The sequence below is a fragment of the Myotis nattereri genome (genome assembly GCF_964212035.1).
Source record: "Myotis nattereri genome assembly, chromosome: 5".
Lineage (NCBI taxonomy): Eukaryota > Metazoa > Chordata > Mammalia > Chiroptera > Vespertilionidae > Myotis > Myotis nattereri.
Window position 1 is genome coordinate 77904939 of NC_138080.1, and position 71075 is coordinate 77976013.

The window sequence follows — 71075 nt, forward strand, 5'->3', positions numbered from 1 at the left end:
GCTGGCATCGTCAGCACGTGGGAGCGGTGGCGGCGGTGGTGGGAACAGGGCTGCCTGCAGATAGGGGACAGGGGTGGGGGGTTGTGGGGGTGACGACTGCGGTGGGAGAGGCCGGGCAGGGGCGTGGAGGATGGGCTGAGACACTCCCACTGTGCCCACCGCAGCCTTGTGGCCCACAGTTCCTTTCAAGGTGCACGAATTCCTACACTGGACCCCTAGTTTATATATAAAACAAAAATTAGGAAGGCAAACAAATAGAAAATCTGTAGCAGAGAAAAGAAAATTAGTACGCATGGCAAAATATTCTCCCCCACAGGTTATTTATACAATGCTATCTAAAACAGCAACGAAGTCCCATTTTATAACTAGTAAATCACAAATTTTAAAATTAGCATCTGTGCTGACTAGGTTGTGGTCAATAAGTATACTTTATTGGTGACAGTATAAACTGTTTTGGCAAACAATTTGCAACACACTTGACAGAAAATAATAAACTTCATATGTCTGTTCTATGTGATATTGGGCTTCCTGTAACTCAGCATTTACAGTGTTATCTCCCTAGCCTCCCATAGTAGTCAGAACTAATTCCAGGTTCAATCCTTTCCAATGTATCCCATAATATCAGTTACCTGGGCTTTATCTGACATACACACGTATGTATGAAAATGTTAAACCCTGGTCCAAGAAGTATGAGCATAGGGAAAGGATAACACAAAGGAACCAGAACTGAAGTATGAAGAAAGGATGTGGGATCAAAATAACACACTCAAAATCAGATTAAGTCACGTCAGAGTTTCAAGATTCAGAGTTTGGAGACACTGGTGATATACCTATAGACCAGTGATGGCGAACCTATGACACGCGTGTCAGAGGTGACACTCAAACTAATTTTTTTGGTTCATTTTTCTTTGTTAAATGGCATTTAAATATATAAAATAAATATCAAAAATATAAGTCTTTGTTTTACTATGGTTGCAGATATCAAAAAATTTCTATATGTGACATGGCACCAGAGTTAAGTTAGGGTTTTTCAAAATGCTGACATGCCGAGCTCAAAAGGTTCGCCATCATTGCTATAGACACTAATAACTATTCTTAGGGTTTTTATTAGCACAATCTTTTGAGTTCTTAAAGAAATGCTATCCTTTTGAACTGGAAAGCCGAAGACGCTGGCTGTAAAACACAATAATCATCCAATTTTGAGTCCTTTTGGTAGAACGGACGGATCTGATTTACTTATACCAGTATATATTTACATCAGACTGAAGAAAAATGTAAATTTGGTTTGGTCTGTTGGCTCCTACATTCTCATTCACCAATAGATTGTTATTGATTGGATTATGAAAAGGCTGACAAAAATCTCTGAAAATATTGGGAGACTTCAGATAAACTTGCACCAGAGAGCAGCATGCAACACACCTTTCTTCTGAGCTTCTACTGAAATATTTAATAAATATTTTTAAAAACCCTACAGGTGGACAGATCAGTTAATAAGCATATAGAAACATGAGATTCAAACATCATAAAATGGGAAGTAGATCTTGAAAGACTTGTCATTTTAAAAAGTTTTTAACTGTAAATTTTCTCTATTGCTTTCTGTTTCCAACTTCATTGAAGTTTGCTCTTTTCCTTAGTATGTTCTTTTTGTTTCTTTTTTCAGCTGTGACTCCAGTTTTACCATCTCTTCTCTGGGTTTTATGGAGATTTACTTTACCCTTCTGTGTTAGCCTCCTAGGCACTGTGTCAACCTTAAAAGAGCACAGAAAAGAGAGACTTGGGAAATTTTACAGGGTTCTCTACAGTTTCCTGCACTTCTCTTTCAGAAATATCTCGTGAATCTCAGTTGTTTCTTTAAAGTCCGAAAACCCATTAGATGCAGTTATTCTGCCCAGCAGAGCCTGGAAATAGAAATTTCCTTTACCTTAGAGAGGCAGATTCTGGCCTTTGCACCAAACTGGTGCCCAGGAGCCCTCTGGTCGCCATTTGCCACATGCTCTGGGCCTGGGTCATTTCATTTCAAGAACAGAGACATACCTGCGCTTAGAACTCAGGCCGCTGCATCCCCGCAGACTTTGGGGACAAACTCCCCAGGCCCAAGGCTGGTATGGGACCAGTTCTCATCCATGATTTCCACTGGATTCTTTAACATATTAATCAGAGTTATTTTAAATTTCCTATCTGAAAATGTCAATATCTGGATTATATTTGAATCTGGATTTATTGATTATTATATCTTGGGAGTGAGTTTTTTTTTATTTGTGTACTTTGTAATTTTTTTATTAATGCTGGGCAGCATTAATAGTAGGAATAGTAGGCACTAAGAAATAATTTTATGTCTAGATATGCCTCTTGGTTGTCATGCAATTAATATGGAGAGACAGTGGTCAGTAAATCTAGTCAGAAGCTGAGCTTGGTTTGTGTTTTCTTTTTATAATCTACAGTGCACCACAGACTTCCAATATTTTCAGAAGTGAGCTTTTGTTACCATGTACTTTTATTGAGGGTATTGCCAGAGGATTTTTTTCAGTGTTCCTGTTCACCCTCAGCTTTCAGCCATTCTTTCCTGACTGTGCCTCAGATGGGCATCTCACGTTGAGCTCTTGTCTCTCACTAGTACTAGACTAATGTTGCTTGTTCTCAATGATAGGTTCATAAGTCTTTGGCAAGCTCTGTGCATCTTGACTTCCTGGGTGAGGATTTCTAGCTCTTCATCTCCTAAACTCTGTCTTATCTCTGTGATTGTTCTTGGGAAGGAGTTTCCTGTTTTTCCCTTTGGAGTAGCAGACCCTTGCTTACTCGTGGTGTAGGATCCTGACCATTTCCCCAGAAGAGAGGGTGTTTGTTATATTATCTTCTCTAAGAGCAATTGATCTTTGCCTTTGTCCTGAGGTTGAGGCAGTTTCCTACCCCTCCACCAGAAATTGGTGGCTTTGGCTTCTATTTCTCCCTAAAGCAATATATAATGCCCCTTCTTTGGTGGCTGCTTACTGCTTTAGCTTTGATGATAGGGTATCTGGGAAAGTGAGTGGGGCTTGTGCCTATTCCCAATAGCTATCACCTCCAGGACACCTTTACCACTGAGGAGATGGCCTCTGGCCTTTTGCCCTGGCCTAATCTTCTTGTGAAAGCCCATGGATAAGAGCTTGTGAGTGGTTGTGAATCTTCTGTTCCAAACCGATGTTCCAGTTCACATATTTGGTTTTTAAGATTTTAGCCAATTTCTTATTTTCTTATATGGCAGCCACCTCTCTCTTCGTGCTTTGCCCAAGGTTAAACAGTTCACATGCTTTCTCTCTTCTTGGAGGGTTCTCCTCTCTTGTACTTAATTAATTGCCTTGTGACCTCACATTTCTGATTATCAGAAGAAAAGTTATGATTTTGTTGAGGTATAGGGCATAAGAAATACAAATTGGCTGTTTTAGAATAGTCATGGGGATGTAAAGTACAGCATAGGGAATATAGTCAATAATCCTATATAATAAAGAGGTAATATGCAAATTGACCCTCACGCCATCATGCTGTCACAAGATGGCTGTGCCCACAGCGCTGGCAGGGTTCCCGTAACACAAGATGGCTGCGCCCACAGCGGAGGTGGGGTTCCCGTAACGTGCCATAATGAGCGATCAGCAGGGACCTGAGGTTGTGTGGCGCCAGGCCGGGGTGGGGGACCTCAGGCCGCAACCCCCACCTGACGCTGGGCGGGGGAACCTGAGGCTGTGCCCCCAAACCGGCAGGGCTTGCTGGGGGACCTGAGGCTGCACCCCCGCTCAGCGGGGTTTTACGGGGGTGGGGTCTGCTGGGTCTGGATTTCACCCAATGGGGGTGGGGCCAGCCAGGTCTGGGTCTCGCGTGATATTGAGGTGCATGCAGGTGGGCAGGGACTTGACTCTGGGTCCCGCAGCGTGCCCCAGACTCTGACAGGAGGAAGATTTTCATATACATTTTACTAATTTTCTTTCATCTCTGACACTACTATTATAGAGAAAGGGCAAATAGCAATATTAAAATGTTTTCTCTAATTAATTTGTGCACCGGGCCACTAGTATTCTAATAACTAGGCATGGTGCTGGATAGGTGCTGGTAGGATTTATTGAGGTGATCACTTAGTAAGCTATGTAATGTTTGGTCACTGCTATGTATACCTGAAACTAATATAATGATGTGTGTCAACTGTAATTGAAAATGAAAAAGATATATAAACAATTAAGTAAATGGGGGAAAAAAGATCATTAAAGAAATGAGAGACTGAGTGAATGTTTCATTTTGCTATGCTATCCCAGTGTTCCCTGTCCTGGTATCCAAAGACTTGGAAGCAGTGTGTAAAATAAGACAATGTTACACCAGGACAGAAAGAAGTAAATAGAGAGATCAGGCTAAATAAACCTTCCCGAGTGCCTGATAATTCCTCAGTGAAGATTCTGTTGAAGTGAAACATGGCGGTCAGCAGGAAGTTCTATGCTCTGTAATTGATTATTCCAGTAACCCCCAGCCTGCCTTCACAGATGCTAGTGGATGAACAAGAGTTTGCTGCAGGAAGAAAGGCCCCTGTGCTGAGAATAAGCATCTTTAATCACCTTTCTTCTACTTGGGAGCTCCAAGGGCTACACATACATATTGCTTCCTTGGAAGAACAGTATTAACTGACAAGGGTAGAATGTCCCCAGCAACCCATGCTATTAAAGATGTTTCCTTAGATAGAAGGTGCTCTCTGCACCTTGAGTTGTTAGCCTATTTTGTCAACAAAGCTTGGAATATGTTTTGCTCTCCTCTAGTTCCAGGGTTAGTAAAGTTTTCTGTTTCAGGGCTGGTTGTGTGCAGTTGTATGAGACAAAGCTCCTACTGCAGCCATGAGCTCCAGGGATGTTTGCAGTATTTGTTTGCTGCTGCTTTCCCCAAGGATTTTGGACAATGATGAACATAGTGGGACGTTCTCTTTCGCTGGCCCAAACGTGTGTACCTACACCATGGTTGAGCATGGGAATCCATAGGGAATCTGCCCTTCTCACAGGCTAGGCCTTAGCCTTTAGTAAGCTGGGAGATAGTTACTTCCAGGCATCGTATGCACGGGAGAGCAGAGAATCTGATGCAGACCATTTGTGTCTTTTGCTATAGGAAAATGCAAAGCTAGTAGAGTGAATTAATTCTGAGACAGACAATAGAGTGGGGCCCCAGGCAGGGTCATTCAAGAGACACACTTTTTCTTTGGAGTTTTTAGCAGAAGCAACTATGTTCCGAATCCTCGTAATTTCTGAAGCTCTTCTTGTCAGCCTCTTTGTCTCTGTACTGAGGGCAGTTAGAGAAGTACCCAACTTTCCAGAACCTTCCAAAAAAGGGCATTTTTATCTGAAAGGGGGCTCCTTACCCGGGGCTGGCCTTAGTGATGCCTGTTGCGGGCCCAGTATATGAATCTGGATCCAACTCATCAGGACATGTGTGTGAAGAGGGAAAATACTTCCACAAGGGAAAATGCTATTCGTGGCCTTACTTCTGGCACTCTGCTTCTATTCACTTCCTAAATGGATATGATTTCTCTAACACTGTAGAATACTATTTTCATACTCATTTCTACTCCCTCTAAATAATTATATTCATGAAAAGGGGCAACCCAGGGTGGGGTTAGTTTTGGTCTTAATGTGGGATAACTTGTGCGCTGAGGGAACAGGCAGCAACAGCATTTTCAGAACTATCTTTTGCAAGTGTCCACATTCTGAAATTTGAAACAAAAGCCAGTACTGGCCAGTGCTGTTTGCTAATTGTCGAACAACAGAAAAACACACTGCAGCCAGAAAAATCCCTACTGAGTTTGGGCAACTGATCTCTCTGGCAGCAAATGAAAGCTTTGGCTGTTGCCCCCCCTACCCGAGGACTGGCTGAGCAAGCCAGGACTGAGCCCACTGCTTGCTCCCCCCAGCCCCCATTGTGGGTACAGCATGTGTGTGGGGGGAGGGGAGGTGCAGGACCCAAGCCCACAATTTTAGGCAGCTGCACACCTCACCCAGGGACACCACACCAGCGTAATTCATCTCACACCTCACAGCCAGGGTGATCCCAGCCTCAATGGACAACAATTTGGAGGCATTGTTTACAAGTCAATTTCCCCCTCAAAATAGGCTATTATAAGAGTGGGCCCTTCTGCTTGCTCAAGCTAGGCCCACCTGTCACTGGGACTTCCTAGCCAGTGGTCACACTGTATTGATCTTTTTAATCCCCCTCTCTTTGAAACACAGAGCCAGCTGATGTGGAGTTCCTCAAAAGAAAGGCTCTCCCACCGCCCCTACCTCTACAGGTAGCTGAGTATCCGGACTAATTCCCCACTAAAAAGTCTTAATTGGTTTATGGGGAGCCTGAAAGATCTCCCTTGTGTTTATTAGGTGAAAGGAAATGATGGCTCATAAACTCCTTAGTCTGTCTTTATCTGACTTTTGGTGGAAATCAGGTGTATTTTATTTTTTAATTGTTTTTGACTGAAGGATTCAAAGTGGGTGGGGATAGTGTTTCACTTTAGTGGTTGAACGGCCAGGGGAAGGAAAGAAAGGCCCCAGAGAGACACCAACATTAGGCAAGAAACTTAGTGACTTAGTTTTTATTTACATGAAACATCTGCAGTACAAAAATGTAAACTTTGATAGCTCATTATAATAGAATAAACTCTTTATGTACAAAAATACATTTTCATATGAATGAAGCATCTTGAATAAATTAAAGTACTCTCCAGCCCAGTGCCTGAATAGCTACCGAGGCAAGAGTCTCTGGTTCTTCCTAGACCAAGCCTGCAGTGGTGGGGGTCGGGATCCATAATGCATGAAGCCCACTCCTTGTCTCTCCTTTTTAAGCCTTTTCATTGTATTGTCAGCCGGCTCAAACCGAATTTTCATGCTCGTTTTTCTTCATTAGAGTTCTACAAATTGTAAAATTGACTTTTCACCTCGTCTTCAGGGGCTGATCTGTCCCTTTTTAAATCACACTGAAGTGGTGGCTGGGGTCAGCTCTGAGCCTGCCACAAAGGAGGTTTTGTGGAGTTCAGAAAGTGCAAAAGGGAAGGCTGTCTAGGGGCGGGCAGGAGGGGCCCCGGGCTGAGGGCTGGAGAAAACAGACCAAGGGGAAGCCATGGCGAGGGTGCAGCGACCTAACAAGCGGCTCAGGTATCCCCATCCTTTTAAAGCTCCCGCTTCCTCCCTCTGCCTAGACTGGGAGTCCTGAGGCCGCAGCTGGGGCCCCATCTACCACAACTGCCTGTTGCCTGGGAGAAGGGAGAGCTAAGGTGTCCAAAAAGGGCCTAGTGGTAAGGGATGAAACAGGGCGTTGTGCGGAGCAAGTCTTTGGGCAGGCTGGGAAAGGAGAAAAGGGGGTCGCCAAGACTGTAGGAGAAGTCTTCGGAGGTGGCAGGGCTACTGGGGTCAGAGAGTGGTGAGGAGGCGGCAGCGCATGGGGAGGCGGCAGCACCGGAGCCCCAGGACTCGGCGTCGCTGGTGGGGCTCGGGGGCCCTGGCAGGCAGGGGGCGCACTGTGGCGGCAAGAGGCGCTCTCGGGCACCGCCTCCGGGCAGCCCCTGGTCTGCCAGGCGCAGAGTCTCGGCCAGAGCCCAGATGTAGTTGTAGGCGAAGCGCAGCGTCTCGATCTTGGTGAGCTTGGTGTCGTCGGGGAAGGAGGGCAGCACACTGCGCAGCGCGTCAAGCGCTGCGTTCAAGTTGTGCATGCGGTTGCGCTCACGGTCGTTGGCCTTGACGCGCCGGCTCCTACGAAGCGAGTGCAGCAATGCCTCGGAGCGGACCCGTGCACGGCCCCTGCGCCGCCGCCGCTCCTGCTCGTCGTCCTGTGCCCGGGAAGTATCGGACACCCCGGGAATCCCGGGTGCGCCCCTGTGGGCCGGCACAGGCGGCCCCGAGGCGGAAGCTGACTGTTGGAGCCTGGCACAGTCTTCTTCATCCGTGAGGAAACCGGACAGGTCGCTGCTGCTGCTGCTGCTGCTGCTGCTGCTGCTGCTGCTGCTGCTGCTGCTGCTGCTGGCGCAGTCGAGGTCTGAGAGGCAGGTCTCCAGAGGGGCTGGCATCTCTGCGTCGGGCAGGACCGACGGACAGATAAGAGAGCGCTTAGCGGGCAGGAGCTCGGGCTGAGGGCAGGACCGTTGGGGCGCACTTACTTTCCGAACGGCCCGGGCTTACTCTGTGCCCGCTGCGGGCACGAAGGCCTGGAAGGGCGCACTGGAAACTTGGCTTTTTCTCTTCGCCTCGCCTGCAGGGGCCACGCTCCAGCCGGTCTCCCGAGTGATCTCGCCGGCAATCAGATCAGCTCGTGTGAGTACCGAGTGTGGCACACGACTGGCCTCAGGACCCCTTAAGTATCCGGCGCAACAATAGGCGCCCCCCTCCCAGGCCACCTTCGTCCCGAGGCAGCCCCCGTGAATGGAGCGAGGCGGCAGGTCAGCCCCGTGCGGCGCCCGGGTATTTGCATAATTTATGCTCGCGGGGGGCCGCCCCTGCCCCTCCCCCGCCCGGAGCGTGCCCGTAATTACCTCGGGCCAATCGGCGGTGTCGCGGCCCTGGAGCGGTCTCCGGGCTTAGCCCGCCAGGGCGTTTCCAGTCGGTGAAAAATGGAGGCGGGGGCGGCGGGCGATTAGCCGCCAAGGCACGCTCCTCCGGGGGCGGGCGGGGCGCCCCTCGCTGGGGTGGGATGGCCAGGCGGGGCGCTGGAAAGTGTGAGCAGGGCAGCGAGTAGCGGAAACCTGGAGCCAGCTGGGATCCTGGGTTCGCTTCCTCATTCAGGCCGCTTGATTTTGGGAAAGTGATTTGACTTCTGCACAAAGTCTACCCTCTTGAGGTTGATGTGAGATTTAGTGGGATACTTGGCAAGGTGCTTTTGCTAGATGAATGGTAGCGAGATACAGTGCCCTCGGAACTCGGGAAAACCCTGTCCAAATAGACAGGGGAATGGCTCTGCTACCTTCACCAGGGGGCGGGGGTGGAGGACCTGTTCGGAAAGTAAAGGAACGGATGATTTCCCAAGTTGGCAGGTCTCCCCCCAACAGCCCTAGCACAGTCGGAATTCCTTCCCGTCAGGGAGCTCTTGCATCCTCTTCCCCACGCCCCACCTCCCATTTGCCCTTTAGTCTCTTTGCTTACATCCTCTGAGGCCCCCTTCAGTGGAAGCCATCTAGGGGACAGGAGAGAGGGTAGCAAGCACCCCTCACACTCCACCCCCTTCTCCCCTTAGTGAGGTGAAGGCTCCTATTCTAGCAGGTTTATATTCTGCATGTCAGAAGTTGCTTTTCTTTGTTCACCAGTGCTTACTCTGGAGCAGTAGAGTTCCAGACACCCCCCAACTCTGTACTTAGGGGAAAACAGTCACTAAGGAACAGTATCAGATTATGGGGGTGGGGTTGAAAACAAAATGAATACCTTTTAGCAGAGTTTTACCCCTCTCCTCCTGATATCTGGGTGGTGGCCTCAGTCCTTTAGCCTGCTGTCCTCAGACTCTGCCTTGGCACTGTCCTCTTTCTAGAGGGGCGCTCTCTGGAGGCAGAACCCACCTTGGCTGGCTAACCAGTGCTTGTCTTCTGGCTCAGTGGATTCTATCTACCAGTCCTCCCTTCCCCTGCGGCACTCCATATGTACTCCCACCTAGTAGGGAGAGAGGAGGCTGGACACGGTCATAAATGAGGGCTTTAGATGTTTTAGAAGTTATAAAAAGTGGCTTTAGTCAGTTTAAGCAAGAAAGGGAAATTATTGAGTGCGACTGGACATCTCAAGGAACCCAAGGGCTGCTGGCATTTGTGTGAGCCTGCAGTAGCCAGGTATCCTAGGTCTGCTTGTTGCTTCTGTTTCTCTCCCTGCTTCAGCTTCCCATGGCCCCAATGCACTTCCACCAGCTTTGACTTGATGGCATCTCTGTACCTCTGTATTATTTTCCAGAGACTGCCGTAATAAATTGCTGCAAACTAGGGGCCTTAAAAAACAACAGATTTATTCTCTTACAGTTCAGGAGGCCAGAATTTTGAAATCACAGTGTCAGCAGGATTGACTCTTTTTCACAGTTCTGAGGGAAAATCCATTCTGTGCCTCTCCTAGCTTCCGGTGGCTCCTGGCAGTGCTTAGCATTCCTTGGCTTGTAACTGCACCACTTCCATTTCTGCCTCTCTCTCCTCTGTGTTTCTGGGTCTTCTTTTCTGTCTAAAGACACTTGTGAATGGATTTAGGGCCCACCCCAATCCAGAATGATTTCATCTTGAAATCCTTACCTTAATTGCAGCTGCAAAGACCCTTATTCCAAATAAGTCCACATTCTGAGGTTATAGGTGGATATATCTTTTGGGGGAGCCAGTATTCAACATACTATAGGTCCTTTTTCCAAATTGCTGGAGGGAAGAATCTGTTTGGTCAGGGGAACAGGGTCATCAGAATGGCCATTTGTCATTTCTTGGCTGCCTTGCACCTGAAGAGCCTTCCTATTGAGGAATTTGAATGCATGAGCATCTCCTTCCTCATTTATGGCAATTAGGAACTACCACTTGGAACTTAGGCTCTGGGCTAGTGGCAGTTCAGAGTACATTTGTGTTATGGCAGCAACTAGTTAGGGTTAGGCAGTGACCGGTGGTAAAAGAGGTGGCCAGCATCCTGACCTATGCATGCCTTCCCTGTGCATGCGTGGTTTTACACACACACACACACACACACACACACACACACGCCCATTTTCCAAACCTGGTTCTCTAGTCTTCCCACTGAGTGCACAAGAAACCCCATAGTACATATTTCCTAGTAGGGCTTTTTTTTTTTTCTTGAGTTGGCTATGTTTAATATCTATGGTTTGCTAAATAAAACACTGAGTTAAATGCTTAGATTGCCAAATCATAGTGAGTGACTGAGACAACCCATATACCATATTATTGTCTGTTTCTGTTTTGTTTGTTTTGGTTTGTGTTGTCGTTGTTAATCCTCACCCAAGGATATTTTTCCCATTGGTTTTTAGAGAGAGTAGAAGGGAGGGAGGAAAAGAGAGAGAGAGAGAGAGAGAGAGAGAGAGACATCCATGTGAGATGTTTGCCACCTGCACCTGTCCCAACTGGGCCTGGGGATGGAACCTACAACCTAGCCATGTGCCCTTGACTGGGAATCGAACCTGCAAACCTTCAGTGCACAGGCCGATGCTCCAACCACTGAGCACCACCGCCTAAATCTTGTTGCCTATTCTGGACCAAGTACAGTGCTAGACACTGAAATAACAGGGGTGAAAAACTGGCTGTTGGGAGCCAGGAACTCTGAGTCTTGTAAGATGAGGCTTCAATGCTAGCAGAACCCTTGGAGAGTATTCATCCATCCACTGTACCTTATACATGGAAACAGATGGAAGATGGGGAGGTCTTTTCTACAGGTTACCCCAGGGATCACTAGTAGTCAAACCTGGACCAGACTCAGGAGTTCTTTCAGCCCTCATTCCATGTTTTTCCATCACAGTCAAACAATACATATACAGTGAGTGCCTACTGTCTGCTGCCCTGTGCCAGGTGTCTGTGGAGAATCAGGCATACTATATAGTCTTGGGGCAGGAGAGACATGGCCACAGAGAGATGACCTGCTACTGGCTGAGAGAAGTGGTGAGGGCCCATTCAGAGAACAAATCTAAGGATCATTGTGTACACCCCCCCCCCCAAAGTGAAGGAGGTGTTCAGAAAAGGCTTCCTGGCAGAGAGGGGTTTGAGAAGGCCTTGAAGGATAGAAGGGATGTGAATAGACAATCTAGGTAAAAGGGAGCAGGGGGGATGACTGTGGCAACAATTCGTTGACCAGTCTGGTGGGCTTTATGTGGGGATCCAGTGAGAGAAGAGCAGGGGTCAGTTGGATGGGCCTTGAATGGCTCTGGTGGCCTTTCTTCTTCCTTTCTGTCTCCTCTACCTCCTGCTCTCTCTAAGTAAGGCTGTCAGAGGTATTCTAGTGGCTTACTGCACAAGGGCATCCAGGGCAAGTGGTGACTAAAATCTAGCCTCTCCACCACCCACAAAGCTATGCACCCTGATGTGGGACTGCTCTGCCCAGAGAATTGTGCTTTTCACATGTGCACAAAGACACCTTAGGAGCTAGCAGTGACTCCGTGCTCTCACCTGCTTTTGTCTCCTCCTCTGCCTATACCTTAGTGACCTGACCAGATGGCATCTTAGCCCTGCTCTGCCTGCTCCTGGCTCTTGGGCATTGCTTGTGGCAGCTCCCCCCTGAACATTAGTGCCTGCCCCTGGTGCTTTTCATAAGTGCATCTGAGGCTTGGGTCCCTCCTACAAGGGACCCAGTGAGGATGGAGCTGAATGCTGAGAGGATGAGAATGAGATGATAGCTTAGGCTCAGACCTGTTCCTTATGAGGCTGAGTTTTCCCCTTAAGAGAAAAAGTCTGGGCCCTTATAGGAGCATATGTATCCTTGCTGGAGAGGATGAAAGTTTCTCCCACTCTCCCGGATCTCTTGGTGCCTAATCAGAGCACATTTGTGGAAGCTCTTATTCCCAGAGCACAATAGGATGCAATGTGGACATGTAATAAATCCAACCACAGCAGGCGCCGAGATGGTGAGGGCTGCACCAGGTGTTCTGGCTGCCTGCTGTGTGAACCATCCAGCTGCCAATCTGCTGGGGGGTGGGTGGAGATGGGTGGGTCGTACAGATGTCTCAAGGGACTGGATTAAACTGGAGTTTCTCACATTGTGGTCCCCTGGGATATAGTGATGATGGGGGCTCCATCTCAGATGCTGACAATTAGAATCTCTGGAAATCTGGACCACATGCTGTGGTCTCTATTTGCTGACACCTAGAGTCTTAAGCTTTACCATCCACCCTCTTATCCTATGCTTGCCTAAGCCCTTGAAGCAGATCGGGCATGTTTCTGTGGCAGCTCAGAGGTGCTACCTGTGATATCAAGGCTGGGGCTCCTCCTGTGGCTTTGCCTGCCTGTCTGACAGCTGGGGGAGTGAGGTGAAGGGAGGGTCCTTGAAAGACATGCAGGGGCCAGAAGGTACAGATCTGTTCTGGGCAACTCTGGGCAACTCTGGAGATCCAAGACCACCGTGGAACTAAGCAGGGTGGTGTTTTCAGTTCATTATTGAGACGATCTTTCTGAATGAACACACTGATGAAGGAACCAACTTTCTGGAGAGATGCTAGGGAGAAGTTCTCAGGGTTGAGCAAAGCTTTCAGGGTTTTGGGGGATTTTTTGGTGGGTGTTTTTTTGTTTTTTTTTTAATGAAGAGAGGCTAAAAGAGCAGAAAATAGTGGTAAATTATAAATGTTTACATATAATTAATGTGATCAACACATGAAAATACAAAGCAGTCTTTGCTGTCCACAAAAAAATTTCAAGGTTTTAAAATGAACATTAAATTATAGTGCCTGGATGGATCCAGATTTAAATTTGTGTTTGCACATTTTCTTCCTCCAGCCCTGTCAATGTCTCAGTGCCAAGTGTGTGACCTCATTTGGAGTTAGCACCCACAGGCTTTGAGCCTCTTTTACGGACATAAGGCCAAGCCAAATGGCCTCCTTGCCGTCTTCCCTTTCATTTATTAGAAACACTGTAAGCCTGAGGTAGAGCAAACTACCTTTTAGAGATACTATAATGGGAATGAGGCTGAGAAGTTAGTGTCCTATAACAAGTGCTGGGATGATAATCTGAATGTACTGGGGGCGGGGGGGGGGGGGGCACACACACATCATCACATATTATACTCCCTCCCCAAATTGTTTTAGTTGAGATTTATCATTTCCCACCCATTTCAGTTGGTTAGATAGGATATTAATTTCAAGAGTGCTGTGGCACCTACGTATTTGAATTTCATGGAGTTACAGGCAAAGTTCCTTTTTTACAGTACACACAAGCTCTCAGATGCAATGTATGATTGGAGAGGTAAGCAGTGCAGGCACTTTAGCCTCTCATCCATCCAGGAGTTGGGCACAGGAAAGTGCAACACACTTAGCTTATAAGGCTGTTGGGCAATGCCGATGTCTACAGAGGCAGCCTTGATCGAAATTTTTGCACAAAGTAAAGCGTTGAGGAGGGCCATCCTTTCTAAACAAGACTGCTCAACTTCCATCATCGCTTTCTTTCTGGAGCTACCTGGAGCGGGAGGGATGGCATTGACTTGGTGGGTAGAATTTTGGAAAGAAAACGCAATCTTTTCGGAAGAAAAAGGTGCAGTTACTCAAGAGAAGGGATGAAAGATGACGTGGGACCCAGAGGCACACAGTTCCATTTAGTTCTTTAAGTACACCCGCAGATATGCGTTTCCATCTAAGAGAAAAAGGGTGGGGTTGGGGGAATCGAAAGGAGAAACAATTCCCTATTTTCTTTACTGATGACCCATGACAGTTGTGTAAGGGGGGGTAAAAGGGATGGGGGTATGAGGCAGGAGGGGGGAAACAGAGGGGTCTTTCAGTGACAGAGCAAGGAAAATGGCAAATTATCCATGGTTTCCAGAAATCCATGGAGGCACCCTCGGCCCCTGCCCTGCTAAATACAGTGCCTGCTCTATGCATTCCCACCTCAGAGATGTCTGCTTGAATATTTGGCGGCACTGTGTACTGATGTGTTTGGTTTTCTGTAGTCTGCCTACGTGTGGGATGAATCTTGGCCTCCAGGGGAAGTCCTGGTGCAAATCTACTTTATTCTAGTGCTGCATAAGAAATACCTTCTAAAAACATACTGGGCAATTCTTAGCCAAATCAATTCTTTCTATAAGAATTTTTCAAATTTGATTGGAGTTCTCAAGCCTGGTAGGGGACAGTATGTGCTTGGGCTGGCCTAAGGTTTGCAGTACATTTGCAGTTTGGGCCAGTCTTGGGTGAAACAATGTCCTTTTTGTGCCCAAAGTAGAGTGGCGGAGGCGAAGGGGGTGCGCATGCTTGTGCAGAGAGGGCCCATTAGGGTGCAGGCCCTGAAATGAAGAGGGAGCAGGCAGAGGTGCTCACTCCACCCCCACCCCCTCACAGCAGTGAGGCCTAGAATCATTTTCAAATCAGCTGCATGAGGCTAAAATCTATCCAGAATCTTCAGAGACTCTGAGTTTTGCTTTAGTAGATTTCTTAAAACTGCTGGGCTCAGATTAAAACAAAACAAAACATAGCTCCTGCTGTTGCTGTTACTAGAGTTATCTCCCCAAATCCAGGCTGCACCTGCTGCAGTATATTGCCAAAGCCAGAGTTAATTTTGCTGAGCCGTTTCACTTTTTTCAGCTTTCATGTTTCTGAAGTCTTAAGAACGTCTTCAGTTGAGATTAAAAACATCCCCTCCACCCCAATGCTTGTGGGTCAAGTGTGGGAAAACTGTGTGCGGGTGTTTTCTTCTGTGTGTAAAACAGAAGTGGCAGTGAAATTTATCCTAATGGAATTTAACTATTGGTTTATGGAGAGAATTCAAAAATAAACACAGAGGAAGAAATAGCTGAAATGTTTTCCTTTTGCTTTTCTCTACCTTAACGCTCAACTACATAAATTCATGTTGGGTTTGAACACAAATGCATTTTGTTAGTAGTAATTAAAATGTTTTAATGAGACAACCATAAAATCCACCATTAATTATTTTATTTCAAACACTTCTGCCTTCTTTTGAACCAGGTCTATTTAGAAATAGTTTAGAGAGTAGCCTGCAGTTTTATTCTTTCCTCTGCATTATACACAGGAGTGGAGAAGTCATTTATAAATAATTACACAATGTTTTGGGTCTTTGGGCTTGTATAATATATCAAAGCGATTAGTACACTTATTGTTCCATTGTAAGTGCTTTTTTCTCCTCCTTTCAGTTTCACTTGCCTTGTCTTCTAGCTAAACCTTTTTCTGGAAATCTTTTGTCTTCTTCATTCTTTTTGCTTGTTACAGTCCAGGAGCATTCTTCTTATTCAAACACTCACAGCAGGGGCAAAGAAAGCGACTTCGCTACATCTTAAGTTTTACCATAACTTTCTGGCATTTTCTTTTCTTCTACTTTTCCCAGACTACCTAGGGGCAATGAAGAATTATAACATACATGAGTTATTGGTACTCCCCTCGAGTTAAAGGGGGAAGAAAGTGCCTCATTTTCTATGCTCCCAAGGGCCCGAGGAGCAGGCGGCTGCAAACAATGTATTTATCACTTTGCATCTCTTTGGGCCGACGGCCGCGCCCGCGCTCCCCCACCCTCGCCGCCACCGCCGCAGGTCGGCTATGGCCCCAGAGCCTGCATTTCTCGGCTTCTTTTATGGAACCGCAAATAAAGACTCCTTGGCTGGAAGAAGGGGGTCTTCCTGAGCCCGGCACAGACGAGCCTCGCGCTGAGCTCTTCCCACGGCGCAGGCCTTGGAGAGCTCATGGGGGCGGCGGGCGGGCTGGGGCTGGGTCACCGCCGGGGCCGCTCGCCGCGGGGCCGCGTGACGGGATTAGGGCCGCACGAGACACGATTGCGCAGCGGCCTCCAGCCACGTGAGGAGAGAAATGGCTTCAAAGGTGCCCAGCAAACTAATCCTTGTTATCCGGTAGGAACCCCGCGCCACGCCGCAAGCCGGGCCTGCCTCCTGGGGCTGGCTCCCCGGGGCCGAGAGAGGACACCTGTCCCACCCCGCCCCGTTCCGGAGACCCGGGCCAGGCGGGGCCATTCCGGGGGACCACCACGCCCCCTAAAAGCCGGGGGACGTCGTTACACGTAGGAAACGGAAGGCACTCTCCTGGAGAATAGGGTGAAATCTCGGCGGGGTGCGGGTGCGCGAATTAGAATCTAGGTGTTGGCAGGAAAATAAGGCATTTCATTAAGAAAAACAAAGATGGGTTGAAGAAAAATGCGGTGAAGAAAACCCACGAGAGAGCTCCAGCTATCCCCTGAAGGGCGTATTGCAGGCTGGAGGGAGTTCTGTCACTAGGTCCCCTCCCCACTCGCCCCCGCCCCTGTTAGGAGGAGCACGTCGCAATCTGTCAGGACCTGGCTCGGTTTCCATATGAAGGGCCAAGGGCGCCTTAGGAGCGCTGAATGGCCGCTGGCTGTCGGGCGGCGGGCACGCACGCCCCTGGCCCGGGCTGGATTTGTCCACATTTGCATAGCAGGTGCTGATGCTTGTCCATTCTTACTTAAAGAAGTTTTAATATGGGATAAATTACCAGGAATTAGGAGCAAGCGTGAGCGGGAATAAAGGAACCGTGTCACCCGTCTTCTTACCACTGCCTGGCTCAGGGGAGAGAAATAATAAGTGAGATTCGACTTTAAAAGTAGTCTCCTTAACAAGCTACAACCCATCAAAAAGGAGCCATGAGGAAACAGGAGGGAACTTTAAGCAATTTGATTTTAGAATCTGTTCTGCAGCGAGTAAAGCAGTAATCCCAGGGATAGTAATACAATTAGCGAGAGAAGATCTCTCAGAAAGTCTGGTCGAGTTTAAAATGTTAATCCTGATTCTAATCCCCCTGTTGGCCTTGGTGGAGTGGAAATGTTGCACCAGAGAGTTGGTTTTCTTCTGCTCTTAAAGGAACAGTAGGCTGGGCCCACATTGGCTTATTTCTTGATGAGAGGAAGGCGCACTGGATCCAGGCCACCAAAAGCCAGCCAGGGCCTCCTCTGGGCAGGAGTCCTTGGCTCCCCCAGGCCCTCAGCTAGGCCTGTGTGACTGTGCTGGTTTTTTGGTTTAATTCCATCTGTTTGGAATCTTGCAAAGGCTTGGAGCAAAGTGAGATTTCAAAGACATGTGATTTTGAAGAGATAGGGATTGGAGTGCCTCATGCAGCCTTGTCCCCCAGCTTCTTTTAAGCTTGCCCCAAGAGTATCCTTTTCAAGGGGCAACCTTGTTTTCAGGGTGTTGGGATTTGGGACCTGGTCCTAGGGATTGGATTGGAGAAGGGGAATGGTTGCCTGAGACTTCAGCCTGCTAGATTGTAGATCTGCTTATCATTGTGTGGGAGAAATGCCTGGAGTCTGGGGTCCTTGAGGAGTCTCCAGATACTTGAGGGTGTGTGTGTGTGTGCGTGTGTGTCGGGAGGCGGGGTGGGAGACAAGGGAAGTAAAGGTAAAGAAAGAATTGTCCTAGCATGAGTACTGCTATGCAGGTGCTCTCCACACTAAGATGTTGTCAGACATCTCTCAGATGGTATGGAGACAATAAGCTGCCTGCTGTCTCAGGGAAAAAATGCCAGGGCTCTATCTCCTTTGCTCTCTGGCTAAGGAGCCTTTCTTCTTCCCTCTTGGGCCCACACACTGCTTTTTAGAGCTCAGTTCTCTCTGAACTCTGGCAGTTTCTCTCTCCTGGCCCAGTTTGACCCCATTTGGGGCAGGATGGCACCTGGGATCATGTGGGTAGGACTCTGGCTTGCCCCAAGCACTTCGCAACATGCCTGCCTTTCCCGGAAGGCAGTGTGAGATGCCCAACCGGACCATATGGTTTGGAGTGAGAGCCTTGGAGCCCACAGACAATGGGGGAAGTGAGAGGCCCAGGTCAGTGGCGGAGCTTGCACGGCTGCAAACCTCTCTTTCAGCCTAATGAAGCTGTTGTCTGGGGGTAATGATGCAAATGCTCCGGCCCTTTCTCACAGCGATAGTCTAGAACGTGATTTGTCATACAATCTGAATCTTTGGGAGGACTTTAGACAGAACCTCCCCCAAAGATGGAGATGAGCCATATGTGCACTTTGCATCTGAAATGGGGGCTGGGGATGGAGGGAGGGGGGACCCCGCCCACACTGACTTTTCAGAAGGACAGTGTTCTGACAGCCAGAGGAGAAGGTCCTGATGAGCCCAGCACCACCTGATCCCAGGGGACTAATGAGTGGGTACAACGCCTTAGTATCTAATGACAAATCAGCAATGTGTGTTGGAAGAAAATGTGGAAGATTTGTATATTCTGAGTGAGGTGGTCATTGTTTCCCTCATTCCTTTTTTCCATCTGCATAATGAGTTCAGAGAAGGGGCCATTCTGGATGGAATGCTCATTTAATAACAATGCTTAGATTTCACTGTGCTGAATGCCCCAGCTGATGCTAATTGGAGCTGGGATGGACACTTCAGTGAGTATTTCTGAAGCAGAAATAATAAAAGAGAAACAAGGACCAGGTGACAGGCATCCTGAGCCTGGGGCAGTTGGGGAAGACACAAATCAGAGTGAGAAAGACAAGCAGGAAAAGTGTAAAAACCAGCTCCCATACTCATGTGATGAAGGAGAAGGTAACGGTTGCTCCTTATAGGAAGGAAGGCAGCTCCTTACTGCACCTCTATCTTGGGCACTGTGGATCCCCCCACAAAGTCTGGGCACAGAAATACCAGGTATATTGGTCATTATCAGTCTACGTAAAGCAGACTGCTGTGGAATGCATTGATCTAACAACCCTTTTTTTGCTGGATGTAATAGAGAAGCACCAGTGGCCCAGCATGACCCTAATAATAGTAATGACAATGGAGTGGGGTGAAGGGTCTGTGGGATGGAATCTGCCCTAGAAAGAGAATGGGAAGCAAAGATGACACACTCATAACTGCCCACAATCAGGGCCTTTTCTGCCCCAGTTTCTTCTGTATCCTCAATGGCTGGCACAGTGCCTGGTTTAGTTTATGCTCAAAGGATTTTCAAGGAGAGAATGCATTTGTGTATGGATGCCGGGTGTGTACGCCTATGCATGTCTGCCTGTGTATAGCTCACATATATGTACACATACATGCACATACAGAGACCTTCCTCACCTTAATGGAGAAGGGAGCGGGGAGTTGGGTTGCACCACTTCTCTGGGATGACTCCACCTCTTGTAACTGGAGGGTGGGCCCACTAGTTGGCACTGCAACCCAGGCACTGCCCAGTGCACAGCCCCTGGCTGGCAGAGGGCTTGCTGGGTGAGTATCTATCTGTTCACTCATTCTGTGGTGGTATAACTTTAGGAGATAAAATGGGAAATTGAAGCACTATAATCCAAGGAGCAGAGGTCCCTAATTACCCTTGCTAGCTGAGGGTCAGGCAGGGGCAGACTGAAACACTTGTCACACCTTCACTCCAGTCACTCCAATTAATGGCCACAGTTATCACCAAGCTCTTCCAAAGCCTGGCCACATGATGCTTTTTCTGCTCCCTCAGATGCCCCCAGCCTCCAATCTGGGTGCTGAAGAAGAGGGGGTGGGGGTTTACTACAGTGAAAACACCAGTTCTCAAAGCCCAAGCCTCAAGCTGCTCACTGCAACACCTGTTACCACCAGGAGGTGTGTCCTGGAGTGGGAGCTGGGAGGTGGCTCTCCTGGAGCCTTGGTGTGATGCTGGGAACCCAGTGGGACTGGATTTTCTGCTAATTTGAGGGCTATATAGAAAACTTTGTTTTGAAAAATGGGAATCTTTCTAAAACATCTCAATCTTTTTTCTAGCTTTAACAAATATATTCCAGATGCTTGTTGGCATAAGCACTGGGAGTGCCCAGCGGCAAGGTGTTCAGTACCAGCCCCTCCTTACTTTTTGACTCCATCATCATCATCATCATCATCATCATCATCGTCATCATCCATGTTGATATAAATACTGTTTCTGAACAATTTTGTGAGAGGGACGCTGAGCTACATCCTCAGTATTCATGATTTAAACTCAACAGCCTGTGAGTTGTATATTTTTATCTGCCTTTTAAATATGGGGCTCATGGAGGTTAAGACACATGTTCAGAGTCAGGGAGCCATTAGGCAATAGAGCCAGGATTGGAACCCAGGGCTGTCTGGTTTCAATGGCCATGATGTTGACTGCTTGTTATCCTCCTTCTGTCACCTTCTCCATTTATGCGAAAACCCACACTGTGCACAGTTCCAACAAGGTGCTGGGGACATGGGCTGGAAACCAGAGCTCTACTCTGTGGGGGAGGGCAGCTGTCACAGGTGTGAAGCTGGGAGAATGTCTGTGCTTGTGGGCTGGTTGATGCTCTTGTGGAGAAGGGCTGTGACCATGGCGCACAGGGGACATTGTTGGTTTTGAACCTGGTTTCTGTTCTTGTTGTCTTGCCAAGAGTTGAGAGGTCTGGTTTCCCTTTGCTACCTTGAAAAAGTCCTTTCCTCTCAGGCCTCATCCTCTGCTTCTTAAAAAGGGATGACAGAGGTGGGAGGTTGAGGTGTATAAGGTATTCCTAGGGGCTTGCAGACTAGCGGCAGATCTCCAGGCTGACTGGTGAGTGCTGCCCTTATCTGAGGTCTTGGGGTGTCACCTGGCTTTGTGACATCAAATGCTGTCCTCTCCTCTCTGCTTTCTTATTGACATGGTGTGCTGAGCTTATGAGGGCCCAGAGAGCTGAGCTGTGCTACGGAGTTGAGCCAGCAGCCTCTCTGAGTGGGTCCTGCTTGGTGTGAAGTTTATGGTCATAGAGTTTCAGGGCTGTCCTGGGCTTCTTGTCTGTGTCCCTGAAGAACTCAGCATGACCTCAGCACTGAATGACCCTAGGTCAGTGGTTGGCAAACTGCGGCTCGAGAGCCACATGCCGCTCTTTGGCCCCTTGAGTGTGGCTCTTCCACAAAATATTGGCTTCTGCGCATGGGCCATGAAGTTTCAATCGCACTGTACATTCGCGCCCGCACGTGGTATTTTGTGGTATTTTGTGGAAGAGCCACACTCAAGGGGCCAAAGAGCCGCATGTGGCTCACTAGCTGCAGTTTGCCGACCACGGCCCTAGGTTATTTATGTTCATTTCTTCAGTAGTTGTTCATTCATTCATTAATTTCCATCATGTTAAGTCTACTTTTCCTGAATAAAATATCATTTAACTTCCCTGCCTAAAATCCTTCAAAGGTTTTCCATTGCACGTAGAATGAAATATCCCCATATTTTTATTTTAACCATGGTTAGCAGGGCTCTATGTCATCTATCTCCTTCCTATCTGGGGGGTATTTCAGCCTTATCACCAGTTCTTCTCTCCTCTACTCTCTGTGTTCCAAGAATACCAGTGTCTCTGTAGTGTCTTATTCTCTTCAGGGCTTTGTACTTGCTGTGCCTTCTGCCTGGAGCACTCTCCCTGTGCTGGCTCCTTCTCATCCCATAGGTCTCATTTCCAAGGACCTACTGATGATCCTGGCCAAAGCCACCTTCCTCGGCCTTGCAGTCACTTTTCATCACATCACTCTATTTCCACCAGCACAGAAATCTATGGGTAGTTGACATATTTCTTTGCCTGTTTCTTGTCCATCCCCAACTGACAGTTCCATGTGATGTCAGTGCCCTGCCTCATAAAACCTCAATCTTCCCAATGTGTAACCACATAGCAAGTGCTCAGTATGTTCTGTGGTTGAATGTGGACATTGATTTGAATGTACTTAAGTGGTGAAGTGTGTGTGCCTTGCTATTACATATGTCTCCAACTTCCATATGTTTCCAGCTCCAGGAAAATCTGAGCCGAGGACAAAATGAATCATGTGTGAATGATTTAGTTCTACATAGTGTGAAGCTGTGTGCTTCTGAGTAGAGTATGTCCCAGATGAGTCTCTCTCTAGGCCTAGGGACATTTTCTAACTTGGCTGGACAGAGCACATTTCTGACTTGGGCTAGACTTCATAGGGTGATTTTGTGTCACGCTCAAACCCATGGGGCCCCCTGAGTCACCACGTTTGTGGCCAGAGGAGACATCTGCACCTGTCTCTTCGGTTTATGAGAGTTGTGCAAACATGCTTTCTAAACACTGTAGGAATGGACATGGGCAGGCTTTCCAGTCCAAAACGGAGAACAGATATCCCTGGGGTGCTCCTGCAGGGCAGGCAGGGAAGAGGAGGGACTCTTCAGAGCATAGTGGGAGCTGAACAGTTGCTAAGGGCAAGGCACACTGGGTGGGTGATCCTCAGCAGGGAGAGAACTGGGGTTGGATCTAAGGAAAGCCACTTAGAGTAGCAGGGGCCAGAAGCTCTTCCCCATCTTTCCCAGGAATTGTCCTTGATAGTGTGTTTAGGGTGGAAATTTGAGTGCCCCACCCTCCTAGCAAGCCCTCAACAGCCCTCTCAGGTGCTCCCCACCATCCCTTAAGTCTTGGCTCTGCCCACTGAGGGCTGGCTATGGGAGAAGTCCCCCATTCCTGCCCTCAAAGAGTTGGTAGTCTGTCTGGAAATCAGAACATGAGCGTGGAAAGCAGCTAGTGGATGGAATTCAAACGCAGTTCTGCCTACATGCTCTCATTCACGCAGCCAGTCATGCACGAGCCAGTCATTTATGGATTGCTTCCCGGTGCGGGGTCAGTGTGTGCAGTGCTGGGAAACCTGAGGAAACCCAAATGGAGCTGCTCTCCTGGAGTTTACATTCCACTTGAAAACAGACCACAAAAATGAATGAACACCTAAGATAAGAGCAGGTGGTAATGAGTGCTTAATACACAAGACACAATTGCAGGAGGGTGGGGGGGGGGGGGCGGGGGAGAAGAAACCTACTCTAGTTATGTGCCAGGGAGGATCTCTGAGGAGATTAAATAGAAGCTGAAACTTGAGGGATGAGAAGGAGCCAGCCACAGAGAGAGCTAGAGGGAGAGCATTCCAGGCAGAGGCCTAGCCACTGAAGACTGTGGGACAGGAGCAAGCTTGTAGTGTGTGAAGAACTGATGGGAGACCAGTGTATATAAGAAGGCCTTCAGGAGCAAGGTACAGACAACTTTGGACAATGTGTATCAGCATAACACGAATAAGAACAAGTACCTACTGAGTGCTTACCATGTGCCTAGCTCTGTGCGCATGTTCAATCAGGTGATCTAACCCTCATGCCACTTGATGAGGTGTGCACTCTTATAGTCCTATCATGCAGAGGAGGCGGTGGAAGCTCAGGTGAATCAGTTGCCAAAGGTCATGCAGCAAGTCAGTGGTAGAATTGGGTTTTGAACAGGAGGCTGATTCAAGAGCCCAAGTTCATAGCCACTTGGTGATTCTGTCTCCCAAAGTACAGGTGTACCTTGGAGACAGTGCAGGTTCAGTTCCAGACCACTGCAATAAAGCACATCATAGTTTTTTGCTGGTAGAGGTTCTTGCACTGAATATGTAGAAAATGCAACATTTGTGAAGCTCAATAAAGTGAAATAATAAAAACAGGTATACCTGTATAGGAAAATAATATAAACCTCACACACCTGGCATGTGGAAACAGAGAAGGGATAAACCCGAAAAAATTGGTAGTCATGGCCTTAAGCCAGTGGTCGGCAAACTGCGGCCCCTTGAGTGTGGCTCTTCCACAAAATACCACGTGCAGGCGCGCATGTACAGTGCGATTGAAACTGCGTGGCCACATTCAAGGGGCTAAAGGGCCGCATGTGGCTTGCCGACCACTGCCCTAAGCTGTTGGGAGGATAATGTGAAGAGACTGAAAAGTTGTCAGGAAAACTACACTCCATCCTCAGGAGTTTTTCACTGTTTGGTGAGCAGGGCTTCCTGCAGAACAGCAATTTTCAACCCTTTTCATTTCATGGCACACATAAACTAATTACTAAAATACTGTGACACACCAAAATATATATATTTTTTGCCAATCTGACAAAAAATAGGTTTAATTTTGATTGATTTACAAAAAAATAATAGCAATTACCTACCCTTTTTGTTCCAAAGCAACTTTTTAAAAAAAATCAGGTGCCTCTATTCTTGTATGTAAGGATTTCTGGTACCAAATTAACCAATCAGACACAACTTTATTAGGCAATGTGACCAATAAGATGCATAAATATATATCATATATTTATGGTTCAAGACACGGCATTTACATCAGACAGCCATTGTGTTGGCTGTTGTCATTTTTTAAATTTGATAGTCTAAGGCCACGGTCGGCAAACTGCGGCTCGCGAGCCACATGCGGCTCTTTGGCCCCTTGAGTGTGGCTCTTCCTAAGCCTTAGGAGTACCCTAATTAAGTTAATAACAATGTACCTACCTATATAGTTTGTTTAAAAAATTTGGCTTTCAAAAGAAATTTCAGTTGTACTGTTGATATTTGGCTCTGTTGACTAATGAGTTTGCCAACCACTGGTCTAAGGGAAAAGAGGTCAGTGCCCCTGACTAAATAGTCAGGTACTGCATGTTTTAAAATTATTTTTTAATTTTTTAAACTAAAAAACATTTTTTCTTGCCACACACCAGTATGCACACCAATTAAAAATTGCTGCCCTGGAGGAACTGTGTCTAAAGGTGGAAAGCAATGCCACCTGTTGGTGAAAAAGGGTGATGGTTGTACAACAGCTCAAGTGAGAACATGGATCCATCATCCATGTCGTTTTAATAACCCACTGGGTGTGCAGGCCTGTGCTAGAGGGTGGGGAGTGGGTAAGGGTGTGAGGAGAGGAGTGGGCTGAGGCTGGGGGGATGCAGGAGAACTTAGCAGCACAGCTCTGCCTCCAGAATGAAAAGAGCTGAGTTAGGAAGTTGGGCTGCCTGCTTTTGTCCTGCTTCTTGGGGTCCAGAAGATCTCAGAAAATAATCCAAAGGGTGATGTGGAAGAAGTGAGGGGTCTGAGTTGTCCTGAGAAGCTCCAAGAGGCTCCATAAAAGAGGCAAAACCTGAGTGAACAAGCATGTGGAAAGTGACATGGTATTTTTGTATAACTATTCATTGCACAACTGTTTGAAATGTAACAGGTAGAAACAACCCATATGTTCACAGGTAGAGGAGTGATAAAGTACATTGCATCTATATGAAGGAACGTTAAGAAAATAGTGATTGAGCTCTATATGTACTGATATGGAAAACTCTCCAAGGTATATTAAGAAAGCAAGATCAACACAACAGCACAGAACAAGGTGTAAAACAGTGTGTATAGAATGCCATAGTATATGGAAAAGGAAGAGGGGATATCAAATACACATTCCTCTTGCTTTTCTAGGCATGAGGAAACTCTGGAACCTGCACAAGAAATTGTGAATACAGTGGTCTGCCTGAGTGAGTGTGTGGGGGATAGGAATGGGAGGGAGACCACTTATCTTACAATATAGCTTTAATTTTTGCTAAATATTTAATTTAAGTGTACATACTTCAATTCAAATTAGTGGTTTTAAAAAAGGAAAATTATAAGCAAACAAAAATTACAATGGAATTCTGCTCTCATTGCAGCCTGGCACTGCGCTCCCGCGGGCCTCTGCTTCCTTGTGTCTAGAGCTAATAAACTTTCTGAGCCAGGTAAATTTTGTGTGTGTCAGATAACTTGTTTGTCAAAGGATTGTTGCTAGACTTTGTTCATCTTTGTTTGTTTTTTTTATTTCCCTATATCAAAATTCACAATAAAGTCCCATTCACAAGCATGATTAATGATCAGTCAGGTAGCTATTAATTTATTGGGCCTCAGATATTTGCTGAGTACTTACTAGGGCATGGGTGCCGGGCAGAGCCCTGGGAGTGTCCCAGAGAAGCCTTGGTCCCAGGTTCTGCCCTTGTGGGACTCACAATCTAGTGAAGAGATGGGAGATGACCAGTGCCATGGTGAAGGAGAGCAGGAAGGAATCACTCAGGTCTGTCTGCAGAACCAGGAAGGCTTTAGGTAGGAGGGAGTGGTTAAGGGGAATCTCAAAGTATGAGTGGTAAGCAAAGAGGGTTAATGGTTGAGTTTTTTAGATTGTTCATTATAAGTGTGCTTTATTTGTTTATTTTTTTTGTTAATACTCACCTGAGGATATTTTTCCCATTGATTTTTTTAGAGAGAGTGGAAGGGAGGGAGGGGTAAGGGGAAGGAAGGGGAAGACGAGAGAGAGAAAGAGAGAGAGAAGAGGGAGAGAGGGAGAGAGAGGGGAACATTGATGTAGAGAGACACATCAATTGGTTTCCTCCCATACTTGCTCTGACTGACCTGCAACCCAGCCCTAGCTGGGTTGGCTCAGTGGATAGAGCATTGTCCCACAGACTAAAGGGTCCTGGGTTTGATTCCAGCCAAGGGCACATAACTAGATTGTAGGCTAGATCCCTGGCCCTGGTTGGGGCATGTGCAGGAGGCAACCAATCGATGTGTCTCTCTCACATCAATGTTTCTCTCTTTCTGTCTCTCCCCCTCCCTTCCACTTTCTCTAAAAATCAATGGGAAAATATCCTTGTATGAAGATGAACAAAAACAACAATAACAACAAAAAACTCTGCAATCTAGGTACGTGCCCTTGACCAGGAATCAAACCCACAGCCCTTTGGTGCATGGGCTGATGCTCCAACAACTGAGCAACACTGACCAGGGCAAGTGTGCTTTATATATTTATTTATTTATTAAATATATTTTTATTGATTTCAGAGAGGAAAGGAGAGGGAGAGAGAGATAGAAACATCAATGATGAGAGAGAATCATTGATCGGCTGCCTCCTGCGTCAAGCCTGTAATTTGGGCATGTGCCCCGATTGGGAGTCGAGCTGTGACCTTGTGGTTCATAGGTTGACTCTCAACCACTGAGCAACACTGGCTGGGCTAGGCAAATGTGCTTTAGTTTTACAATGTTTTATGTTCACTTGAAAAAGAAAGATATGCTTCCTGTTAGTTTCCATTAAAATTATTATAAGAAACCATTTTCTTTACACCCTGGTCACAAAGAGGCAGTTGTTGCTAACAGTTTTACAGGGGACGAGGTCACAATGCAACTGGGATCTTCCTGTCTGCCTCCTGCCCCCTAGAGTAGCTATGACACACTGCACTGCAGTGCTGAGTGGGGTTGCGCCAGGGCCTTGGTCCCTGGGGACTCAGTTTCTGTCACTACAGAGGGTTATAGTAGGGGAGCCTCATAGGCTATTGTTCCCCTGCTAATTCTCATAACTTGGTGTGTGTTCTCTTTGCGACCTCAGTTTATCCATTTGTGAAATCAGAGGTTTGGGCAAGATGACCTGTTGGAGGCCTTCTAGAACTCAGAGCTTGTGACGGATGCTGAGCACATTGGGAAGCTCATGATGTTTTCCAGGGAACCAGGTTTAATATATTCAGATGGGCATGGCCTCCCTTCAACTTTCAGTAACAGCAAATAAGGTCTTTCTCTGAGCTAAAACCAGAGACAGTATGGCTCCATGAAAGAACTTCCAAGAGTTGGGAACAGAGTTGGGTCTAGGCCAGTGATGGCGAACCTATGACATGAGTGTCAGAAGTGACACGCGAACTCATTTTTTTGGTTGATTTTTCTTTGTTAAATGGCATTTAAAAATATAAAATAAATATCGAAAATATAAATCTTTGTTTTACTATGGTTGCAAATATCAAAAAATTTCTATATGTGACACGGCACCAGAGTTAAGTTAGGGTTTTTCAAAATGCTGACACGCCGAGCTCAAAAGGTTTGCCATCACTGGTCTAGTCTAGGCTAAGACCTTTCCCCTTTCTGGGCCTCAGTTCCTTCATCCAGGTCACCAAGAGATTGATAGATGAGACTCTTTCCAGCTTGACTTTATAAGAAGCATCCCTGGTGTCTTTGGGTGGACCAGGGTCCTCTAGGCCAGCCCTCCCCTAAGCCTCCCTCCCTAATGGGCTTTTGAAAACATCTCATGGGAATGGACTGGAGCTGTGTATGTGTGAGTGCTTCATGCATGCCTCTTACTTAGTAAGTGCTTCATGAAGGGGATCTTGGAGGCCAGCTGCAGGGTCAGATGGACAAAAGACTCATTTGGCCCCACCGTTCATGGAGGGGCTGCCATTTAAATGTAAACATTATCATCAATGTTTATAATTAAAGTCAATGTTTATAATTAATGTTTAAAATTAAAAGTGACAGGCTGGTCACTCTGGCCAGCATGCTTAGTGGTTAGAGAGTTGGCCCATGCATTGAAAGGTGCAGGTTCGATTCCTGGTCAAGGGCACGTACCTGGGTTGCAGGTTCAATCTCTGGCCCTGGTCAGGGTACCTGTGGGAGGCAATCAATTGATGTATCTCTCACATCGATATTTCTTTCTCTTTCTCCCGCCCACCCGTGGGACCCTCTTCCTCCTTTCCACTCTCTCTAAAAAGTGAATGGAAAAAATATCCTTGTTTGAGGATTAACAACAACAAAATGACAGGCTGGAAAGAAGACAGGTGTCATACAACTTTGAATTTGCCTCTGTTTCTAGATCACACCATATTACACTACAAATTAACATTTTTAAAAGTCTGCCAAAATCTTATGGTCCTGTCACAAAATTTCATTAAGTATTCTGTCATGGGTTCAAAGCATTCATTTATTAAATGTAGACCAGAGGTGCTACAGCATTCTGTTTGGCATTTTGTCTTGTTCAGGGCTTCCAGGGATGGATGTGGCCATTGTCTTAAGGGCCTTGGAGGGTCTCCCACCAGCAAAGGCACCCAGCATCAGGGGATTTTTTAGGAGCTGACATGCAGCCAAGGCCCTGGGTGGAACCTGGGCAACCTTCATAGGGGCAACTTCTACCTGAGGCACAGTGTTGAAAGGGAGTGAGGAAGCAAGAGGTGAAGGTGTCAGATGAACTTGTAGGTGTAGTCCTTATCGGGAGCTTTACCAAGTCCTGCTTTCACTTTTGGGAATCCTTGGCCACCTCCAGGAAGATAGATGTGTGAGGCCTCCAGGAGGGGTAGCTCTGTACCGCCTCCAAACATATCTGTTCACTCTGGGAAGCCTTTTCCAGATGGGAAGGCTGGTAGGTGGGTGGGTGCAAAGGAATTGGAAAGAAAAAGGCTCAGAGGGCAGCCCCATCCCCTCAGTTCCCTCATGGAGATGCAGAATCTTTGCGTTGAAAAAAATTACTCTCCTGAACATCCAAACCAGTCCCCTCCTGCTCCACTAAGTTAACCGTGGTTCCCTTCTTCCACAGGCTGAAGCTGTGGGGTTGCCCAGTTTTCAGAGCCAATCTGGGGCAGAGTCCATAATTTTCCTCTGGCGGGAGATCCTACCTTGTATCATGGGGACTTCAGTGTTTTCCCAGTGGATTGCTTCCCAGCATTATTATAGAAGGCAGCTTCAGTTGCAAATGGTTCTCCCTGAAATTATGGCAGCTCATCACTCCCCACCAAATGGAGAGCTCTGTACTTAGTAGGCACTTGCTTCTTTTTAAAAAAGTAATATGTATATAGGAATAAAAGTCAAACAATATGAAAGGGAGTCTAATGAAAAGAAAGTTTCCCTCTGTTGATCTCATTTGCCAGCTACCTCCCCTGGTAACATATTACCAGTTACTTGGGGGCTCTTCCAGAAATATATGTGCTTGACTATGCATAGGATGTGTGGTTTAAAAAATAATGAGCAATTTAAGACAAAATTTTAAAGCAATATCTGAGCATATTGTTCTAGATACAGGATGCCTCCAGAGGGTACCACTCTCTCCCTTTCACTCCTGTGTGCAGTGCTCCTGGGACTAATCTATATGGACTTCACTGGGGGACTCCCTCACCCTCTGCTTGCAGGTGGGCTTCGTCAATGGCAGGCACAGCCAGAGATGGAGCACCTGCACACACACAACTCCAGTTAATTCCCAAGAGATGTTTTCAAAAGCCCATTAGGAAGGGAGGCTTGGAGGAGGGCTGGCCTAGAGGGCCCTGATCCACCCAAAGACACCAGGGATGCTTCTTATAAAGTCAGATTTGGGTATTTCTTTTCCTGTCTCCAGCCCTGCTGGATCACCTGTCAAAGGCCCTGATGGTGGACCTCCTCTCCCGCTACATTGTCTGGGTTTGGAAATCATTTCTTGCTTTTGCTCATTCAGGGCTCAGTTCCCTACTGTTGCTAGTCCCAGGAGAATGCATAGTCCCCTTTGATTTCCTTAACTTTGCCCACATTTTAATAAATTCTCCCAGGGGTGTGTTGTTAAATGTTTAATAACTTGTTCTCTGGGAAAAACCAAACCAAACCAAAACTTGATTTGTAGCATATCCTGATATTTGTGATGTAGTTCTCCCATCTTGGCTAATTTCAGCTTACCAACAATTTAATAACTGGCTTGCAAAAATTCTGAAAATGTAGCAGTCAGCACTTCTGGCTGCTAGAAGTGCCCCCAGCACACCACTGCCTTTCCTTTATTACACTACCTTCAACTGCCCCATTTAAGAGTGTCGTCAATTTAAGGAGTACTAGTCAAATATTTTGTAGGATACCAGAAATGGGCATTTTAAAATAACTCTCTAAAATGACTAAGCTATTGCCACCTTTGGATCCCAGACCCCTTGAGCAGGGTTTTTGTGTGCAATTGGTTGGCTGGCAGGAGAAATAAAGAAGAGGAGTCTGAAGTACCACTTTGTCCTGGGAGAGCGGTCAGAGGATATTTGTTTGGGAATAGCCTGTTTGGGTGGCTCAATGGAGAGAAGGAGGGAAACTTCCCACCTCAGCATCACAATGTAGTCTAAAGGCTTGTAGATATTCTCAGCTGAATGGAGGGTTTGGAGACGGGCAGGGGTGCAGGAGGTTGGGGCAGAATTCAGACTGGAGTCTGACAGCTTTGGCTTGATTCTGGCTTTGTCACTTGCTAACTGTGGTTTTTAACATCTTGGAGCTTCAGGTTCCACATCTGCTCAATGGGATAAGCATTCCTTTTCTCCGAAAAATCTGAGGATTTGATAGAATAAAATATGTCACATGCCTCAGGCAGGCCCTCACACATTTAGCTGCTCTGGAAGTATAGTTTTGATGATGACGGCGACGACGACGATGACGACGATGATGATGATGATGATGATGATGATGATGATTGGCCCAGAGAAGAGTTTGGGGCCCAGAGAAGGCAAGATGGTCTTTGCTTTTAGAAGCTGTTTATTCATCGTGGGGCTGGGAACAGCCCCATTTCCTACCTGGGACAGGGTATTTGTAGAACCTAAATTTGCCTTTGGCTTCTCTTTCAGGATGAATATGCTTTTTTAAACGGAAAAGCATATTAAGCCAAAGTTTCCATTGAGTAGTTTCTTCAGAAACGTGCCTGGCACTTATTTTGGAGGAATGCAGTTGAGGCTTGTTTGTGAAACAATAATGAATAGAGGAGTTTAAAATTATATATATTTTATATTTAATTACATATATATTTCTGAATGTATTGAGCTTTTAAAAAATATATATTTTTATTTATTTCAGAGAGGAAGAGAGAGATAGAAACATCAATGATGAGAGAAAATCATTGATTGGCTGCCTCCTGCACACCCCCTACTGGGGATGGAGCATGCAACCTGAGCATGTGCCCTTGACCAGTATCAAACCCCGAGACCCTTCAGGTTGACACTCTATCCACTGAGCCAAACCAGCTAGAGCTGTATTGAGTTTTTTTTTGTTTTGTTTTTTTAAATGAAGGTTTCAAGGTTCTGAAAACCAAGTGGATTCTACCAGAATAGGGTAGAAAATGGGGACTGCATAACCATTTATGAAAGTCTTCCCCTGATGGTTTCTGAACTCACAGGAACAATGTTGAGATGTGGAGGGAAAAGAGATCCAACATTTCTTCCGGGGATTAAAAATGAGTCCAAAATTTCAAGGACTTGGGAGAAAAAGGCTCTTGTTGAGTTCCCCTTTGAATAATGGAGCCCCTTTCTCTCTGAGCTCTAAGTGTTAAGATGCAGTGTCCTTACTGCCTAGAAACCCAACAAAGACTGGCTTGGTGGCTGCTTTGAGGTTTCTCTTCCATGTAGAATTCTAACCATGAAAAGACACAAAGATTGGTTTCTTCTGGGTCCTTAACTGAGCATGACAAAGGGGGAAATTAGTGAGGAGGCAGTTGTCTCCCACCAGGTATACTGTTGCTATTTGGAACTTCGCCCCGACCCTAGAGTTATGTGGACTATCCTACCCTAGCCCCTCTCGACATGTCTGCATTGTTTGCCTGCACACTATTAGGATCAGGTGAGATAATCATGGATAGTGTTGGCATGGAGTGCAATAATGGCAGCCATGCACATAATATTGTTGTTGTTTTCCTCATTCCAGGTTTTGTGGCATGGTTATCCCACCCCCAATTTTTAGCACAGATATCCTTCCTTTTGACTCTCAAAGCCCCCCAGACCATTCCCAGCTCCATCTTCTGTTCTGACTGAGCAGGTCTCCATGATTTCTCCCATTTATCTTCTTATTACACCCATGGATAAAGAGCTGTGCCCCTGACTGGGAGCCCCTGACTGGGAGCAAACCTCTCCATCTCTCTGAACTTGCCTCCCACTAGGGAGGATTGCAAAGGTTAATGTACACAGTGGAAACAGCCGGTAACTGCTGGTAGATGCTGAATAAGGGCTTTCCTTCATCTCCACTGGGAACATGGGCTGAAAAGGGTCGCCACACATACAAAGCTGCTTCCACAAAGGCCATGTGCTGCCTACACACATAACTCAGGTGATCTGTTCAGCACTTCACCTCATTCATGGGGTGAAGCATAGTGGACATGTGTATGGATTTTGGACTGGAACTACAGGGTTCAAACCCTTTCTCTGTCACTTGCGCTAAAAAGTTAAAAATTTCTCCAAGCCTTACATTACTCACCTAAAAAGCGTTTGTAAAAAAGTTCCTAACATTTAAATTGTTCCAGGATTCAATGACATGAAGCATGTAAAATACTTAGTCCATAATAAGAACTCAGTAAATTATTGTTGGTGTTCAACAAATGTTTGAATAATTATTTCTATAGTTAGCATAGGAGTAGTTTGCCTAGCTATGTATTTAATGAAATTGATGTACCATAACATAGTCAGTTGTATCCTAACCTTTTGAGTTTGCTTTCATTTTTATTTATTTTTACCTATGGTAAATCATGCTGTAGTGGACATCATCATGCAAGTATTTGTTGCTTTGATTGGGATTCTTAGGACAGACTCCTGGAACTGAGGTTTTGGTTTAAAGGGTTTATTCAGAAGTTCCTGAAGATATTCCCGCGTTGCTTTATAGGCTGCAAAGTGATATTTGACAATACAAAATATTTAGAAATATTATACTTAGAAATCACTTTTAGGCATTTTGATGAATAGCTTGCATACTAGCTTATTATTTTAGTTTATTAGGTTGAAATTCATGGCTTTAACATTTATTATGTAATTATTTCAGTTTTTAATTCAATATCTATATGTTTACTTATAGTTATTTTTTATTAAAAGCCTTATTAATTGTAAAGTTAATGTAAGCATTATTTATTTTTTGCAACTGTACCTCTATTTTTAAAAAAACTTTTATTAGTATATTATGTCTCTGATTACAAGTGACAGAGAATTGACTTGAATTAGCTTAAGCAAAACCAGAATGATCTGTCTCCTGTAACTGGGAAGAAAGAGCTGGTACAACTTCAGGCAAAGCTAGATCCAGGGGATCACTCATTTGGTGATAGTCCCCTCACCCCATTTCTCTACTCTGATTCTTTTTGGGTGTTGGCTTTGTTCTTAGTCAGGTTTTCTTCACTGTATCCCAAAAATGACCTCTGGTGTCCTGAGTCACATCCTTATGGCTTGTGATTAACTAGAAGCCTCTTTGTCCAGTTTCCACCTAGTAAATCTTATGAAGTCCCTGACTGGCTTACTTGGTCATGTGTCTGTGTCTCAGCTGTCATAGGTCGTATATGCCCATTCCCTACTGCTGGGGTAACATGGGGGTGGGCATTGTGATTTACAGCCCCCTCAGGCTTTACTGGCTTGCACAGGATAGAGTGGGGTGCTGGGATGCTGTTATAGAAGCAGGGGTGTTAAGCAGCATGCAAGTTGTGAAGTAACCACAAGATGGCGCGTTTGATCTTTCTCCTTCATGCAAACGCTGAGCCCAGACTACTTTCCCTGGGTCTATTTTCCCATCTATTGTCTATTAGCCCACAGAGATATATTTAGTGGAACCCTGCTTGATGGTTTTCAGAAGAATTAAAGGCTTTGCAGTCTGTAGGAAAAGGAACAGGCCTTTGTGGGGGTTGGATGCCATGAGGAGGGTGTGCATACAAAAGTGGTATTATGTGGCCCCAGGCAGTTTAGCTGGGGACTGAAGGGTCTCTGCAGGCTCCATCCCGGCCCTGGTCAGGATGCATGCAGGAGGCAACCAATCCATGTGTCTTTCTCACATCAGTGTTTCTGTCTCTCTGTCTCTCCCTTTACCTTCCACTCTAAATAAATAAATAATAAAATGAAAAAATATCCTTGGGTGAGGAGGATTAACAACAACAAAAAGTGGTACTCTGTGGAGAGAACTGGTTCAACACCCAGATGGTGTTTGGTTATTTAATATTAAGGCTCTTATCCTTAGCCTGATTCCTCAGTATAAAAGGAATTTCGCTCAAGAATCTGCTTGATGAAAAGCGAGTTTAGTTAGTCAGGAATTTGGGCATCTTCTCAAGACCATTTGAGAAATCTCAAACCCGGGGCTTCCTGAACCTTCTCCTTCTTAATATGCAGCTACCCCCCTCCCCCCCAAGGCTGAAGATGCCAGTTATGGGGTGGGGAGAGCGGGCTGGGGCCTCACTGGGTGTGGGAGGGAAGCCCGACCACTCTTCTGGGTCAGTTTCCTAATGACTTCTTAGGTGAATGAATGTCACAACCTTAGGGCCAGTAGCACAGGCCTGGGGCTTGGAGCATATAGCACCTTCTGGTTATAGTGAATGACAGTATATCCTAATATTCCACAGGGTAGAATAAATGCTCTAAAAGAAGAACCTGAACTCCAAGTCTAGTTCCAAAAAGCATTCTCTTGTACACTAGTCCCTTTTCTTTCTTTTTCTTCTCCACTAGTAGTAAAACACCTACACCGTGCTCGGCACTTGCAAAGGACTAAGAATTCAGAGTCAAAACCTATTCAGTATTGTTAGAGATCACACAGCCTTGTTGGAGAGGCAGACGTATCTAGAAAATGCCACTCAGTGTGGAAGTGCTGAGGTATGATGAAATAGTGCGGCTCAGACAGGCCTGGATTGAAGTCTTGGCTTGGCTACTTGGTGTCTATGTAAGTGAATGAATCTCAGACTGTTTTATTGTTTATAAAACAGGGATGGGAGTATAGATGCCAATGTCTATTGCATAGAGTTGGTGTGAAGATCGAATGAGCACATGTGTAAGGCATTTTACCCCGAGCTCAACACAAGGAATTCCCAAGCATCATTGAGTTCCCTGTCTTGTATGGGATTTGCAAATGTCTCAAAGCTGAGAGGCAGAATTAATACACTGGGTAAGAGAAATGTTTGGAGTGTTAGGGAAGAAATCGGTGGGCTAAATTTAATTGGGTCAGTTATAAAGTGTTGGGTTTAGTTCAAAATCAGTCATCTAAACACGAGGTTGGAGTGGGGATGTATGTGGCATGAAACTGCTCTTGTACAATGAAGCCTGGGGTATCAGTTAAATGCCTACTTAATAGATGTAGGTGGCTAAGAACAGTAGCACAGACTTAGGTGAGGTTAATAAAAATACAATGTCCTTGGCAAAGGAAATGAGCCACAGCCATGCCGGAGGTTTGGGATGGGTGACCTGGAGAAATTTAGCTATTGGATACGGTGGGACTAGATTTTAAGGTGTTTCTCCTTTCCCCAGAGTTGAGTCTTTGAATTGTTAAATATGTTCTTGTAACATGAAATTATTGTTATTATTAGCTATCATTTACTGTGTGCTTATTATGTGTCACCCAAAGTTTTACATATTCTATTTGTCTTGCTTAGTGTGTTTTTAAAAAATCATCACTTGAGGTTATGTTTCTTGGTTTTAGAGAGACAGGAAGAGAAAAAGAGAAACATTGACTGGGGATTGAACTTGAAACCTAGGTATGTGCCCTGACTGGGATTTGAACCTGCAACCTTTTTGTATATGGGGCAATGCTCCAACCACTGAGCAACCCAACCAGGGCTCTCACTTGTTGTTTTAATAAAATTTGTTTGAGATTAAGCACTATTATTATCCCTATTTTACAAATGAAGCCAAGGCATGGAAGTTTGTCCAAGTTCACAGAAGGTTCCAACTTCTCTTAATAGTTTGGTCTTTTTATGCCTAATAAATATGTCAACATAGGGAAAAATATAGTTTTTCCTTGTTAATTTTAAAGGCATGGCGGTGATAATAATAATAAGCAACTTCCATGTGTTGGCTGCTTACTTTATGTGTTGACATACTTATTTAATACTCACTATAAAGTTAGGATTGAGAGAAATTAAGTAACTTGCCCATGGTCACTGAGCTTTTAAGGAGAAAAGCTAGGATTTGAATGAGCTGAATGGCTACAGCCTACATTCTCATCTCTGCAGATACTTGGGGTTGGGACATTGAGCTGAGGGTCCAAGCCCCTTCTGTGTCTCTCCCCCATGAGGGCCTGTTTGAATAGACTTGGAGGGAAGTGCAGAAAACCCCTTAAAATTTGGGGCATGTCAGGTCAGGCAGAGAAACAGCTGGATAAATCCTGAAGCCTCAGCACAGGATACCAGCCCAAGGGCTAATGGAGAGGACAACTGAGCCAGCGAACTTGAACGGCTCAGGTGCCCCCAGAGCTGCCCCTGTTCCAGGTGTCTCAAGACCTGTACCTTGAGGCTCTGCCCCTTTTTCCCACCCCAGCTCCTCTTAGGCTCAGGGAAGGGAACAAGTCAGCAACCTTATTGTAGAAAAACACTCTGACTTGACCAGAGCCATCAGTCCTAAGGGGTGACATGCTCAGGACTGAGATGGGGAGAGGGAGTTGCACCTCTGTGTCTCCATGGATTTCCCCAAGCTTTGTGATATGCTGCAGCCCTCCCCAGCCTCCTTGGATTGAATGGATGTCAAAGGTCCATATCCCATTACCACTCCTCTGAAGTAGCTAATCGCCCACTTATAGCACATGCCAACCAAATGGTCAAGGAAAGGTTTTCTTCAGTCCTCTGACTTTTGTTCTCCTGAAACCAGAACCTGATATTTTAATTGTCTAGAGAATCTTATATAGACAGACACACAGAGGAGGACAGGAATTTGCATTTGGGTCTTCATCCAACAGATGGGTCTCCAAAGTGCAATGTAAACAATCCATGGGTGTCAGCTCCAGTCTTTGTCTAGCAGGGGAGACAGGCCAGGGTGGAATGGGGAAACCAGGGGACTACTCAGGGAGATTCTATAGGGTTCCCTATGGGGTTAAAGTGTCACTATTATTTTTAAAGAGTCCACACTCACTTAGGAGTTGGTTGTCCAAGGGGAGTTAACTAATCATTTCTTAGACACTGAACAATCCCACCAATATATTCTCCTGGTAGGCCCTATAAATAGGGTGATCATATAATTTATCAACCACACCGGAACTCTTTGGAGAATTTAATAAAACTTGCAAGGGTTAATGTATTCTTCATAATTACACTGGGACAACTGTCATAGGCCTGGACTGTTCCAGGCAACCAGGATGTATGTCACTCTACCAAGGAGTGTCCAAATAAAGATTTAACAATGCCCAAGACCTCTTGGCCCCTGTGTGATCTTGGACAAGTTACTCAGCTTCTTTAAGCCTTAAGTTCTTCGTCTATAAAATGGGACTAATATAGAGTTTGTTGAGAAAGCACTCCATAAATATTGGTTGTGGTTGTTGCTGTTGTTTGTATTAAAGTTTGCTGCCTCTCAAAATATGTGGAATCAGCAGGGTCAGTATCATAGCAGCTATAAAGGAATTGAAATATGTTCTTTCTCACAATTTTTTGGTTTATTTTTTGGCTGTACCAATGTAAATACTTAACTCCAGTCTGTCTTTGCAGGCTATTATTTCAGGGGGACAAAAGCCTTTGTCGTTTAGAAATGATTTTTGTGTGGTGACTGCCTTTAAGGAACAATGGGTTGAAAGAAAGTGCCTGTTGCTTCACCTAATCAATTTGCTTTCAGGAATAACTTTGAATTTTAGCTGAGAGTGTCATCTGTATCTGATTAGACATCCTGCTACTCATCCCGGAAAATCAATTCTCCTCATTGTGAAATGAACTGATTACTTTAAATCCAGCTTTGAATTAATTTTTTTAAACCAACATCTTGATGGTTTTAAGTTGTTTCTAATTAAAACATCGAATTGAATTTGATGATATTGTCATTTTGCTTATTCAACTTACTTGATGTTAAGGGGGGAAATCTCTGGCTGCTTCTACTCAAGCAGAGTTTCTATCTACCAAGTGTGGGCAGAGCAGCCGCCTCCTAGTTGTAGGGCTCACTTCCAGTCAGTGGGAGAAGCCCCACAGGAGCTCCTGCCTCTAAAAGACAAATCGAGCCACACACAGCAAATCTGGCGAAGGCTGTTGTCCCAGCAGCCCAAATTAACTGGGTGATTAATCTCTATTAAATAGACAGGAGGTGAGTGCCGGTGGAGGGCACAGCAATGCCTTCTGCTGGCCAGGGTGGACAGGAACTGTAAGACAATGTGTACTTCAGGGAGCACAAGCCCTGCTCTGGAGTCAGACACATGTGGGTTCAAATCCTGTCTACCAACTCCGTGATTCATGAACATGGGCAATGTTTCACTGAGGGTGGGTTTCCTTATCTGTAAGTGGAACTAATAGAACCCCCTGCTGTAGTTACAGTATTCAATGGGATAAGGCATGAGAGCCCTCAGCACAGGTCTGGCCACAGTAAGCAATAATTATACCACTTACTGTTGTCATTTCCCACACAGCCTCCAGAACTGGAACCCTTGGCTGAAGTGCATCGGCTCTTTGCTTCCCTCTGGTGGCACAGATCAGCGATCTGGTATGGAGGAAGCTGGGAGGTGTTACCTTAAAAGTAAGGTAATTGAGAGCGCCGCCTAGGAAGGAAGCCCGTGAGGTGTGAGGCTGCGCCTGGCCTCTCCCATGCTTTTATTAGTGCTCCCTGGAGGTTGCTCCCTGCCCTTCCCCACATCCCCCCGCCCCTCAACTCCATGCAGCCAGAACCTCCCTTGGGGCGGGCTGTTGCTGGCTGCGGGATAGAATGCCATCTGGGGGTGGGAGATGGGGGTTGAGGGGAGGGGGGAATGCAGAGAGGTGGGTTGTTGTGAGGCACTGTGCTACTGCCTGAGGGGGTCGGATTTTTTGTGGCTCTGAATTAACACCCTCCTCCTCCTTTCCCTCCAGTCCACACTCCTAAGGGATCTCCCCCTTCACCCAGATGCTTACCTCTTCCCCTTACCTTTCCTCCTCCCCTCTTCTGCAAGAAAATTGCTTAGGGTTTGATTGCTTCCTTGATTACTTACAAGAATACCTTTCAATTTTTCAAAAAGAGGAGTACAGGAAAACACCCTGAGGGCTTCACAGTGGGTATGATTCTTCCTTGTGCAGGTGAGGTAAAAGCGGTGGTGGGCTACTTCCTTGCTCAGAGGTTGGAGAGTTCCCAGCCATGGTTCTCTGGCAGACCAGATGGGAAGTGATGAGGGAGAGGAGGAGATGTGGATGAAATGGGAGTGGAGGTTGGAACTGTGGCTGGTTTCCCAGGACGTTCAGCTGGGGCATGGGTGATGTTCCCGAGTCCCCTCTGAATTCCCTCAGCATTCTCCTTTCTGCCCTCCGAGCTCTCTATCTTTGTGGGCTATCTCTTCACGTGCACACATTGGGCCACAGGCCACATCAGAGCCAGGGTGGAATCAGCCCTTCCTATTGCTGCCTGAAAACAACTTGCAATTTGCTATGAGCCCTCCCAGAACTGATAGAGGTCTTGGGGCAGGGGTCACTTTCTTTCAAGTCTAGGTGAGTACCTACCCCTTTGAGGTGCCCCTAGAGCCTACTGTGTGATCCTCTAGCATAGGGCTTAGACAGTTTTAGGGAGCATATTCATTTCCTGTGTAAACTGGGGGTTTCTAGAGGGGCTGATGGCAGAATTCAGCAATACAAGTCATGTAATGACTCAGGGCCAAAATGAGCCATCCAGATGGGTGTTAGAGTTGATATCAGAGGTATCTATTTGTGCTTCTCCCTGGGCTTGTGACATGTGAGGTGCACAGAACCCTGTGCCACGTTTACTGTTCTGCTGTTGCCATCTTGAAATTCTTAATATTTGAATGGGGGGGTGGGGTGCTGCATTTTTGTTTTGTACCAGGCTGTGTGACTACATAGCTGGTCCTGACTCCAGGGGGATCTGAGGAGGGTTGGCTGGGTGGCGATGAGTGGCAGATCCAGGCTGGAGTTCTTTATGATGTGGCTTTCCTTAGTGTTAAGCCTGGTGCACCTGCTCTGAACATGCTTGTGCAGAGTGGGGGGGCAGGGTGTGGCATTTGGATCCCTAGCAAGGCTGTCAGTGAGGCTCCAGAGGTGGGGCCTGCATGTGGGCCTGGTCGGCCCCATGTTTGGAGGAGCAAGCTTGCCCTCCTCAGGGGGCCACGATCACAGGGGCCACTTGGGAGGGTGGCCTGGTCTTGCTTTGCTGCACTGGAGTTACTCTCCTTTCTGAGTGTGGTGGGTGGAAACCTCATAGGGCTGCTGGGAAGTCTAGAGGAAAGCGATGGGAAACAGTAAGAAAAAGGGCATTCTTCCCTGGAGCCAGGCACAGTTCCTGGTGCTGGAGGGTCATCATGTGGCATTTGTGAAGTGTTGAGCTCAGAGTCCATTCTTAGTGGTCAGGCTAATACCTAGCAACTGGAGGACAGGGTCCAAGTCATCTACAGAAGCGTACACAGACTTTGTTCCCCAGGGACACATAGTCTCTGTGGAGGATGAGATAGTCACACACAGACTGGGGCTTGAAGTTCAGCTTTCCTCTACTGACCACAGTGCCTTCTGAACAAATCACCTGACTGGTCTGGGTACAGCAATATTGGTAGAGATAGAGCATCAGGCAAGTGCCCGGGCCAGTGCCAGGCACACTGGCCTGGCACACTGTAAGAAGGCATTGTTACTGTCATTAAGAATCCAGTCTGTGGTTGGGAGGTCAGATTATGGAGGGGGACACATGGGGCAGCAGGGCTGGAAGATGAGCTGTTGGTACTAGAACTATAGATGATACAGAGGAGACCTGCACAAAGATGGGGAGGTGTGCATATGGCTTGTTTAGAGTGAGTAGAAGGGGGTAAGGTGAAACCTGGAATGCAGGGAGCAGCTCAGAGAATGCTGCCCCACCCCATGATAGATAGAGAGGTCTTTGTGTTGGTGGGGGCAGGGGTGAGGATTGGAGATTTGGGGGCTGGGGCTGGTGTATCTCCGTCAGCTGACTTCTTTACATTGGCCCTCCCTCAAGCCCAAGCAAGGGCTCCTGGAGAGAAGGACTGGCCTCTTCTCTACACACCTGTTATGCATCCGCTCACTGGGGATGGCTCTGCTGGTTGGTATCGGGGCTTCCCTGTCCAGTCTCCCTTCTTTCTCCATAATGAGGGGAAAGGTGGGACCAACACCAGCCCTTCACAGTCACCCAAACCCACTTAGCAGGGAAGCAGTCAGGCTCAGCCATTAGAGCAGTGTGATCGTTGTTAACCTCTCTGGTCCTTCGTTTCTTCAGAAATGCATTTGGTGTAACAGTATTACCAGGAGATGACGCTATGATGGAAAGGGCCTGCAATGGCACTGTGCTGAGGACATGCTAGGGCAGGATAATGCTGTGTGTTCCCGTAAGTATTGGCAGAGTCAGCTATGCATGTCACTGGCTCCTGGTTCCTAGTGTAGCAGACAAGCAGTGCAGACGGGAGGAGGCATGTCCCCTTGGGCAGTCCTACAGAGTGTGGGGGACCCAAGCAGCACAGAGGGGCCTGTCTCAGGGCCTGCTTGACATGAATACTGTGAAACATGGGGCTGTGGGCAGTTTTTGCAAAGTGCAAGTAGCCTCGTCTTGTGAATATTAAAGGAACTCACATTTACCAAGTGCTCACCATGCCCTCTTATCCTGCGTGCTTTATGTGGTGTGCCTCCTTTAGTCTCAGGAGCCCTATGAGGTGTGCACTCATCATCTTTATCTTGCAGAAGCAGAAGCAGAAGCGGAGCCCCAATATCTTACCAGCTGTGGCTGCCAGACAGCCTCCAGTCTTATGGTGGGCACTGCCCGCCCCTCCTTGAGTACCACTGGAATCCTGGGGCCCTGTATCACAGGGATCTTGACTGGTCCCTAATCTAGTCTCTTCTCTAAATGGGGACCATAGTGGGACCCTCCAGTCCCATACACACTGACCTGGCTGCACTGATGAACCTGCCCAGGTGTGGGAGTCAGGCAGGGAGGAAGCATTAGCCGTGTGACCTGGCTTTCTGTCTCAGAATTGTGCTCACATTCCATAGAGGTGACAGTGTTGACAGGTATTTGGGGAACAGCGGTTTTCCTTCCAATATATTTGTCCCTGTTTATTCAAAAAGTGGTAAATATTTGATTGTCATCCTGGCTTATTTAAACAGAAAAAAAATGTCAGTAGTCTAGAATTTTGGTACATTTCAAATATATTTTATTAAGTTTCTTTTTGTCTTAGAAAGAATATGAACCCTGCATGCAGTGCTAATGGCTTCTGACATTTACATAGCATACAACAACAGTACAATGCGGCATACACTGAAGAGGCAGTGTGTGCAGGGGCATTCTTGAGATATTTACAAAGGAAAGGGCCATAGTCATCTTAGCTTTCAAAAGATTGCTGCACTATTTAACATTGAAGAATTACGCGGGGATTGCTTTAGTACTACATGCTCCATTGTAGTGAGGGAAAGAAAGATGCTCTGAAGGTTCTCTCTTATCAATAGAATGTATCCGTAGCTCTATACTCTGGGTGTATGTGTATATTTTTAAGTTTGCTCCTAAGGGTTTTGCTAACAATGTTAGGAACTTCATGTGCTTCTGAAGCATTGACTATTGAAGGAGTGAACTTTCACAAACCCTTGGGTTGAAGAGAAGATCCAAACCATTCCTTAAGTACCGTTTGCTTTGACATCCCAGGATCTTGGAAATGTTTCCTAGAGTGTGTAAAAATTAACCAGGGGGACGAAGCAGTCAAACTCGAGTTCATAAAAGAACAGACACAAAGAGATCTGCTCTCACTTGCCCAGTGACTGAGGCCACTGCGGAGTCCCCCTGAGGCTGTGACTAACCCAGAAGAGCGTGGCAGCTGTGCCGAGGTGCCAGGACCTCTGAGCGGAAGCTTCCTGCTCTAGGAATGGATCAGTGCTGCTATGAAATGTCTCAACCAAGCTCCCTGTTCCTCCTAGGTGCTTATAAAGCTCGGATGTATAGTAATGTCTGGACAAATACAAAAAAGCATTTTTTACAAAGGAAAGGCATGAGTTTCCAGCTTTTCAGTAAAAAGCAGCCTGTGATGAAATCTGGAGTGCAAGAGAAATAGGTCTCATATCTGGAAGCCTTTTGCACACAACTATAAAATGTAAAAAGTGACCCTTGGTAAAAAGTGCTTTGTAACAATATATAATTTGTGTCTTATGCCTGTGAGAAAGAAAGGTTTTTTGTGTGTTTACTCTGCATAGTCCTTTGCTGTCTCCCAACGGGTATGATGCTTTCCCATCTGGGGTTTTTCACCCTATTCTTCGTAGACCCTGGGAAGAAAAAACACCCAAGTAAGTGGCTCAGGACATGACTTGGGCAGTGCACAACTGGTTTCTCGCCTTCATTCTTGTCTTCGGCAGTGCCCCTCACAGGACTGCAGGAGCCTGGGAGAAGTGGGGAACATCTCAAAGCATCACAGGCACCACAGAAGCTCACCTTTGACTTTCTAAACAGCCTCCACCTCTGTAGTCATTATATCCTCAAAACTCTATGAAGCAAACCCCCTCTGTATATGAGGAACCTGAGGCACGAGAGTCTCATGGATATTGGATGTCAGTGGTGGGAAGGAGTTCTGTCTCCAGCATGGGCAGAGGTGGGGGGAAGGGGGAAGAGGCATCTCCTCCCTCAATTTAGGGTTGTGATTTTCTTTGTATTTTGCCCAAAGAATGTCTATCCTCTGGAAAAACACCAGTTGTAGAGGCAGCTGCCTTAAGACTGAAGAGTGTGTAGTGGGGCTGGGGCTGTCATGCAGGCCTGTGGCTCCAGATCACATCCTCTGGTAGTTAACAGGCCTGTGTGCATTCACAAGCTGACTTTTCCCCTCACCTCCCAAGCCATCTCTAAGTATTTTAATTCCTTCTTTTCTGCTCTGTGGCTGCTATGGGGTTGCACTTCACACTCAGACAGCCCATTGCTCCCTCTGCCTATTTCCTGATTTCTGAGTAAGACCACCTAATTGTGCAGTGAGATCAAATGCCTGCTGTTGCTGTTGCTGCCAGTGGCAGCTGGAGGAGCTCTGGGCCCTGAGGTGCTTGGCACTCTCAGGTCTGGACCCCAAGTGGTGGGCTGGCCTGCTGTCCTCTCCTTCCTCCATCCTAGGTTTAGCATATTCTCTCTCTCTCTCCCTCCCTCCCTCCCTCCTCCCCTCCCTCCCTCCTTCCCTCCCTCCCTCCCCCCTCCCCCCCCCCCTCTCTCTCCCTCTCTCTCTGTCTCTCTGCAAAGAGGACTTCAAGATAGTTCCCTTATCTCCATTCTACATTTATGGAGGCATTTTCAACCTTTTACAGGGGGAGGGGAGGTGGGGAAGACAAGGGAATGCCCCCTTCCTTTCCCAAGATACCTCAGTATTCCAAGAAAGGGATTAACTTATTTTGTAATGAAGTGATGGAGTTCTGGGAATAGAAGTGCCCTCACTGCTCTCATCATTGGAATTTGCAGAAATAAGAAGGTCAGGGCTGCATGGATCCATGCCTGCCTCCTCTTCATCAAAGCTGTGGCCTAGGTGGAGGGGTGAGGGATAAGCACTCCTTAAAAAAGGCCTGAATATCTCCCAGCAGTCCAGCGAAGACATTCTCAACCCTTCCATGAACTGGCCCTGAGGTTAGCCTCTTTACACGTTTGATGACACAGGGCCTGGAGCATAACAGTGGATGAGACAGGATGCTGCTTTTGCCACGTGAGCTGCCCTGATCAGAAAGAGGGCTTCATTCCCATCAGACTTGTAGAAAATAATATCCCACTCTCATCATTTTCTATTTCAAGCAACTGCAGATGAGGCAGTTTTGGAGGCAGCTCTAAAGATTCAGGTACTGGGATTATACCCAAGTGTCAACTATAGGGGAGCTATTCACAGGCTGAGCTTAGTGTAGAAGGGGCAGCACAGGGACCAGAGGTAGGGAGGGAGAAGGTGACACTGGGAAGCCTGGCTTTCTTCCCTGTGCTCCTGAGAAGTCACTCCCCATCCACACTTAGACTTGGTTTCCTCCTCTGCTGAATGAGGTGCTGGCACCAGCTCCTGGGAAACTCAGCTGTGCAAGTGAGCATGCGTGTGTGCGTGTGTGTGTGTGTGTATGGCCATGGCTGTGCAGATACAGGTGTAAACAGGCTCTGAGTGTGCAAGGACAGGTCTGCTTCGGGATAGGCTCACCTTTATGTGGTGTAGGAGAACCAGGAACTTGCCTCCCCTCTGCAGCCACACATAGGACCCCAGGAGATCAGAGCTGTGAAACCCTATCTTCTGATTATAGGGAAACGAAACCCAGAGGGGTAGGGGTCTAGTTCAAGGCTTAGGTGGTCTGGCCACTGCTGCCCCTGAGGTTAAGAGTAGCTCTGATTTTAAAGGGTTAAACCCTGTCTCCCTGCACCTGCATGGGAAGGAGTTTATCAGTTTTCTGGGTAGTATGGGAGAATCTATTGTTGTCAGGGAGTCATTCTTATCATCTTGTGGTTGTACCTACAGTTTTATAATTAATAAACCCAGTCACTTAAGTGGTCATGTTTCACCCCATAAGAATCACAGAGACAGCTGTGCCAGGTGCTCACTCAGCCTTGGACAGAGGGAAACCCAGAGTCATATAACTTAAGTTATTTAAATAAGGAGAGGAATTAAGACTGGAACATAAAATTTAAAATGAAACAAACATTAGTTTATAAAAGGATACATTTTTGATGCTTATAGCTGTCTAAGACAGCAATAGCCTGCTTTAAGTGGTAAGTTCCTCTTCCTTGGGGGTATATAAGCAGTGTCTGGGTATCTGCATGCTGTGGTTATTGTGATGGGCATTCACCCATTAAACATGGCTAGAGGACCTACAAGGGGTCCAGAATCTGGGGACGAGGGGGAGGAAGGTGAGGCATACCTGCGCTTCTCGTTCCAGGCATTGTACCACTTGATGAACCTCTTGGTGCTCTGCAGCTTGGGGTGCAGGCAGTGCTCCTGACCCCGGTATCTGGACACGCTTTTGGTGGTGATGCTGAAATGGAGTGGGATAGGGGAGAGGATTGAGGAACCTGAATGATAGCCCCTTAGTGTGGCCTTTGGGTCGCCCTGGCCTGTCCCAATCAGGGAACTGAGAGACTGTGGCCTCCTCCCTCCTTTCAAAGGAACCTACCTATATGTTCACTCCCTGGCTGGCTCTCTGGAAGATTCGGGTTGTCCCCTTAATCTCTGACTCCATATTAGTGTCTAAACCTCTACTGAGTGATCGGCTTTCACTTTTCCCCCTGGAGCTCTCAGAGTGTGGGATAATGTCTCCCCACCCTCCACCCCCCTCCACCCTCACCTGCATGCAGGGTGTTGTCTATAGGGCTCAAACCTCCCTTGGAGAACAGCTCCTAAGAACCTGAGGTTTAGAGGTGGAGAGTGCTAATGCCAGCAAGGTATGCATGACAAGACCTCTTTTCTTGGGTTTGAGTTGCTCCACAGCAGGGCTTGGACATGCTCTGCACACACTGTGGTCTCCATCTGATCCTTCAAACCCCAGTTCTCCCCAACCCTTTGCAGATTATCTCAGGACTGTTGATCCTGAAGCTAAGTCTTGTTGGCCTTGAAGCCCATTGTTGTTCCTGAGCTTGAAGTCCCAGCTGCCTCATCCTTGGGCAGAAAAATAAGACCTCTCTTCAGACCTCTATCAGCCAGGAGAGAAGCAGGTGGCATTGTATAGATGGTAGGGATTGGGTCTGAATCCCAGATCTGTCTGTGGGACCTTGGGCAACCTTTCTGATTCCAGTTTGCTCATCTGCAAAATGGGTATAATAGTAGGACCTACCTCTTAGGATTATTGGGATGACTAAAGGACATAATCTATGCAAAGTGTCTAGCACCTGGTAGATGCATAATGAATAGTTATTGTTATTAGTAATTGTCATGGAAGATGAGGTAGCCACAGAAAGAAGCCTTAGTATAGGAGCTCCAGCCTGGAGGGGGAGGCAAGACTGCTGCCCAGAACTGCTATGCCCTTCTCAGCCAGGGCTGGGCCATGGTGGCAGGAGTTAGAAGGGAGCTTCTGGGTCGGGGAGGAAGAATGCTGTTCAAGAATTAGGGACCACCTAGGGGACATAGAAAAGTGGAAGATGAGAAGTGAGGATATCACTCCCTGAGAGATCACCTGGGGAGGACTCAGGTGCTCGTGCTCGGGGATTGGGGGTGGTAGAAGGAGGGGTAGTTGGGGGTCTGAGTGGGAAGAGCAGGAAGGGAGGGAGAGAGGTCAGTTAATTCCTGCAGATCCCCAAAGATAAAGGGCTATGGCTTATATGCCAAGTTCTAGAAGGGATCAGAGTCTCTATGAACTGTCTCTTATTGACGGGAGAGGAAGTTGAATCTTGCCGCCAGAATGAGGGCAGAGTATTTGTGGGCCAGCTGTTCTCTCCCCGCTTCTGTGCTCTGCGTTTCCAGGGCCCCCACCACTGCCTAAACGTCCTGGGGGCAGAGATGGGTCTTCCACTGATGCTGGATGACTGGGCCCTGACTTCGCTGGCCCTCTTTATGAGGGGCTTGTCACTCCCCATTAAAGGGGCTTGTGCCTCCTTTAATGTCTGGAGCATGAGGCCAGGCTTCAGAGTGGAGTTTGGTCATTCTCCTCCCCTGTGGTACCTAATCACTCTGCAGGAATTTAGCCCATGCATTGCCCGAAATGTTGCTTTTGCACTTGCAGTAAAAGGACATGGTAAAGCCTGAGAAAAATTCCTTTTCAGGTCAGTGTGCAAGCTCAGAATTCCAAGTCTGGAGACCTGAAGGCTGGGGAGCAGGAGAGTATGCTCAGCCCTCAGCCACAAGTTCCAGTGCTCTGTCACAATACTGGGGCTATGAAATTGGTTGTGGGGTGAAGACATGAGGATTTCTGCCCCCAGCAATTACTCAGAAATTTGGGTCCAGTGTCCCTCTCCTCAGTGGTTCTAGGGTGCCGAGGGTTTTGGCAAGATGTCAATGGACATATGACACAAATTGGTCTTTCTAAAATCTGGACTTTCCTGGACCTTTCTCAGTGCAAGGACTCCCACTTACGAAGCAGGCAGCATCCCTCCCCCACCCACCAGAGATTTCTGGGTGACTCAGGGTGAGCTGCAAAACTTGCTTTTGTTCAGCCTGTGTGGCTGAAAACCTGCTTTGGCAAAAAGTACTGGCCCTTCGTCTGATCTAGAGAATCTTAGAAGCTTGAGGGGAGTGGACTTCCAGCCCTTCAGGGATGGGGGTGGTTCTGGGTGTGGAACAGAGGCTTAGGAGAGGGTGACTGCATGTGGATCTCATGAGGCTCCTACAAGTTTTCACAAGGCTGCATACAGCCTTCTCATGCACTTGCCTGTCAGTTTCCTCTCTATTCTCAAAAGTTTAGCCAGGAAACAGAACAGGCCTATTGACTAGTGTTCTGTCCTTTCAAGATGTCATTGTACCCCCCACCCTGCTTCTCCTCCCCTGAAAGGTCTCAGCAACTGGACTTGGTGTGTGGAACATTTTTCAGCACTTTGAGGACTGCTAACTTAATTTGCAATGTCCCTATCATTTTTCAGTACCCAAGCTGTGAGCTGAAGGGTTTCAGCTCCTGTGATCTCTGGCCCCCACAAAAAGAATTTTCTGTTGTTCTGGACCTGGCTTCATAAAGGAAGGGGCAAGGCAAAGGGGCAGGGGCAAGAGGCTAATTTAAGTGCCCAGGAAGAAGGCAGTAGGGTTCAGCCCAGGCCATTGGTTCTCGGAATTCCCTTACCTTCAGACCCACTCTGCAGCCTCCAGGTAGCAGTGGGGAGTGGGAACTGCCTTTGCAGACTGTGGCCTTTGGGCTAGTGGGGCCAATGGTGGAAGGCACTTGCCCAGACTGAGAATAGTGTGTGTCCTGTTTCTGGGGAGGGGGAGAGGGGCAGTGGTCCGTGGCAGATATTTATTTGGTAGCTGTTTTGCCAAGGGCTCCCTTCCTGGCCAAAAGCATATTGATGGGGAAGCAGTGGTGCTGGCCTCAAGTGGTTAACTGGGAAGGCAGAGGAGCAAGGAAACTCAGTGTTCTCTCTGCCCCAGTTTCAAAGACATTTCCCACATCCCCACCAAGCAGAGCTCCAGCCACGTGGCACATTAACCCCGGGAGAGCCCTCCCCACAGGCTCAGGGACCTACAGTAGTCCAGCTAGAGAAGGGAGAGTGAGGGATCATTCTCAAAATGAAATTGCTAGAAGCTGAAAACTGGCCATCCATGGGCCCCTGATTGGAAAAAGGCTCTGAAAGGAGGTTCTGAGGACTTAGGACAATGTTTACTTTAATCCTCTCTCCAGTGATAGGAAGGCAGCACACCTCATAGTTCGGGTGCAAATTCAATAGTTCTGGGTGTACTTTGAGTGCTTTCAAGCTGGGGGGTGTTCTCAGTTGGCACACGGGAGCCATTTAACCCTTCATCACCCTAGAAAGTTGGGCAGTGCAAACACAGGGCTAGCCATTTAAATCCCAGCAAGGGTGGACTGGGAGAGGCTGTTCCCGGAGCACAGGCAGTGACCCTCTTTCCAAACTCTCTTCCAGACTGTTGCACCAGCGCCCTCAGGACTCACTGGGCAACTACAAAGGCTCTGCCAAGACCCTGCCAAAGGTGGAGAGATGTTAGCCTGACCCAGCCCCACGCTCTCCCCCCGCACCAGGTTAAGAGCAGCACACACAAGCTTGGAACGGGAACTCACATAACCATCTTCTCCTCGCAGTGCGGGTACTTTGGCTTCATCTCCAGCTTCTTCACGTCGCTGTAGCGGATTTTGGGCCCCTTCCGGGAGCACTTGCATTTGGACCCTGCGAAAGAGTGCCCAGGGGCCGCTCAGTTGTGGGCAGGGTCTCTTGCCCTTCCACACCCTCGGTGCCCAACTCAGAACCCTGGATCTCACCACACCTAGCATTTGGCGCTTGGGTTCCCCAGAATGGGACAGAAAGGCGACAGAGGACCTTCTGGGCACTCACCGTCCACTCCCGCGGCGCACAGAGCCAGAAGCAGCAGGAGCAGGGCAGCGGTCAGGAGCCTCATGCTGGTCAGAGGGGCACAGCGCTCGCGGTGCGGGAGCAGGGACAAGGGGAGGGCGCCTGCCCTTCCTGCAATGGCCCGGAGACACTGCCGGCTCCGCTTTTCTCTGTGCCCCGAGAGCGGCTCCCGGCTCCTCTCAGCTCCTCTCGCTCTGCTGCGGCCCCGCTGCGCCCGTCTGTCCGTCGGTGGGTGCCTCCTTCGCTGAGCTCCGCTCTGGGCTGGCGTTCCCTCCACAGCCTCCCTCCTCCCGCCCAGGCCTCTTTTAAATCCGCTCTTGCCCTCACAGAGAGGGAGCTCATTAATATGCAGAACCATTCGGTGACTCACTGAGATTTCTTAACACGGTGGGGGGAGGAGACCATCTTAGCCCGCCCACCCCAAACCTCATGCAGCAGCACATACTCCCAGTCATGAACACATGCACATTTGCACAGTTATCCACTACCCGCGCTCCCACACACTCCTGCACACACTTGCACACCCAAACTCCAGCACGTGCACATACAGCCAGTGCCCTGGGTCCATTGGACAGTTGAGAGGCTGCTTAAGGGCACTGCTTTTCTGGTTTGCTTGGTTCCCTCTGGCCAGATGGACCTGTTCTTTTGAGTGAATGGGAGACCCAGGCCTGTGGCCCAGATCTTCTGAGAAGAATTGACAGGGTTTTGGGGCAGGTGCCAGGTGTGAGTACCAGTGGGCCTGACTCCTAGGGTGTGAACAGTCCCTGTTGGGCCAGCAGCCCTGGTGGCCAGAGCACAAGGCCTGGTTGGAGGGAGGTTGCCATAGGTTGTATAAAAGCAAAACCCTCACCTGTGGTCACTGGAGCTGGCTGAAAGAGTATGTGTGTGGGAGGTTTGATCACTTTTAGAGGAAGGCTTCCTAAAGTGGGTATGTGGCCCCTGGCTGTGCCAGCTGTCTGGGGGTGGGGCGAACCAGGCAGGGATTCCTCACTGTTAATACCATTCTTACAAAGCCATGCAGAGGCCCAGTAGGGAGATATGACAATGATAACCATCTGGATGAAGTCCATGTTCCAGACATTGTGCCAGGCTGTGTGGTGCATTGGTAGGGGACCAGGGGTGGCGACAGAAGTTCCTGTTGCATTACTCACCAGTGTAAGTGAGTTCATCACTATAGGCCTTCCTTTCATTCTGGAAAGTGACAAGTAGTCACAGTACTTGTCATAGGGCAGCTGTGAGAGCTACAGAAAATCAGACATATAGAGTGTATAACAGAATGCCCAGCCAGTAGCAGGTACTCAGGAAATTTTACTTATTGGTATCATTATCATATAGATACATATTTTATTTTGCTTCTTACAAGTCCCCTTTCAAATGGGTATTTTAATTGTTCATTTGACAGGCATGGAAACGGGCTCAGAGAGAAGGAATAACTTCTTAGGATCACATAGTCAGGAAGCAGGTGGCTAGGCCAGGAGGGACCCTGGTATGCTAGTATGTGGCTGCAGAACTGGAGTTTTGTCCGTGGGCCACCTTACCTCCCTCGGGCATTTGTGAAGTGCTTCTTTGATAGACCCAGCAGCAGGATGGAGCTTCTTAGGCTTCGAGAGTCTCTGGGCTTGCATCTCAGGCAAAAGCTGGCGCCAGGGCAGAAGCTGCCAGACTCTTTCAGTTCACACAGCTCTGTGCTCTTAGCCCAGCAGCTTCCTGGGGCAAAAGTGCCCAGAGGAGATCCTGGGGGGATGGAATGGAATAGACAGGCTGATGAGGGACAGAGTGGGAAGAATCTGTGTTGTGTCTACCCAGTTGGGGAGCCTTGGCTTCCTTGTGGGGAAGCTGAGCTATGAAGAACCAGCAATGCCTGTGAGCTGGCTTCAGGCCATGTCCTGAGTCCTATGCAAGCAGTTGTGTACCTATACTTAAAGCAAGGCCAACAACTGGACACTTGGATTATGCAGAGGATAAGTGCAAGGGACTTATTTTTGGGATTTATATTAATTTAAAAAAATATTTTTAGTGAATTTTAGAGAAAGAGGGAAAGAAAGAGAATGCTCGCACAAGAAAGAAACATTGATGTGAGAGAGAAACATCAATTTCTGCCTCCTGCACTCCCCCCCCCCCCCACCCCCCCAGGGATTGGGCCTGCAACCTGGTCATGTACCCTGACTAGGAATCAAACAACCAACCTTTCAGTGCATAGGACAATGCCCAACCAAGTGTGGCAGGGCCATTTATGTTAATTTCTGAAATTTAAAATTCTTTTTTCTTTTTTTAAAATATTTTTTATTGATTAAGATATTACATCTGTGTCCTTATCCCCATGTTATCCCCCCCCCCCCCCCGCTCATGTCCTCACCCCTGCCCCCCTGTTGTCCATGTCCATTGGTTAGGCCTATATGCTTGCATATAAGTCCTTTGGTTGATCTCTCCCCCTTACCCCCACCCTCCCCTACCTTCCATCCAGGGCCCGACAGTCCAATTAATGCCTCTCTGTCTCTGGATCAGTCCTTGTTCATCAGCTTATGTTGTTCATTATATTCCACAAATGAGTTGAGATCATGTGGTATTTATCCCTTAAAGAATATCCTTCAGCATTTCATATAATCCTGGTTTGGTGGTGATGAACTCCTTTAACTTTTCCTTATCTGTGAAGCTCTTTATCTGACCTTCAATTCTGAGTGATAGCTTTGCTGGATAAAGTAATCTTGGTTGTAGTTCTTGGCAGTCATCACTTTGAATATTTCTTGCCACTCCCTTCTGGCCTGCATGGTTTCTGTTGAGAAATCAGCTGACAGTCGTATGGGCACTCCCTTGTAGGTAACTGTTTTTCTCTTGCTGCTTTAAAGATTCTCTCTTTGTCTTTTGCACTTGGCATTTTAATTATGATGTGTCTTGGTGTGGTCCTCTTTGGATTCCTTTTGTTTGGGGTTCTCTGCGCTTCCTGGACTTGTAAGTCTATTTCTTTCACCAGGTAGGGGAAGTTTTCTGTCATTATTTCTTCAAATAGGCTTTCAGTATCTTGCTCGCTCTCTTCTTCTGGCACCCCAATAATTCGGATGTTGGTAAGTTTGAAGTTGTCCCAGATTCTCCTTACACTATCTTCATATTTTTGGATTCTTCTTTCGTTTTGCTTTTCCGGATAGGTGTTTTTTGCTTCTTCGTATTTCAGATCTTTGACTTGATTCTTGGGGTCCTCTCGTCTGCTGTTGGATCTCTGTATATTATTCTTTATTTCAGTCAGTGTATGTTTAATTTCTGACTGATCCTTTACCATTTTTTTGGCATTCTCATTAAGATCCTTGAAGGTCTCACTAAGTTACTCAGAGGTTTGTAGAAGATTCTTGAGTAACCTTATAACTGTGGTTCTGAACTCTATGTCCTCCATTAGTTTGTTTCCTCCATTTCTTTCATTTGTGACATGTTTCTTTGTCTTTGCATTTTTGGCTGACTTCGAGGAGCCACTGTGTCTATAAGAAGAACTGCTGTGCTGGAGATTCCCTTATGTGGTAGGACTTGCTTCAGTGGGGCTTTGGTGCTCACTGAGTCTGCTTCTTGAGTTTGTCCCTTATAGATGTGAGGAGTTGAAATCTAGTATCTGACCCGGAGTACCCTGGCTCCTGGATCTCCAAGTCAACCACTGTGTGGGTCCACCCAGCAGGGGCTACAGCAATATCAACAGATTTCTCCTCTTTGTTTGGAGTTTGGAAGTTTTGGAGCTCTCTGATTCACTGCAGTTTGTTAGGCTGCAAAGGCGCAGGTGCCTCCTTTGTGCCACGGACCACAGCTTGGGAGGGGATGTAGTGGGGCAGGGTCTCAGAGAGTTCCCAGGGCGGGGCAAACAGCAATGGTGTCGTCAGAGACCCCGTGACTCGGAGACTCCCCGAGTGCTGCGCCCCCTACAGCAACAATGATCCCTGTGAGCAGCTCTGTGATAAAGTCGCCTTCGCTTTCTGACCCGCTGCAAGACAGTCCCATTTCTCCCCATAGGAGCCTGGACCCCAGCATCTCGCTGTAAATGAGTTCAGAGCTTGTCCCCTTCCGATTGAAAAAAACCGCGCACCCAGGAGCAGCAGCCTCACACGCGCTCCCATACCTCTGCTCTTGGCACCTCTCCCCTCCTACTCGGTCTCAATGCGCTTTTTTCTTTCCTTCTAGTTGTAGAACTTCCACTCGCTCAGCTTTCCCGTGGTTCTGGATGATAGCTGTTTTGTCTTATAGTTGTGGTTTTAATGTTGTTGTGGGGGGCAGCACGTACAGGTTTGTATCTTATGCCGCCATCTTGGTTCTCCCCAAAATTATTTTTTCTTAACACAAAACCAGCATGTTTGTGATCAGAAACACACACACACACACACACACACACACACACACACACTTACACCTACTCAGCAATCTACACCAAGATGCTACAGTTACCTTTTCAAACCCTCTCTCTTTGCTTACATGCTTGTACACAAATGAGATCAATGCATGTCCTGTTTATTTTTAATTTTTTTAAAAAATATATTTTATTGATTTTTTGAAGAGAGGAAGGGAAAGGGATAGAGAGTTAGAAACATCAATCAGCTGCCTCCTGCACACCCCCTACTGGGGATGTGCCCGCAACCAAGGTACATGCCCTTGACTGGAATTGAACCCGGGACCCTTCAGTCCGCAGGCCGACGCTCTATCTACTGAGCCAAACCGGTTAGGGCAATGCATGTCCTGTTTAATAACCTGCTTGTTTTACCTGTCACTATCTCATCAGCATTGTTCGACATGACTAGTTTAGCTTCTACAATATCTCTCTTTTTTAAAAAAAAAAATATTTTTATTGATTTCAGAGAGGAAAGGAGAGGGAGAGATAGAAAGAAATATCAATGATGAGAATCATTGATGGGTTGCCTCCTACAGGCCCCCTACTGGGGATCAAGCCTGCAACCCCGGGCATATGCCCTTGACTGTAATCGAACCTGGGACCCTTCAGTCCACAGGCTGATGCCCTATCCACTGAGCAAAACCAGCTAGGGCTACAATATCTTTTAATTATATCATTTGAGGTCATATAGTATAATGGCTAAAAACTTTTTGTCTGGAGTCAGACTGCCTGAGTGTGAATCCTACCTACTACCTATGTGATCTTGGCTTATGACTTAACTCTTTTGGGTATTTATTTTCTCATCTGTGAGATGGTGATATAATAGTACCTACAGCATTGGGAGAATTAAATGAGATGGTGCATGTGAAGCATGTAACTTGGTCTCTAGCAGAGTAAATGTTCAATAAGTGCTGATTATTGTTATTACTGTTATTTTGGATACAGCATATTCCATTGTATAGATGTTCCATAATTACTTTAATTACTCTCTGCTGGACATTTGAATTGTTTTCAAGGATATTTTCTTGCAAGCAGTGCTGTGTAACAAAAATTCTTGGAGCTCAATTTTAGGGTAGCCCTTTAAAATTGGATTATGTCTCAGAAATAGAATCATGCTTGTTTTAAGGTTTTTAATACAAATTGCCCTCCCCAAAATTATTTTTATTCTACAAAAAAATAACTTTTTAGCTATCAAGCTTTGGCAGAGCATGTGACATATGATTTTTTGTTTTGTTTCAAGAATATGCTTATTAATTAAGTGGGATCTAACAGCACCAGGGATCATGGGCATGGAGCTTTTATAGGGAAAAGTAGTTGGCCCTAAAAATATGGACCAAAGTTTCCCAAATTCCCAGGCTAGACCAGAACTCAGACCTTTCAATATTTTGTTCCCACTGTATTCCTTATTCTGTGTATGCTCATCTTTGGTTTGCAAAATACAGTCATTGTGTCTTTACAAACAGAGCTCACGCCTGTTTGTGTGAGCAGTTCTGGGTCCATGGGAACAAAAGAGGATGGAGGGCCTTTGCTGCCAGTGTGTCTGCGAGTGATGCTGTTCAACCCAGAGAGTGAGGGAGGCTTGATCCCTGACATGCCTTCAGGGTGCAGACTCCACTGAGCTTCACCTAGGGTCTTTGAATAGATCAAGGAGACAGGGTGAGGTGGACTTGGGTGAGGCAGTTCTTTGCACAGTGGCACTGCCCAATTCAGGGGGATCTCTGTGGTGTAGTGAAGGACAACACACATGCTCTGCCCTCTGGAGTATATATTCTGGTGTGTGTGTGTGTGTGTGTGTGTGCGCGCGCGCACACGCGCAGCTATTTGTAATCATACTGGTTCTCTAGGGGAGGAAGGGGGAGAGGTGGGATGAAGTAGACCACAGTGAGATCCTGTGCTCTAAAGAACTGTCTGGCCCTTTCACCTCTCATGTCATGTGTGGCACCCCAAAATACCTACTTCCAATGGTAGTGCATCCACTAGCTGTGAGTCTTAGCCTGGTGGGCACCCCTCCCTCTCCATGGAGCTCCTCCTTTTCTGGAGGGCTGTGTGCTTCTCTCCCAGTGTGGCTCCCAACCTGTGGAATCTGGCAGCCAGCTGCCTTCTCTTTGCTGGTTCTTCTTTAGAACAGCCCTGCCTACTGGCTCCTCTCAGGGCCTTGCTCTGAGGTGGAGGGAGAGGCAGGGCCAAGGTTCCCTGAGGACAACAACTGGTTTTGATCTTTACAATTGGAATGTTTAGAAAGCCTCAGCAGTTAAGCCCAGAGGAAATGGCACAGGGGATAGTTGGGTGACGTTGAATTAGGCTCCCACCGGTAGCCTTGTGGGAGCAGAGGGGCACCGTGAATTCCCCCCAACATGGAAAAAAATGACTGCAGCAAATACGACAGACCAATTAGCTTTTATTCTTCCACTTATTCATTCAGCACCACCTCATGGCAGACAAACATCTTTACTATGTTAAGAACTCAAGCAAAGATATTTTCAAAGAAGGACCTGACATATAAGTGAGCAAAGGATAATTCAGGGGGAAAAAGAAAACCAGTCATTAACCAATTCATGAAAGAATGTGCATCCTTATTAGCAATCAAGAAAAAAGCACATTAATGCTGCAGTATCATGGCATTTTGGTTTGGGTCCTATTCAATAATGAAATATTTATTTTAAATATTAACATCCAAAGCTAACATTTATTTTAAATATTAACATCCAAAGTAAAGTGAGGAAGGACCACTTAAGCAGCACCAGTGGGACTATGAATTGACATAAGAGTTTAAGAAATCATACTTATAGTATGTATCCAGAGTGTTTGAAATAAATCATTTCACCCCATTAATCTAGTTCAGAAAACCTATTAAAACAGTTGACAAGGGCTCTAACCGGTTTGACTCAGTGGATAGAGCCTCGGCCTGCGGACTGAAGGGTCCCAGGTTCGATTCCAGTCAAGGGCATGTACCTTGGTTGCAGGCACATCCCCAGTAGGGGATGTGCAGGAGGCAGCTGATCGATGTTTCTCTCTCATCGGTGTTCCTGACTCTCTATCCCTCTCCCTTCCTCTCGGTAAAAAATCAATAAAAATATTTTAAAAAATAAAACAGTTGACAAGGAATATGCAAAGATATTCCTTGTTAAAGTGTTAACCTAAATGCCCAACAATGGGGGATTGGTTTAGTAAGCAATGAAAACTCTAAGTGAAATATACTGGTATGAAGACTCATGATTACAGAGCCTGTAGAATTCCATGGAGTAAATGCTTATTCAGTAAGTAGACAACACAAAGTCGTGTAAACACTGTGATTGCAAGTATGTAAAGCAGCAACCGCTATATAAAGGATGGCCAAGAAAGAGATACAAACATCGTTCTCTTTGAGTGGTGGGGCTTAGGGCATCTTTTAAAAGCTGCTCTCCTTGCTTACCAATTTATCTGAATATCTATAATAATAAAAGCGTAATATGCTAATTAGGCTGGACAACCGAACAACCAGTGGAATGACCAGTGGCTATGATGCACACTGCCCACCAGGGAGCAGACGCTCAATGCAGGAGCCCTGCCCCACTCCCAGAGGGAGGCAACCCAGTGGCGATCAGGGGGGTGGGGCCAGTGGTGGCGATGGGGAGTGGGGTAGGGGAGGCGGGCCAGCCAGTGGGCAGCACTAGGCTGCCAGCCAAGGTGGGTGCCAGTGGGCCCCCCTCACTCCCCCATCGCTCCTCCTGCTGGTCACCCCACAGGTCAGCCCTGATCTCTGGCCAGGCCTAGGGGACCCTACCCTGTATATTGGGAACAGTCTCTTAGATTTAAAAATTAAAACCTGGCAAGGCTACTCTAACACTGAAAAAACAGGCTGATGCAGCGATGACATGCATGGACTCTGGCTTGCACATTTTGTGGTCAGCCCTGATTCTGATACTTTTAACTGTGACAAAGCCAATTACCTCTCTCTGCTTCAGTTTTTCCACCCATAAGATGGAGAAAATGGTACTACTGCCTCAGAAGGATCATGTTAGGTACTACTTTTTATGATCAGGGCAAAACAATGTAGCTGCCCATACAACAGCAAGATGCCTTTCACCTGTGCGGAAAGTATGGTCACTGGTTCATGCAGCATCCTGGATTGTGAGAAGGATGTCTGACTGCCAGTTTAGGCCTGACATCTCCTGAGGGGTCCTGGATTGCGAAAGGGTGCAGGTTAGGCTGAGGGACCACCCCCCCCCCCACCCCCCGTGCATGAATTTTGTGCATCAGGCCTCTAGTTCTCATTATAAAAGGAACTCAGCATTCAGTTTAAATAGTGAGGCCTGAGGCAGCCTTAACTCCTCTTGGCTGACCCCCATGATGGGTGATAGACATGTCTGCCCTGTAGTTGGCACCACAGAAGAGGCACATGGAGCCCTCAGTGGTGCTGGTAAGCCATGGTGCGGGCCAAAGCTCCATCTTCACAGCTGTCGCCACTTTGCTTGGCACCACAGCTTACTGGCCCATCATGGCAGGCCTCACCCTGTCTCATCCTTCCTGGCCTCCTCCCTCCCCCAGCCCCACCAAGCCCTGTCTCCTGACATGTGCCCTGGGTGCTGCCCCTTTCCAGCCTGCACTGCTACTGACTCTCACACCTCTCCAGCCGCACCCTCTATTCTTCAGTTCCTTGAAAGCTCTGACTCAGGGGTTTGCTGCTGCCTATTCTGCCCTAAAGATTTCCCCTTGCCCCTTGATCAGGCTGGTTGCTGCTTTACCTTCTGAATCTCTAAAGGGAAGCCTTTCTTGACCTTGTACACCTTGTACACCCCTTCCCCATCCTTGTCCAGTTTGGGAGAGGCCTCTGCTCTTTGTCGTCTGTGATCCATAGCCCTGTTTTCTCTTTAGTACCATTCCTCACACCTGCAAAGGCTCGTTCAAGGTCTTCCCTATCAGCCCATGAGCTCCAAGGGGTTTTCTTGTTTACTCCAGTGCACCAACAGGAGGCCAGGGCCTGCCACACAGCAGGTGCTCAATAATGAATGAATGAATTAATTAATGTGGATCACAATTTACTACAGTCTAGTGCAGTGGTTCTCAACCTTGGCTGCACATTGGAATCACCTGGGAATCTTTTAAAAATCCTGATTTCTGGGCCTCATCCTCCGGAAATTCTGTTTCTTTGTTACTAATGTTGTGGCCTCACCCCATAACAAAGAAACAGAATTTCCGGAGGATGAGGTCCAGAAATCAGTATTTTAAAAAGATTCCCAGGTGATTCTAATCTGCAGCCAAGGTTGAGAACCACTGGTCTAGTGAGTTATGGAGTCAGACTTCCTGGTTTAGAATCCTACTATACTATTCTGTGCCTCTCTGTGACTCTGGTTCCTCATCTGTCAAAAGGGAACAATAACAAGAGGATATGGTGAGGATTATGAACTAATACAGAACAAACAATGTAGCACAGTGTCTTGTCACATAGCAAGTGCTCTATAAATGTTTATTCTTGTTTTATTTTACTATTATTAAATCTAGACTTTCTCATCTGTGGATTTGCTTGGCTAATTCCTTTTTTTTTTTTTTTTAAATCTTCACCCAAGGATATTTTTCCATTGGTTTTTAGAGAGAGTGGAAGGGAGGAGGAGAGACAGAGACAGAGAAACATCTACGTTATAGAAGATACAGTGGGGCCTTGACTTACGAGTGTCCTGACTAACGAGTTTTTCCGAGATACAAGCCATCTCTCAGCCAATTGTTTGTTTTGAGTTGACAGAGTAATTTGAGTTAACGAGCTCCTTAACGAGCTCCGTCCCGGAACGAATTAAACTCGTAAGTCCAGGCCCCACTGTACATTGATTGGTTGCCTCCCACATGCACCGGACCAGGCTGAGGATCAAACCTTCAACCCACGTGGTTGTCCTTGACCGGGAATTGAACCCAGGACCCTTCAGTCCATGGACTGATGCTCTATCCCAGGGGTGGGCAAACTTTTTGACTCGAGGGGCACAATGGGTTCTTAAACTGGACCGGAGGGCCGGAACAAAAGCATGGATGGAGTGTTTGTGTGAACTAATATAAATTCAAAGTAAACATCATTACATAAAAGGGTACGGTCTTTTTTTTTTTAGTTTTATTCATTTCAAACGGACCGGATCCGGCCCGCGGGCCGTAGTTTGCCCACGGCTGCTCTATCCACTGAGCCAAACTGGCAAAGGTTTGACTAATTCTTTTTCTTTGATATTTATGAATGCTCATATACAGTTACTCTTTGTCAAGGACTGTTATACATGCTATACAAATATTAATTTAATCCTCATAACAGTCACATAAAATAGGTAATTCCTATTATACAGACAAGGCACAGAGAGGGTAAATAACTTGCCAGATCACTGGCAGGTGTAGGCTGATCTTGAACTCCAAACCATCTGGCTGTAGAGTCCTGCTCAGAACAGCCTGATGCTGCCTCCTAGGAGAAGGGAATGGGAACACTTCCCCGTCTTTTGCCCAGGCTTCAACACTGCTTTCCTCTCCCTTTGCTGCTGATATCTGGCCCTCAGTTCTCCTTGGAGGGCATCCCAGAGTTTTCATCCAGCTAAGTGAGGGTTGCCAGACTTAGCAAACAAATATGGGATGCCCTGGCATTGTGGGCTCGTGCCCATGCAATATTTGGGGGCATACTTATACTAAAAAAAATTATTCATTGTTTACCTGAAATTCAAATTGAACTGAGGCTCCTGTGTTTTAACTCCACCCTACATCTAGCACCAGAGGGCAGCAATGTGGTTTTGGTCCACCTTCTTTCAAGTGGTGGTCTCAGACACAGATATGCAGCCCCGTGGGATCTGTCATGGGCAGGGCTGGTGAGGGAAGGATAGGCTCACTTATGGACTCTCCTGTAGGGCAGAGTGGGCATTTAGCTCAGTGGAGGAGGAGGGAGACATTCCAGGTGGAGGCAACAGCTTAAGAAACTACTCAGTGAAGGGGAAGAAAGCCAACCGTCTGCTAGTTAACAGAGCACTCTGAGTGTCTGGCAGGAAAGTTAAGTATAAAGTAGGGCCACATTGTGCAGGGCTTTGGGCTTCGTCACCTGGATCCTGAGAAGGTTATGTGATTAGGTTTTGCCTCTTAGGAGGAGCTCTCTGGCTGTCAGGTGAAGAGGGATGACAGAGAGGGAGTTCGGATGCAAGAGAAATCATGGTCAAGGAAGTTTTTGATCAAAGGGCAGGGAATAAACACTTTGTCTCCTTATTCTTGGAATTCTTTATCTTTTGAAAAATGCAAGGCAGAGGTGGAAAATAAAAGGTAGTTCCCGGTCCCATTAGTTACCGAGAGGGAGGTGTGTGTGATGTTGGTGTTTTGTTTTTTTTTTACCAGCCCTTCTGTCAGTGGGTCTGTAGTACCCAGAGGAAGGAAGCATTGGGTTTGGGGAGGGCTGTTCTCACTAATTTGCTTAGTGTCTCAGGCAGGTGTAAGAGGACAGGATCAATGTTGCTGAGGGATTTGCCTGCCAGGTAAACATTAGCCTTAATTAAGCCTGTATGAAGAAAACTATTCAAGCAGTCTGAGGTAAGTTGCATTTTTCTGTCTTAACAACTAGTCATTGCTTCTGAATAAGACCAGGTTCCTAACGGTGAGCAATTTAAGGTAGTAAAAGAATTGTCATAAACAGCTCCCCAGAGCCAAGCGCACAGCTCAGATTTTAAGCACATAATGGAATCATATCAAAAGCAAGGAGGAGCGGCAGGAACCATAAATCTTCGGAGTGCAAAATCTGTCCATTGTGAAACTTGTGCTGAAGGGAAACCAGATGTGGATGCTGGAGGGAGAGGGGGCAGGAGAGAGAGAGCTGGGGACAGAGGAGAGGGCCCTGTCAGAGGGAGATGCCTCCCACTGCAGACTGGCAGAGACTCAGGCCTAGAAAGAGGGCAGGTCTACCTGTTTGCTGGGCCAGGAGGTCCAGCATCAGAAGAAAAAGGCCAAGCCTGAAGGTCACAGTATTCGCTGCTGCTCCAACACAAGCATTTACAAGCTTTTCCGGGCTTTGTGTCTTTGAAGACACAATATTTGGAGCAATGCTTTAACAATGTATTTGAAATATAACAAAAGGGTTGTGTTTTTCCTATAGAGGAAAAGAGTAACTCACATGTGTGGAAATCCCTTTGGATTGGGGTAAAAATTATGTTTGCCCAAATGACCCTTCTTTGGCCTGAGATAGAGGGTTGCTGTTTTTTTTTCTTTCTGATGTGCAAAGTCCTTTAAAAACATCCAAGTGAACACTTGCGGAGCACTCCCTCTGGGCCAGGGCTGCAGGGGCTTCAAAGATGCCAGCAGCTCCCCAAGATCCCAAGATGCCTGCTGTGGAGGGGACCAAAGGCCAACAGGCTGGGAAGATTTTTTTTTTAAAATATATTTTATTGATTTTTTACAGAGAGGAGGGGAGAGGAATAGAGAGTTAGGAAACATTGATGAGAGAGAAACATCGATCAGCTGCCTCCTGCACACCTCCCAATGGGGATGTGCCCGCAAACAAGGTACTTGCCCTTGGCCGGAATCGAACCCGGGACCCTTCAGTCCGTAGGCTGATGCTCCATCCACTGAGCCAAACCAGTTAGGGCTGGGAAGATTCTTTTAAATGGGTTTCTGGCACAAGTTCTGCGACTTCAGGGGGTGGCATGGGGCAGTCCCATTCATGTAGGAGCAGGAGAGCTTTCGTGGAGTAGGTAGGCTTGAAATGGACCTCAACGGCTGAGAGAGATTTACACAGGTAGAGAAGAAAGGTGTGAAGGAAGGATGAGCCACAGGGAGAGAAGAGCAGAGGTGAATGCCTGGAGCCAGAAAGTGTGTAATGAGTCAGGAAGTAGCTGGTTCCATCAGATGAGAAACCATAAGGACGGGGGTTGTGGGCAACGGGGGTCGTAGGGGGTGAGGGGAGTGGGGGAAGAGGTGGTGGGGAGAATCTTGAATGCTGATGTTAGGAACTTGTAATTTTATTGGAAAATTGAATTTGTGCTTAGGTCTGTTTGATTCCATTTCAACTCCCATTTCTAAAAAAACAACAAAACAAAATAAAAACAAAAAACACACACAGAAAGCAACCTCCCTCCCCCCACCAAGAAAAACACAAAAACCCTAAATGAAATAGCTACACTATTCTGAAAACAATACAGTAGCACTAAAGAAAGGTACCATGGAATTTCTTACTCTATTAAGAAACACAGAGACTTCCATGTAAGTACAATTATATTGTACATCTATGTGTACTCATCTTTCTGTGGTATACATTATTTCATAACCACCTCCCACTCGTGCCCTATTTTATCCCCACCTTAAATGGCCTTGGGACACTTAAAAGGACCCTGGGGGTAAAATACAGACTTTCTGAAATATGAACAATCCCCAGGTTAGTGGTTTTAATTGATGTTCTCAAAAAGTTTCTCTAGTTCATACCTGCAGTGATTTGGGGAGCCCTGGAGGCCTTTCTCCCCATTTCACTCAACCACATACCTCCATAGTGCCAGGAACAGTGAGCTTGTGTCACTGCCTGCCAGGTCACAGGCAGGCTGCTGGGTTGACAAAGAGTGAGCAGGACAGGGACTGACAGTGGGGCTCTGGGATGACCTTTCCATTCTCCAAGCACCAGGCCCAGTTCTGTAGGGGCCCCACATCAATCCTCCAAAAGCCATTATGCTGAAGGAATGAGACACTGAAGTATTGCTTTATCAAAAAACGTGGTTTCTGTTCACTGATAGTGATATTTATGGGCAGTTGGGTCTTGCTGAGGCTGCCTGTTGTCAGGGCATTTGGTGGTGACATGTTTTATGTATTTTGAGTATTGGATATCTTATGTGTTACAAAAAGGAAGATTATATAGATGAATTTTCAATTCAATCTGTTGGCTCTTTTGACTAGAGTTTCCCAGATTTGCTTTGTAGGAGTGCCTGGAGAGTAGGGATTTGGGTATTCCCACCCAGCGCTCACACAGACCCATCCACCTCCACGGCAAGATAAACCCCTTTTAGGGAAAGTGCTGTTCTCGGGGTATAAGGCCTCTAACTCAGACGAGCTACATGAACCTGACTATGATCAGGCTGGACCTCTCAACCTTCTTCCTCCTTCAATGGGCAGCCAGGGCCAGCTAGGAGTGTGCTTTTGGAGGGGGGTGAGGAGTGGCGGAGGGGACTTTCCCCACCCCACTCCACCCCACCCCAGCCCATGGCCCTGGGCCCTGGCCAGCCTGCTGGGTCCTGGGAACTGCTCCATAGTCCCTGAAGGCCTTTGCTCCATGGCTGGGCTTGTTAAACTGCTTGGAGACCCTAAGAATGCACCCATTCCCCTTGCAAAGTTGCCCTTTATTTGTAGATTTTTTTAAAAATGAAGGCACCTGGTTTTCTTAAGCCCAGGGCTTTCCAAAGGGCTGAGGGCCTGAGACTGGTGGAGGAGAACACAGAGCCTGCTGGGGAACTATAAAGTTTGAGCATTTCCAGGGTTGCTGTTGGCCACCTGGACCGGGGGCTGTGCTGTTCCCTATCCTGTGACGGAGGGTGGGAAACTTTGTAGAAAAGACAATAGCCTGGCTTTGTGAGACCTCAAATTTAGACATTCCCAAGTCCTTAGGTGGGGCAGCCCATAGAGGGCATTTGCTGCAGGCCTACTATGTGCCAGGCCAGGCCTCATGTTGTGGTGCTTCACAGACACTGTCTCTCCGAATCCTCAACTCTGCCCATTGTGCAGCACACTTCTCATTGGCAGAGGGAATAAATGACCTTTCTGAAGTCACCCATCTGGGCAGAGCTGGGTTGTGAACTCTCATCTTCTTGACGCCAAGGCCCATATGCTGCCACAAGCATTATACGGCCCCCACCTAGCACCACCTGACACTCAGGTGGGACTTGCAAGGTGTCTGGGCCACAAGGGCTGCCTGGTCTCCAGAGTTCTTCCCTACCTAGGATTCCACAAGTAGACTGCACTTCTCTGGGCGAAGGCAGGCCTCACCAGATGATGATGCAAGCGCAAAGCAAGGGAGAGTCATACAACGTCCCTGCTGCCATATTCGTGACACCCCTGCAGGCCACGAATTTTGACCTGTCTTTGGGAGATGGAGTAACTGAGGCCCAGAGCAGGGAAGGGACTTGCTCAGATTACAGGAGTGGGGACAGCTTTTTCTTGTATGTTTTTCTGGTTCCTAGCAAAGTTCCTGGCCTGTCACTTAGATGTCCATGGGATGGTCCTTCTGTAGGATGAAGGGTGACTAAGGCCCACATTACCTGTCACACCTGCCTCCCTTGACCCATCTTTGATTTCAGTGGCAGCTGTGTCAGGCATTTCTAAATCTTCCTTATCCCACCTCAAGTGTTCCATGCGTCCTGCAGTTTTCTCAGGGCCTTCTCCCAGCCTATGGGAGCTCCATTGCCCTTATACCAGTACATCCTAGAAGCATGGAAGGGTGAGCGGGTGTCCAGTTTACATCTCGGGGGGGTGGGGTTGGGGGGGGGTGAATCCCAGCCATTGGGGAGTGGGAGCTGGTGGATAAATGCTCCACTCTGCCTTTCAAGGGTATGGTTCTGGGGGGAACTCTCTATGCTTTATAACTTCTGCTACCAGCCCCCTTCCTGGGTTTGGGCCGGACCAAACTGAGCTTTGTGACTGCAGGAACAGCAACTGTCTTGTTTCCCTGGCACAATGTCTGATACACAGTATAGGTGTAATGAATAATTATCGAATGAATGAACATTTCCCTGGAGAGATGGCTCCGGTGAGGAACACAGGGCTTAGACTAGATCAGAAGAGAGTCTCTCAAACACTCTGACTTCTGTGGGTGAGGAATTGGAGGGGATGCCACAATGACTTCATATCTGGTTTCTGAGGACTTAAGTTTTAAAAAAACAGCTCTTTTTATACGTTAGTGTTTGCTAGGATAGACATCTGCAACTAAACATTTGTTTAGTTGCAGAATTACTCTATATTTAAATTTCCCTTAGGAAAAAATGGCTTCAGCTGGGAGATTTGTATAGAAGTCTTGGTTTGGTGAAACCTGATACATCCATGCCCCCCCAAACCTGTTACAATTCAGAGTGCAGTAAGAGGTGGCATGATGCAGTGGAAAATTCCGGGATTCTACAGCCAGAAAGCACTGGGTTCAAATCTTGATCACTGTCTAGCTGTGTGACTTTGGGCAGGTCACTTCACCTCTTTGGTCTATTTCCTAACCTGTAAAATGGGGACCATTCAGACCCTTAATAGGATGACTTGAAGATTGTATGAGATGGTGTTGGTAGCACTTACCACAGTGTGTACATGGGGAGGTGGTGGTTGAACTAAACCTAATTGCTCTTCCCAGAGGCTGGCCCCCAAGGGGAAGAGTGAAAGCAGAGCAAGTTGGTAGTGAGGTTGGCACCATCAAAGGGAGAGAATGGATGCATAGCCTGGCAGTGCTTTAGCTAATTTCTTGTGGCACCACTGCTTGGAGGGTGCCCAAATCCCTTGTGTGGATAGCACTTTACAGTGTGAAGAGGACATTCACACATGGTCTCACATGAGCCTGTTTGCCTTCCTGTTAGGCAGGAGGCACAATTATTATTATACCCATTTCGTAGATAAGGAAACTGAGGTACAAAGAGGGGAAGGGCGTTGGGACCTCAGTCAAGAGGGAGTTAGAATCTTGGTCTATTGATTTCCACTAGGTCTTGGCTTTGAGGGTCTGCAGTACCAGGCCCCACTTCCAACCAGTCCCTAGAGGAGGCAAGTGGAACCCTCCATCTTTAGGCAGTGTTATTCTGGTCAACCTTCTCATTCCTTCATCCAGATTCACCCTGTATAGTCTTTGTCACCTGCTTCATTTGTTCTTCATATGTATATTTTTAGTGATTTCAGAGAGAAAGGGAGAGGAAGAGAGAGATAGAAACATCAATGATGAGAGAGAATCATTGTTTGGCTGCCTCCTGCACCTCCTGCAGGCCCCCCACTGGGGATTGAGCCTGAAACCTGGGCATGTGCCCCGACCAGGAATCGAACCGTGGCCTCTTGGTTCATAGGTGGATGCTCAACCACTGAGCCATGCTCGGCCTGGCACCTGCTCCATTTGGAGACAAGATTTTCTGAGCAGAGGTGGGTGTTACATAGGTAGTAAACCTGTCTTCTCCCATTGTATGCCTACTGGAGTTGCATGACCTGGTGACCCTACCAACCTTATGGGCTCCTGGAGATCAGAGCTGTTGAGGGTCCCACACTAGATGGGAATGCTCCCAGTGAACAGACACTGCTGACCAGGGGCATAGAGTTACCAATGGATAGACATTGCTAACCAGGGATTCGAATGGTTGAATGCTTCTAATAGCCAGGAGCATCTTTCCATTAGGGTCACCATCCAGGGAACTCCCTCCAGGCAAAATAGAAAAGCTGTCATGTCCCTCACCTTGAACAGTTCAGAGTTTTTCTGGGCAGTCATGATAGACATGTTTGTGGGCCTGTTGAGTGATGGCAGCAGAGGAGGGGATGGAGAGAGCAGGGGCTTTGGATTGAGACAGGCTTGGGCATAAGTGCTGGCTGTACCTCTTCTTTGCTGTATGAACTCTCTGAACCTCTGTTTCCTCATCTGTAAAATTGGAATAATAACAATTATATCTATCTCATAGTGATATTATGAGGATTATATGAGGAAGTACTTGTAAAATGCATGACAATGACTGACACAGTACACTCTCCATGAATGTTAGCTTTCTTCATTCATTCATTCATTCATTCATTCATTCATTCAATGTGGTCCTCAGCATAAGGCCCCTGGCATACATAATCAGTAAACACTATGACTAATTACTTATCTGAATGGTACCTTTGAGCATCAGTCTACTTCACTTTGGTGGCCTCAGAGTGAACATTGTCAGGTGCTGAATACTGTTTTCTAGTCTCCCCCTACCTGTCTCAGCCAAATCCTTACTCTTGCCAGACCTGTCTCACTTAGGAGAACTGAAAAAGCAAGCTGCGACAATCCTTGAGTTATTTATAGCCAAATGGTTACCCACTTCTATCTATTTTTGTGTGTAGAGACATTTTTTTTGAAGTTTCCTTTTCTTTTTTTTTTTATTAAATCTTTATTGTTCAGATTATTACATTTGTTCCTCTTTTTTCCCCCCATAACTCCCCTCCTCCCAGTTCCCGCCCACCCTCCGCCCTCACTCCTCACCCACTGTCCTCATCCATAGGTGCACGATTTTTGTCCAGTCTCTTCCCGCATCTCCCACACCCCTTTCCCCCCCAAGAATAGTCAGTCCATTCCCTTTCTATGTCCCTGATTCTATTATGATCACCAGATTATTTATTCACTTGATTCTTAGATTCACTTGATAGATGCATGTTTGTTGTTCATCATTTGTATCTTTACCTTTTTCTTCTTCTTCCTCTTCTTAAAGGATACCTTTCAGCATTTCATATAATACTGGTTTGGTGGTGATGAACTCCTTTAGCTTTTCCTTATCAGTGAAGCTCTTTATCTGACCTTCAGTTCTGAATGATAGCTTTGCTGGATAAAGTAATCTTGGTTGTAGGTTCTTGGTATTCATCACTTTGAATATTTCTTGCCATTCCCTTCTGGTCTGCAAAGTTTTTGTTGAGAAATCAGCTGACAGTCGTATGGGTATTCCCTTGTAGGTAACTGAGTTTCTTTCTCTTGCTGCTTTTAAGATTCTCTCTTTGTCTTTTGCTCTTGGCATTTTAATTATGATGTGTCTTGGTGTGGTCCTCTTTGGATTCCTTTTGTTTGGGGTTCTCTGCGCTTCCTGGACCTGTAAGTCTATTTCTTTCACCAGGTGGGGGAAGTTTTCTGTCATTATTTCTTCAGATAGGTTTTCAATATCTTGCTCTCTCTCATCTTCTGGCACCCCTATAATTCTGATGTTGGTACGCTTGAAGCTGTCCCAGAGGCTCCTTACACTATCTTCGTATTTTCGGATTCTTTTTTCATTTTGCTTTTCTGGTTGGGTGTTTTTTGCTTCTTCGCATTTCAAATCTTTGCCTTGAGTCTTGTGCTTCTCTGGTCTGCTGTTGGGAGTCTGTATAGTATTCGTTATTTCAGTCCATGTATGCTTAATTTCTAGTTGGTTCTTTATCATAACATCGAGGGTCTCATTAGATTTCTTGAGGATCTCACTACATTTATCGGCGGCTTCTAGACAGTTCTTAAGAGACCTTAAAAGTGTGGTTCTGAACTCAATATCCTCCATTGACAGTTTTGTCCTGTTTCTTTGTCTCCGCATTTTTTATGCTTTCTTGGTGCACCCCCTAGTGGTCTTTGTGCGCAGTCTTGTTGTAGTTAAGCCTTGATTGTTGTCGGCAATAGTGGAGGTGATTTGACCTCCAGGCTAACTGGCTATGAGAGTCCGCTGTGTCTGCAGTGGGAGAGCTTCTGTGCTGGATCTCTAGGGCGGTGCTAATCTAGCGTTTGCCTGAGGCTATTCGGCAAATGGCTCTGCGCAGGGCTTGGGCGGGGTGGGTCCCCGGGGATCTACAGTTATGGCTGCTCTCAGTTCCGTCCCTAGGGGCTCTGCCTCACAGAGTCCCAGCAGCCGCTGCAAACCTCGGAGAGAAAGCTGCCTTCGAGTTCCGACCGAAGCCAGACAGTCCCGCTTATCCCGTTTGAGTCTGGGTCCCTAGAGACTCGCCCGGATCTGGAGCTCAGAGTCTGAAACTCCCTCCCGATTGAAAACAACAACCGCGCCCTCCGCCTCCAGCCCGCTCCGCGTGCACTCCGCACCTTAGTATTTCACTTCAGCACTGCGCCTCCTCTGAGTCCGGGTATGATATTCTCTTTCCTCCTAGTTGTAGAATTTCCACTCAGCCAGCCTTCCTGTGGTTCTGGATGATGTCCATTCCATGTTTTAGTTGTTTTTTGAAGTGGTTGTTCGAGGCAGCAATCTCCGGCGTTAACCTATGCCGCCATCTTGGTTTC

At 46.9% G+C, this 71075-nt stretch overlaps 2 protein-coding genes across 3 annotated transcripts; both read right to left on the reverse strand.

The window, feature by feature from the left end:
• Nucleotides 1-7276: 7276 nt before the first annotated feature.
• NEUROG1 (neurogenin 1) lies at nt 7277-8050 on the reverse strand (the record flags this gene model as incomplete). Its single annotated transcript, XM_081091098.1, has 1 exon — nt 7277-8050. The coding sequence occupies one exon, from the start codon at nt 8048-8050 to the stop codon at nt 7277-7279; it is 774 nt and encodes a 257-aa protein (XP_080947224.1).
• Nucleotides 8051-15536: 7486 nt separating this feature from the next.
• Nucleotides 15537-51368, reverse strand: CXCL14 (C-X-C motif chemokine ligand 14). Of its 2 annotated transcripts, none has more exons than XM_081093017.1 (4): nt 50815-51118; nt 50544-50649; nt 46752-46865; nt 15537-15966 (listed from the first exon to the last, which is right to left on the reverse strand). In XM_081093017.1, exons 1-4 carry the CDS (start codon nt 50876-50878, stop codon nt 15963-15965), a joined length of 288 nt encoding a protein of 95 aa, XP_080949143.1. In that variant the 5' UTR covers nt 50879-51118; the 3' UTR covers nt 15537-15962. The 2 variants fall into 2 exon arrangements, with proteins under 2 accessions (XP_080949143.1, XP_080949142.1); XM_081093016.1 differs by lacking the exon at nt 15537-15966 and adding an exon at nt 43048-44162 and having other exon boundaries at nt 50815-51368.
• Nucleotides 51369-71075: the final 19707 nt, after the last annotated feature.

Bases quoted from the DNA above. Each gene is read 5' to 3' on its own strand.
- CXCL14 (XM_081093016.1), bottom strand. From the start codon at position 51,190: ATGGTTCTGCATATTAATGAGCTCCCTCTCTGTGAGGGCAAGAGCGGA. The intron at 50,650-50,814 runs GTGAGTGCCCAG...ACTCTTTCGCAG, and splicing joins GTGCGCCGCGGGAGTGGACG to GGTCCAAATGCAAGTGCTCC. The intron at 46,866-50,543 runs GTGAGTTCCCGT...ACTCCATTTCAG, and splicing joins TGCGAGGAGAAGATGGTTAT to CATCACCACCAAAAGCGTGT.